The sequence below is a fragment of the Archocentrus centrarchus genome, chromosome 1, assembly GCF_007364275.1.
Source record: "Archocentrus centrarchus isolate MPI-CPG fArcCen1 chromosome 1, fArcCen1, whole genome shotgun sequence".
Classification (NCBI taxonomy): domain Eukaryota; kingdom Metazoa; phylum Chordata; class Actinopteri; order Cichliformes; family Cichlidae; genus Archocentrus; species Archocentrus centrarchus.
In genome coordinates, this window is record NC_044346.1 from 11807673 (window position 1) to 11868620 (window position 60948).

A 60948-nucleotide genomic window follows, 5' to 3' on the forward strand; every position below is an offset into this window, starting at 1 on the left:
ACTCAAACGAAAGTAGGAATCCAGGGTAAATGTTTTGGGACATCCATTTATTGACTGTTCATAAGACTTCTCTCAGTGTGAGGAGCATCAGCAAACTATAACGCAAAAGCCAGACCTGTTGTTCTTCATTTGGTATGTTTTGTTTTACCATTTCCACGCAGACAGGCTACCCAGCCTCATACATTAGATTTCAGTAAATAAAAGGATAGGTCTGCTAATAATTTATATATTTTTGATTGTCAAGAAATCTTATTAAAAAGCTATAAACAACAACAAATTGATCCAAGAATGATCTGTGCACAGCTAAGGGCAAATTGAGCTTCATTCACTGTGTCACTGACATCCATTAGTGTCTGTCCAAAACTGGAAACACATGAATGAGGCACAGTGCTGCACCAGGTGACATGTTTTTCATTATAATGAACAGGGGTTCCATGGTATATTTCAAGTCTCCCCCACATATCCTGCTGAAGTGTGTGTGTTTGTGTGTGTATGTGAGTATATATATATATATATATATATATATATATATATATATATATAGAGAGAGAGAGAGAGAGAGAGAGAGAGAGAGAGAGAGAGAGAGAGAGAGAGCTAGAGAGGATGTGAAAGGTGAAGGCAACAGTGATCCCCCGTGGTAACCGGAACACTTGGGGGCATATATGACCTTCAATGCACATATTAAACAAATATGTAGGACCGCTTTTTTGGATTTGTGCAATATTTCTAAAATTAGAAACTGCTGGCTTACTTGTGGTTCCTAGGATACTTAAGAGTAGAATGGGAGGCAGAGCCTTCAGCTTTCAGCCCCCTCTTCTGTAGAACCAGCTCCCAGTTTGCATTCAGGAGACAGACACCCTCTCTATTTTTAAGATTAGGCTTAAAACTTTCCTTTTTGATAAGGTTCACAGTTAGGGCTGGATCAGGTGACCCTGAGTCATCCCTTAGTTATGCTGCAATAGGCCTAGGCTGCTGGGGGGAGTTCCTTTGATGCACTGAGTGTTTCTTCTTCATTTACCTCTTTTACTGTGTTTATACCCCACTCTGCATTTAATCATTAGTTATTTGCTCTCTTCCACGCGCTCTTCTCTCAGCCCAACTGGTTGCAGCAGATGACTGCCCCTCCCTGAGCCTGGTTCTGCCGGAGGTTTCTTCCTGTTAAACGGGAGTTTTTCCTTCCCATTGTCACCAAGTGCTGCTCATAAGGGGTTGTTTTGACTGTTTTACCTTACAATATAAAGCGCCTTGAGGTGACTGTTGTGGTATATAAATTAGGGGTGGGACTCGATTAAAAAAATTAATCGAATTAATTACAAGCTTTGTAATTAATTAATCGAAATTAATCGCATTTTAATCGCATTTCAATATTTGACATGAGAAATATTAATTTAAGTTTAGTTGATGAATAAATCAATATACATAAGCTTTAACTTCAAAATTTTGTTCATTTTCCCACCAGTCTACTACACAGACCAATGAAGGGTGGAAGTGCTCCTGTGATAAGCAAACTCCTGAAATTAAAGTTAAGCATCATAACTGGATAGTTTTATTCAACATTAATGTCTCACTTGTTATAGTTGGAAATTAATCATTAGCTCAGCTGTATTCCTTGATGTTGAAATGTGTTATGCTTGTTTTAACAGCTTATTTTGAATTAAAGACTTAAAATTAAACCACAAAAAGGAGAAAAAGTTCGTTCTCCGTTTAACAGCTGCTTTTACACAGCTGTGCTTCGCACTCACGGTTGCTAGGCGACATGAGCTATGCAGAGGTGACGCTGATATGAAGGCTAGCTGCTCACTTCCGGCCTTTGTGGTGTTCGTGGGCTGCGAAAGACGTGGGCCGGGTCCTTCGCAGGATGCGGCCCCTAATTTGGACATTGTGCGTCGATATAATCTGTATGCTTGGAACTCGTGCACTGAGAAACGTTCCACGGTGCAAAGTGCGATTAAAATGCGTTAAAATTTTTAACGCGTTAATTTCCCCGTAATTAATTAATCGAAATTAACGCGTTAAAGTCCCAGCCCTAATATAAATAAAATTGAATCGAACTGCATTGAATTGAAACTCATTCAAATCCTTAGGCTTGCACAGCTTTCCTGCTTCTAATACATCAACTTTGAAGATAAAAGCCTGCACTGCTGGGACTGATAGCCTTTATGTATCTTTGGTGGCACCCAACTAAGAATCAACTACTGTATACAACTCTGAACATTGTCTTGGAATGCACTAATGAGCTTGTCTACTTGAATCACTCCTTTTCTATACTGACATTTGGGAAGGAATTCATCTCATCCAAGAGGAATTAATCTCATTAGAGTCCCTTTAGTTATATAGATTGTGCCTGCTTGGCGTAATTGATGTTCCTATTGTACAGGTCTAATTGACTCAGTGTGGGGTTTCAGAGCAGCTGCGAGACACAGAGACGACTATACCAGGCTTTGGCATAACCAGATCCATATTAGAGATGCGTGAATTGCTCAGAGAAAAGAGGGTAAGAATATTTATCTATATTTATGTTATTTGATCAGGGTTATTAAAGGCAATAATAATTGCACCATTTATGGAAATGCATCGACTTTCCTTTGCAGAATGTCAAATGACGTGTATCCTACTCTTATATCTGTACAATATCACCAGGCAACAGGTGTTAGCTGAGTTCAGCTAAGCATATGCTCTGTTCAAAGGTTCAGAGCCTAAAAACTAGATTTTGAAGCTCTTCATTAGGAGCAATACCTTGAAATAACAACAATAAGAAAAAGGAATTATTACCATATTTTTTGCAATTCTTTTACAGATTAAACAACCTAGAGAAAAAAGTTAATCACAGCTGTTCCCTTATTCACAAGAGGGCACTACTGCAGGTCACTATGCATGTTTGATTTGGCAGATTTTTATGTTGGACCCCCTTCCTGATGCAACCTCAGTAGGATTTGTCTCCCGGAATCAAACTAGGGCGCATTTGATTGTTAGGTGAATGTGTAAGCAGCTATGCTAACATGCTAACTTGTGAGCTACAGAGTGTATTTTGTGAATTCTGGGCTAAACCAAACAAGCTGTTTTCACATTTACAGTCCTGTTGCATGTGCTTATTTGAACTAACTGATTGCTGATTATATATTCAGATTACTTTATGAACATGAACATGATACATTACTGAGCTCATGTAACAAGTGAATAAGAACATTTCCCATAATGTTTAACTGCTGCTCTAATTTTTTCTGAGGATTTGCATACAGCCATGTAATTTGTACCACTAGGTACAAAATGATAATAATAATAATAATAATAATAATAATAATAATTACCAGATTTGTATTATACAACCAAAAACACCATAAATGAACCAGACAAGATTTTTGCTTGCAGGATTTTTATGGATCATCATGAAGAGCAGATCTTGCTGTAGGGTCTTGTTCTTTGACCTCTGACCGATACTCAAACTGGAAGACTCACACTGTGAAGGGTTCTCATGGGAGATTTTACAACTCAGACCAAAGTACAAGCAGCTTTGCAGTTACAGAACTGCAGTCTCTAAAGTGTTTTCTAAATGACTTGCACATAATTTTACATCCATATGGTGGAAAGCATCGCACAGTCCTGCCCTTCGCCATGTCATGCATTTCACACAATTTTAAAAAACATACAAAAACCAAGTGAACAAACAACAACACAAAACGCTTCACTTTTCTGCTTTCAAAACTTAAAAAAAAAAAATCTTTTAACCAGTTTATTTTAACTTAAACTTAAGAGTGTTTCAGAGGTCTCTTGTCCCATAAATTATCACTGGTCAAAAATAACACAATTAACTGTTAAGTGATCTAATATACACTGCTACTCAAAGGTTTGTCACCCAGGAAATGCATTTTTTTCCTCATAAAGATCCACTGTTTATTCATGAAATGGGTCGCAAAGAGAATAGAAAATAGAGAATACATTTTAAAGGTTAGAAATAATAATTTTTAGTTAAAATAATGATTTTGTCCTTCACAGTTTGTTTCATTAAAGAAACATATGTTTGCAGCAATCGAAGCTTTTTTGTGGTAGCTTTCTAAAGCACCTCCGATAACAATAATATTGTCTTAGCTGAATGGGCTCAGGGGTCTTCTGAAACTGATGTCTTGCTGTGACTGGCATTTTTTTAATCTTAGAGTTCTGCACATTCAACTTGTCCTTCAGTAATTTGCCTGAACCTGTTTCTAAGTAGCTGCCTGTTGCTTGATGAAAGTGTTTCAGTGAAAAACTTTTTTATTCTTTAGCTGTCGAGAAACGTTTAAATTTTTAATGTTGCCTAATGTATATTTCTTTAATTTAATCCAGTCTTTTTACTTAAATTACATATTTATAGGATGTCTCTTCCTGCAGTCATGTTCTCCAGTACACAAATAAATTAGTATGTTGGTACAAGTCATGGATCATTTCCCTTTTGACAGTTTGGGTTGTAAAATATAATCACACATACATTCATCACAGGACTTTGAGAGAGAGAGAGAAAAAAAAAAAACACTCTTAATTTTAGTGATGGTGGCAGTAGGTGACCCACACTGACCCCCAGAATACCAGACATGGGCTCAAGTGTAAATAAAGGTATGGCATTCATTCACAGTTGTGACACCACAACAAGGACACATTTCATAGCTGAGAAAATGAGTGCCTCTGGAACAGAAACTGATTTTACACAGAGTTCAGCTCGAACTGTGAACTACATTTGGTCATAGATTCAACCAACCCACCAAAATTTAGACTAGATATTTTAGATTATATCCCCTTCAGTAACCATGTACATAATTGTATATGTCATTTTCTATAGTTATATATTGTACTGTAATATTCATTTTCTGACATCCCATACCTAAAAAGATTATGTAGGCAGAAGATGAATTTCTTTCCGCCAAAATTCCTGTGTCATGATTGAAGGGGTTATACAGTCATGTAAAAGAAAAAGCACACCCTCTTTCATTTCTAAGGCTTTATGTATCAGGACATAATACAAAAAATCTGGTCCTCAGCAGGTCTTAAAATTAGATAAATACAACCTCTGATGAACACCATGTCATTATTTATTTACCAAAAACTAAGCCAAAGATGCAGAAGCAGTGTGAAACATTAAGTAGAGCCTTACTGCTTCCATAGGATTAAAGAGAGTAAGTAGCAGCTAGGTGCCGCTAATCAAATGCACTTGATTAATTGATTATCAGCAAAAGCAGAAGTTTTGTCAGTTTGCTGGTCTGGAGCATTAAGGTGTGTGTGTAAACACATTGCTAAGGAAGAAAGACATCAACAATGATCTTAAAGAAGCAATTGTTGCTGCCCATTCATCTGGGAAGGCTTATAAGGCCATTTCCAAACACTCTGAAAGCCATCATACTACAGTGAGAAAGATGATTCACGAGTAGAAAATATACAAGACAGTTGCCAGTCTTGTCAACTGTCTTTTAACATCCAGTTAGGATGTTAAAATTCATAACAGTATAAAAAACAAAACGGCTTGTTTGGAAGGGTTGCCAGGCGAAAACCTCTCCTCTCTAAAAAGAACATGGCAGCACAGCTTAGGTTTGCAAAGATTCATCTGAACAAACCACAAGACTTCTGGAACAATGTCCTCTGGACAGATGAGACCAAAGTGGAGATGTTTGGCCATAATACACCAAACAGCATATCAGCACAAACACCTCTTACCAAATGTCAAACACGGTGTGGAGGGCAGCCACTGAGTCAATGTCTCTGTGTACCAAATTTTTATTTTGGAGTCAAATGTGAGGCCATCTGTCCAACAGCTACAGTAAAAGTTCCCCAAATTGAGTCATGAAACAAGACAATGCTCTCAAGCACAGCAGCAGATCTACAGCAGAATGGCTGAAAAAGAATGAAGGCCTTGCAATGGCCCAGTCAAAGTCCAGACCTCAACCTGTTTGAAATGCTGCGGTGGGACCTTGAGAGAACTGTGCACAAATGAATGCCTGCAAACCTCAATGAACTAAGGCAATGCTGTAAAGATGTGTGGGCCAACGTTCCTCCACAACAAAGAAAGAGACTGATAAAGTCATACAGAAAACAACTGCTGTTAAAGGTGGTTCTACAAGCTACTGTGTCATTGGGTGTACTGGCTTTGTTTTTGTTAAATAACACTGTGACATGTGTCATTGTTTATCTCAGGTTGTATTTAAACAATTTTCAAACATGGTAAGGACAAGGTGATGATTTATGTTGTTCTGATATATAAAAGCTTAGCATTGAAAGAGGGTGTATCGAGTTTCAATTAAGGGACAAAATAATATGTTGGAAAAACCTGTATTGTACACTAAACAGACCACCAGCATCATGCCTTTCCCCCCCCCCTTTTTCTTATATATGTGATATGATTTTTGCAAAGATGCATCTAAACAAACTGCAAGACTTCTGGAACAATGTCCTCAGGACAGATAAAGCCAAAGTGAGCAAAGAGGCCAGCTACCAGGATGGATATCTGAAAAGAGCCATTAGGTAAATACTTCATGGATATTACTACATTGGATTCATGGCCTGAGGGAGAGTTACCATCTTAAAAAATATAAACAAAATGGCTCCAGTCAAGACAGCGCCAATAAGAGTTTGAGGGTATCTTAAGGCTTAAAGCAATAGTCTTCTTTAATATTTTTATTATTGAAATATATATACCAGTTAAAGATATCTCATGTGGATAGTTACACATGCCTGTAAAATGGAAATGGCTGTGTGATGAAGGTGCAGTGAATAGGGAGGAGCAGATAAAGACTCACAAGGTCACAACATACCAGCCACACTTATATCAGCTTCTATCCAAGCTACAGACAGCTGCAACCTGTGATTGCATCAGTTTAATGTCTTCTAATCTACATACATGTCTGCCCTGTTAATGAAGTGTAAATGGCTGCTTTTTTTTTTTTTTTACAGCTCTTTGGTTGGCATCACAATCTAAGATTACAATTAACTTCTCACTCACATACATACTTCAGAGTTAACATGCAACCTGGTGCTCAACCTTGCAATTAGTGGACAAACCCCCATTGTACATTAGGAGCCACAGCCATATAAAGTTGCTCTGGATGAACCTCATCAGCCTCAAGCTAAATTTCTTTATGCATTTAATAATTTCTCTCCTGTTAAAGGTTTTCCATCAAATAAAGTCTGGACTTCTTATTATACAGCACAGCAAGTTTATTTTGGAGATAATTTTGAAAAGTAGACGTTTTCTCCTCCATGGATGTAAATTGTTAAAGTCCTGACCTTAAGTAGTCCAACGGACCCACCAGACAGAATCACCAAGCTGTTTATTTTTCCTCAGTGCACTCCCAGAAGAGAGCATGTTAGCACTGACTTAGAGTAGCACCCCTACCTTGTGCGTATGTGTGTGTGTGTGTGTGTGTGTGTGTGTGTGTGTGTGTGTGTGTTTGTGTGTGTGTGTGTGTGTTTCAGGCTAATGGTGTAAGGAGGCAGATGGAACAAGCCTGAGGCGGTGCATATTAAACCTGCAGAATCCTGCTGAGATGAGCAGGAAAAGACCAAGAGTTAGCCAAAACTGGGGGAGACACATCGCCGCACACATTTAAAGACTGGCCATGCATTTACTAAATGATTGCTCCCCTTTAAGACTGAGGGCTTTTGAAACCTCAGACATCCAGTTAAACAGCCTCCTTCTAAGTGCTTCTGCTCGAATTATTCAATGCTGTTTTCTGTTGTATGTTTAAAAGCATTATCACTACACCAAAAATGCTACATGACCAGAAAATGAGCATAGCCATGCCTATTTTTCACTATGATTCCTAATCAAATATTATCCACATTATTTCTTGACAGTCTGGGCTAAATTATGGCAATGGCTTTTAGCGTTGCTGCCAAAACATTTCCTTGGCTCTGCCTCATTCTGCTAGAATTTACGTATGCCCTATCGGATGACACATCCAGCCCATACAAGACCGAAAATAACATTTATTCTAATCTATTCCATGCATAATGTCTACAACTGGAACTGCAAGCCAGAAGTGACAAACTTGCTCAGCATCAAGATAATAATACTGTTTTGATTGCCCCATTTCTGGAGATAAATTTTATTTTCTGTTGCTTCGTCCAGGCAGCAGAAAAGCGATATCCAACTGCTTAGATGCTCCAAATATACAATATTACATGTACACGTGTTTCAGTATTAAAGAAACTACCAGTTTTATGGACTGCATACAGTCAAATCTACCAGTCTCAATGGAGGCCAAAGGCTTGAAACAAAGAGAAATGACATTAAAACTTTACTAAGATTTTAAACTTTTGGTTGCTTCATAGATTTTTTAAATATTTCAGTCTATTATTATTATTATTATTATTATTATTATTATTATTATTATTATTATTATTACTGCAGTAAATAAATAATTTCCAGAATATGGGAAAAATTAAATTTACAGTGTGTAAAGCTCATGTTTAATATTCCTAAATTTCCTTAACCCTCTGGGGTTGACCGCACGTCCAAATGACATCATCAATTTAAGATGACATAACAGTAGGACGCTGCTTCACTGAATCTTGGTTTCTACATAAGCTGAAAGTGCAGACTTCAAACTACATACAAGTTTTTAACTCGTGTCAATAAGCCAAGTAATGCCAGAGTTATAATCAATAATCTACACCATGCTTTTTCCTGTATATTATCCTCACATTTGAAACGCATTTCGTGCAGGAAAAAAAAAAACTGGTAAAAATGGGATATTCGCTGGGAGGAAGTTCCTGTGAACAAAAAAAATCAAAACACTCACACACACACAAAAATTCCGACATCATGTTCTCTATTGGTGGAAAAATGCACTATATCAACCAATCACAAAATTACATGGCAACGTATGGCATTTGGTAGCTGAGGAACAGGTGAAAAGGTGGTGAAAGAGAGGGATATTTTGCCTGTGATGTGCCCCTCTATCTGTGGTGGACAGGAACTCTTCTTTGGAGTGGCACAAATTATTTGTGTGTCATCTTATTGTGACACGATTGTTCTGTAAATAGTGCATTGCCTGCATTTTATTGTGAATTGTTGTATATAACTTTGCTGTTTGCTAAATTTGTGCATACATTTTTGAAAGTTACAACTTATATTTGTATTTTAAGTTGTAAAAATGGTTCGTTAAATATATTTGAGATTTTTACTGTAAAAAAAAAAAAAAATTACAGTCACACATGTGAGGTTGTGCAGAAAAGAATGATACCAAACAAGACAGGCTGCAGAGATTTTAAGGTCAACTATAAAGGTAACATCACAAGTAGTCAAAACCGGCCCCAGACCCAGAGGGTTAACCCATAAACAAACTAATGCAATTTAAGAAGAGGAATTGTTTGCAGTTGGTTAGTATTAGCCATCTATTGCACTATAGAGGTGATGCTTACAGTTTTGTGCTAAGCAAGGCTAATTATTCTCTAGCTCTCAGCCTATTGTCCATGTACAGTTATGAGAGTGGTATCAATGGAATCGAATTATAGAAGACAGAAAACATGGAATCCAAATCCACAGAAGCACTGTGGAGATTTCGGGTAAAATTGAGTCACATGGATTCTGGTTTCATTTCTTTTTGTTCTGCATTTCATATAAAGTTAGCTGATAAATCAAAATTATCCATGGAATTACTTTGAAAGCATTTTTGGAAATATGCCCGAAACTTGCACACTATTATCTAATACAGATGACTCACATTTGTGAAAACCACACTGTGTAGTGCTGAAGTTTGTTCTCCAAAACATTTTTATGGACTACACTCTGTACTTTCGTACACAATTACTGTAATGTGTGATGCATAAATCCTGTTTGCTTAACCATCTGACACTTTTTGTATCGACTTCATTTTCCCTGTATGTAAGAGCTGCACACAGTATCTTTGTTTTTGTGCTGTATGGTAAAATAAAAAACACAGAGTCACATTCCTTGTATATGCCAGTAAACTAAACAAGTTTAACTGCATAGATGCATTATGCTTCTACACTCTCCATATTATCCACTAAGTAAAAGGATAAAATGAACTCCACATGGAAAATTGTGCTTTCTCCTGTACAACCACTTTCTTAGCCCTGGGTACCCCCCTTTCCCCCATCTCCCCTAATCCACACAGACGCACGTGCGTCTGTGTTGGTTTCTATAAACAGCGCCTAACCCCAACTTAACCTACACCTAATTTTAATTTTAAACCTAAAATACAAGCCTTAACTTCTTTGAAGATGTGTGGAAAAGTAAGGACCAGCCAAAGCTTTTCACTTTTCCAGAATGTCCTCACTTTGATGGTCTAGACCTCAAACTGGTCCTCATCAGGATGGCTAAACAAGTACACACACAAACACACACTGTTATGTATCCATGACTTCAGAGGACATTTCCAGGAGACTGACTCTAATCTCAATCACAGCTTCTTACTTACTGCTCACCTAAACTAACCCTAAAACACATCTTTACCTTAACATTTAATGATTTATGTTGAGGGCTTGTTATTTGTCCCCATAAAGATGATAGGGTCCCATAATGCGATTGTGCAAACATATTCAGTTCCCCACAACAATGTAATATCTGGATTACACACACACACACACACACACACACACACACACACTGAGTAAGTCCCTCTGTTTCACACATCTGTGTCTTTGGATTTAATTGTTTAATACCTCTCCCATTCAAACTTCTCTATGCAGTGAAGACACTTATGAGGCCACCAAAACAAAACTGCTGGGGTCTCTGATTTTGTTACCCCGAGGATGAATAGTTCTGCAGTCAGAGAATGAACTCATGCTACTTACCACCTGTGTTTATTTCACGTGTTTGTTGTGGCTGGATTGTGCGTGTGAGTGTGTATAGAGGATGGTAAAGTGACCCAGAAAACAACTTTGGTAATGCCCACCACAGGGTAAGAAAAAAAAAAAATTTTTTGGCTGTGTTTGTTCCAGTCTGTCGGTCTGTCCTTAATTTATGAATGCTCTTGAGGAAGGATATAGACAAAAAAATACCTAACATCAGCTATCCTTTTTTGAGCTGTACTGACATAAGAAAACAAAAGTGCCACCACCGGAGATTTATGTTTGTGTCTACGTCATTTGCTACCTGTAATATTTTTAAGTTTATCTTCATGTCACTGGGTGAAGGACACCCAGTGAAAAAAGAATAAGGCCCAGCTGGAAAAATTTGACCCTTAACAGTGTTTGATCCTGTTCATCCTCTTGATGTCTGCACAGACAAAAATGGATGGACTCTTTTTGGACAAGAAGGGAGAAAAGCTGTCACTGTCACCTCGTCTACACGCTGTCAGACGCAGCTATTTGAACCTGTGGCTGGGGCATAAATCTCCACCTTTGGGCCAACCTTGACATTCTTTTCCCAGATGGTGCCTCCCCCGCTGTGGACTCTGCTCCATAGGGGCCTGGCATCTCAGATAGACCCATCCATCATAGGAGAACCAGACTCTTATACTGGAAACAGAGGCCCGTGTAGGGAGCACCTGCCCTTATGTTTTCACCTTGTGGCTAAAACAACCCCCAACTGTTCCAGGCACCCCCCTTCCCCCACTGCTTTCCTGAGAGGTTAGAGGTCATTTGAGGGTGTGAGACAACTTTGCATATCCAGAGACACTCTTTTAAATGTGACATTCACACTCAAGCCTGTGGTTGACTCTATTACAGATCATATTACAGGCAGGTTAGAAGTTGAGACTTTATTAATGTTAAATGGCCACACAGACTACAGAAGAAACAGAACTGTAAAGATAATCACTGCTGGAGTCAATCTAACTACATACAAGAAGCAAAAAAAGAAAAAAAGCACGTTTGAAATAAATGAAATAAAACCTAGAAGAGCAGATAACATTTCATTAAACATGAAGGAAAGCTGAAAAGCACAGGTCATTCACTTTAGAAAGAAAAAGAATGCTATTTTTTTTTCACTCCAAACAGCTTTTGCACAAAAGAATCATACTCCTCCCACTTTGTGTCCATCTGTTTTATATATTATAGCCAAAAAACATCACTGATTTGATTGGACCCAAATGTGATGCTTGAGGCTCCTTCATACATCCAAAGTCTGACCCTCCCAACAAAGCTCCTTTCCCTCTCCCCACTGGTCTTGTTCAAGGGGCTCCAAGCCTGACTGTGTGTGTGTGTGTGTGTGTGTGTGTGTGTTGGGTGGGTGTCTGTGGTAACATGTCGCAGCTTCTTGGTCCTGCAGTGACAGTTTATACTATATGGAATAGTCATCCAAAAGCTTATGCTTTGAGTATCAAACACTCTTGAAAGTTGGCAATGAACATTTTTTAGTCTGATTTCTGGTGTCTGACAGTAGATTCATATATAGCCATATTTATGCACATTTTATTGAAAGAACAAACGCAGCAGTAGACCCACATTGCATACCCGCATTGCAAAACTCTGTACTTACACTCTCTATTTTGAGTGCATACTGCTTACACTCTATAGACACTCATCAAGCTACAACAAACACGTGAAATAAACACAGGTGGGAGGTAGAATGACAACAATCAGAAATGCAAACAGTTTTTTGATCTGTACTGACAAGAAGCCATGGCTCTATGCTGCTCACTTTACCTGGATGGTGAACTCAGAACATCCAAAATGTTGAGTAGGGACAGCTGTACACTTTTCACCCTGGTTGCTGTCTTTGCATTGCAATGGAATTCAAGGGACCAGCCAACAAGCTATCAAGAAAACAGTTTTTTTTTTTCAGCCATTGATGGAACACATGTAGCTTTGTTTGGGGCTTATGTGTGTTAGACTGTCTTCACTGTTTGAAGAATTATTGTGTGGTCAGAATCTCAAGAAGCTGCAAATGATCACAACAAGTGGGACAATCATGGTCAGATTTGCCATATCCCATGAGCTGGGAACTTGCTGTGTGTCGAAATATGTTGTATACATGGAAGTGTACTAATGAAAGAACCACAACTGAGACAGAGTCTGTGCTAGCTGTCCTGTGAAGCTATAGAGTTTTCTCATGTGATTTCGTGCACATTTCTCGGAAGCTGTCTGCCATATTGGGCACGATTCAACTACCAGTCGCTAGTGAAAAATCTGTATTCCCCAACTTGATGGCAAGTTTGCAAAAGCAATTGGCTGCAAAGAGAATGCAGCATGAAAAAACCTCCTTATCTCTGCTTTGGTTACTAGAAGATTGCTGCAGTTGCCTGTAAGTTGCATGGAAGACACTGACTTGTCTGCAAGCACTCGCTAACTACTAGCCGAATGGTCATAAAACTTGAAAAAGTGCCACACAAATCAGAAATTGAGAATATTCTCCTTCAAATAAAACATCACACGGTTAGCAGTCACAGGACTGCATAGCCTGAAGTATTCTAGCTAAATGCTAACTCCGGCACTCAAACATCCTCATAATGACAGGGAAAATACGTAATGTTAACCAACACATAAGTACACTAAACTGCCAAAAGTATTTGTTCACCTGCCTTCACACGCATATGAACTCGGATTGCCAGGCAAAGAAGCGTGATTCGTCATTCCAGAGAACACGTCTCCACTGATCTAGAGTCCAGTAGGGACGTTCTTTGCACTGCATCCAAATCCATTGCGACTGGTGATTGGGCTTGGATGCAGCTGTCCAGCCATTGAAACCCATTGCATGAAGCTCTATACACACTGTTCTTGAGCTAATCCTAAGACCACGTGATGTTTAGAGGTTTGCAACGATTGACTGTTGGCGACCTCTGTGCACTATGCACTTCAGCATCTGCTGACCCTACTTGGTGATTTTACGTGACCCACCACTTTGTAGTTGAGTTGCTATCTTTCTAAATCACTTCCACTTTGTTCTAATACCACTAACAGTTGACTGTGCAATATTTAGTAATTTCACAACTGGACTTGTTGCACAGGTGGCATCCTATCACGGTCCCATGAATGACCCATTTTTTCACAAATGTTTGTAGAAGCAGTCTGCATGCCTAGGTGCTTGGTTTTATACACCTGTGGCCATGGAAGTGATGGGAACACCTGAATTCAATGATTTGGATGGGTGAGTAAATACGTTTGGCAATATAGTGTATAACTGAGGATAATGGAAAAGTCTAAAACCAAACTAATTAAAAAATAAAGGCATATATATCTATATTTTTTACTAATAACTATAAATGTCAGCCTCCTGGAGGTGCTCAAGCACAATTTTTAGGATGACCTAATGTTTTTGACTCATCAATGTTTAGTAAATTTATTTACCAAACTTTATGGCATGGCATGGCATGGCATGGCATATGGAAATTTCTCCATATACTTTCTAACTTGTAACTGGATTGCTGTTGTCTTTCCCCGTAAATAGGCACTACAAAGACTGACTGACTGAGGACCTCTCATGCCTATGTGGCATATTGGGCGGCAAAAGATCGCCACAGGGCTCGGTCTTGTGCCCGTGTTTCGGCTTCTTCCAATGGAATATTCGATGTTCTAAGGTCTTGGTAAAATGACCTTCGCCAGGTATTGCGGGGGCGTCCTCGAGGTCTTTTGGCACCCGGGGGCTGCCAGCGCACCTCTATCTTCGGGATCCTTGAGTCATCCATGCGAAGGACATGGCCGGCCAGTCGGAGTCTTCGACGTGCGACGATGTTGTGGAGGTTGACCGAGCCGCTCCTTTGCAGGACCTCTTCGTTGCTGATGTGTTCGGTGTAGTGGATCTTCAGAATCCGGCGAAGGCACCATTGTTGGAAGACGTCCAGCTTGGTGTTGATGCTGGCCGAAGACTTCCAGGTCTTGCTGGCGTAGATGGCAGTTGGGATGACTATTGAATTCAGCAAGCGGAGCTTGATCTTGAGGGAGATGGTCGGGGAGGACCAGATCTTGTTCATCCTCCAAAATACCACGGCTGCCTTCCTGATGCGGCACTTGACGTCCACCTCCGCGTCACCATCATGGGAAATCACACTACCGAGGTAGGTGAACTTCTCCACTTCTTCCAGCCTCTGCATCCCAACATAAATCCCCCGTCGTGGATCCGTGGAGCTGACGAACATGACCTTCGACTTCTCAGCGTTGATCCTCAGGCCAACTTTGCCGGCTTCTCTTCCCAGGTCGGTACTTGCGTGCTGTAACTTCATCTCGTTTTCCTCGATCAGGGCGATATCATCGGCAAAATTCAGGTCACCGACAAAGAGAAGGTTGCAAATTAAAGCTTTACTGTACAGCTTGAATGTGTAATAAGTCTTAATGAGTAAAGACTAATAAGACTAACTGCTTTTATACTGTTGGTTTAATCTATTCCAAAATGCCAGATTTGTCAAACTGATCATGAAATCAGCAAAGCGAGCGCTGCCTTCAGAAAAATATACAAACACAAAGTGCAACATTTCCAGTAGAGTGAAGCTGTCAGACAGATTAGAATGAATAGCATTACTGCCTTTTTAAAGGTGTAATTTCCACAGACTGAATTAAGTATATTAAAGAGATATGGAAATTTTCTTTGAAGAAAGTTTGCACAGTACTCTGTGCAGTCCTGTGAAAACTTTAACACAAGTGCACACAACAGTTATAGTCTTAGTTTAGTTCAGTCTTTAGTGTTATACATGCTGCATGAACCCCATTTCCATACTTGTTCCTGGCTTTGCTCAGCTATCCCACATCATGTCTGTATGAATTTTCATCAGGAGCAGGCACAGCGAGGCACTCTGGTGTATATCGTCCGGCACACTTGTCAAACATCTGAAAAGCATTGAAAGGATGTTCCACATGTTTCTGATAAAAACAGAGGTAAATATGGGTACAGAGTGCAGCTTTATTGTTCTGTGATTAATTCTGTATGTAAATTGCATTGTTATCTTTTTGTAAAGATTATAAATGTCTGTGGTAAAATGTCTTGATTATAAATAAATACTAAAATGGTCCCCATTATTAATTAATCATGATGATTAACTTTTCTTTCTTCAGCTATCAAATGTGCCCCTTTTGGTTTCAGACAGAAAGACTTGGAAGAGAGGGGGAAAAATGGATTACTTCCAGCTTGCAAATGAATCATAAAGCCTGCACTCAGTGTGACAATGTTTATATAATCTTTCAGCGGCACAGCATGGATGAGCCTATAGATTTATGGAAAAATATTGAGATGGTGCACATATGTTAATTGTCTAAAGTCAAGGCCTCATTGGTGATTTATATCTACTAGTGCATCCAAAAAAAAATGTGAAGTGAAATATTTAAAGCCTCTTTTTGTTTTTTTTCATTTTGATGGTTATGGCTTATAGCTCATGGAAATCAGAAAATCAGGATCTCAAGTTATTAAAATATTTCAGTTAGAGTTTGAGTAAATTGCTATTCAAACAGTATAAATATCTGTATCTCTCAATCTAGTTCAGTACACGCAACCACAAACATGGGTGAGACTACTGACATGACATTTGTCTAGATGACGACCACCGTCATCCTCTACAAAGAGGGTGAGCCACAGAAGGTCACTGCTGTAACTGGAAGGAATACAAGTGTGGTAGGAAAAGGTGCAAAAGCAACAGGAATGACTGCAGCCTTGGAAGGATTATCAGGAAAGGTAAATTTGAGAACTCAAGAGACCTTCACACACAGTGGGCTGAGGCTGGCATTATAACGTATCACACACAGACATCTTGAGGAGAGTGACTACAATTGTCATGTCAAAGCCACTCCTGAAGCAGATACAATAGGAGAAATATTCTACAGTACCTGGGCTAAGGAGAAAAAGAACTGGACTATTGCTCAGTGGTCCAAAGTCCTCTTTTCCTGTCCTGAAATCAAGGTCCTAGAGTCTGGAGGAAGAGCGGAGAGGCACATAATCCAAAGTGTTTAAGTTTCTGCAGTCTGTGATGATTTCGGGTGCAATGTCATCTGTTGGTGTTGGTGGTGGTTGGTCCACTGTGTTTTACCAAGTCCAAAGTCAATGTGGACATCTACCAGGAGATTTTAGAAAACTTCATGCTTCCATCTGCTGACTAGCTTTATGGAAATGATGATTTCCTCTTCCAGCAGGACTTAGCACCTGCACACAGTGCCAACGTTACTAAGTAAAAGTAAGTAAAATTTTATTTATATAGCACCTCTCAACACACAAATCACAAAGTGCTTCACAACAGTAGAACAAAAGTAGAGAAAAAAAAAACACCTAACCAAGCGCAAGTCTAAAAAGATGAGTTTTTAGCTGTTTTTTAAGACACCACCGACTTCACAGCTCTCAAGCACAAAGGGAGAGAGTTCCAGAGTCAGGGAGCTACTGTAGCAAAAGCTCTGTCTCCTTTAGTTTTCAGCCTTGTATGATGTAAGGCCAGTAGGCCCTGATCACATGACCTCAGAGACCTGGTGGGGATGAATGGATGTAAGAGTTCACTGATGTAAGTTGGTGCTTGTATTTTTAAGATTAGGTTTAAAACTTTCCTTTATGATAAAGCTTATAGTTAGGGCTGGATCAGGTGACCCTGAACCATCCCTTAGTTATGCTGCTATAGGCCTAGTCTGCTGGGGGGTTCACATAATGCACTGTTTCTTCTCATTCACCTAATTTACTTTGTTTATACTCCACTCTGCATTTAATCATTAATTGATATTAATCTCTGGCTCTCTTCCACAGCATGTCTTTCTCTCCCCTCAGCCCAACCGGTCGCGGCAGATGACTGCCCCTCCCTGAGCCTGGTTCTGCTGGAGGTTTCTTCCTGTTAAAAGGGAGTTTTTCCTTTCCACTGTCACCAAGTGCTGCTCATAGGGGGTCGTTTTGACTGTTGGGTTTTCTCTGTATTATTGTAGGGTCTTTACCCACAATACAAAGCGCCTTGAGGCGACAGTTTGTTGTGATTTGGCGCTATATAAATAAAATTGAATTGAATTGAATTGAATTGAATTGAATTGAATTACTTGTCCACGAAGAGCTCTATAAGTCAGGACCAGACTTTGGACTTTGAGTTTAATGGGGAGCCAGTGCAGCTGGATCAGTAATGGTATAGCATGAGAATACCTGGAAGACTTTGTCAGAAGCCTCGCAGCAGCATTTGAACAACCTGGAGACGTTGCTACCAAATTATTTGCTGACCATGTTATTTGCTTGACTAGCCACCCAACTAGCCTAACTTGAAACCAATCAGCAGTAATTCAAGGCAAAGGGGTTCCAACCAAGTGCATAAATAAACATACTTTTCAGAAGACATTGGACATTTCTGTGTTGTAAATAATTTTTTGATTGGTCTGTGGAAATATTCTAATAATTTAGGGTGCTGGATGTCAGTTTTTAATGAACTATAAGCCATAATGATGTGAATTATAATTAAAAAAAAAGTCACTCATTTCACTTTACATGTAATGAATATGGAATATACAAAGGTTGTTTTTTTTTTAGTTTTTTCAAAGCTTTACTAGTATAACAATAATTGCAGTAGGTGGAATTTGCTATAAATATTTCATATGCAACAAACTAGCATTACATACAAAAGTTCTTTTTTTCTTTAATCCAATGTGTCTGGCACAAAAACAAACTAAAAACATTATAATTACATTAAATTGGTCTGTGTTAAAACTCAGATTAGCTAAACACAAATACGGTTTATACGTATGGTAAAACACATAAATACGCCCCACAACACCTTGTACATTTTCATCTTGTCCATCAAATCATATTTTTGCCTAGAGGAGAAAAAAAACAAAACTAGCAATCATCAACACCTTTAATAGTAAACATGAAAACAGTTTAATTAGAACATCAGCTGGATCCCCGATTCTACTTCAAAACTGTTTCTCTGCCAAGTTAAAGTAACCTAAATTCCTTCAGTGCATCTCAGGGCCTCAAGCCCCCTGTGATATGAGCCAGAAACCACAATACAAAACTTGTTTAGAGGCCAGTGTATATCTCAACAGAATGCAAATAGAGATAAATATGAAATCCGATCCAGGAGGAGAACACAGCTGTGTTTTATTTGTCAGTGCCTCTTCTTCCAGTCGATCAGGCTGGACGAGCAGTTTTTTCCTCTTTTCCTTCTTTTTTTCGGTAGGAAAACCTGGTTCAGGAGGAATGTTATTAGCTTAACCAGATTTGACAATAGATGATCTAATATAAGATCACAGTCTTTGATAAGCTGTTATGAGTTAATAGTGGTGGTCATACATTTGTAAAAATACATAAACAAGGAAAAAAAGTACAATAAAAAACAGAGGTCTTTGTCTCTGGTGCTGAGTTCAAATAAAATTAACCACACAAAAAGTTTCCTACCAAAAAGACAGCTCAAGTTTCTTATAATCATGTATCCAGAGGAACACATCAGAATTAGGAACGTTTTATACCACCCTTAAATCAACGTATAACGAGCAATAAAACATAGTGTGCTTTGCATTTACTCTCACACAAAATACACAATAAATACAGACTTTTTCTCTTTGTGCACACCAGGAAACGTCTGTTTCTGTAGCTGTCGGCATCGTGTGTTTTTCTTTTTTTACATCAGCCAGTTGGCTTTAAGTTTACATTTCAATCATCTGTACATCAGGACCATTACATGCAGACAGAACAGTGTGCTGTAACCCTTTTTTTTTTTTTTTAAATTAAAAAGGAATCCATCATTGAGCTGAGTGCATATGTCTGACACACTGTGGATAAAGACAGCAGAATTACTTTTGTGGTTCAGGGAGCAATGCTCCTGGATCCCACGAACGCCCATGAACTCCACATGTTTCAAAATGTGTCAAGACAATATGCTTTCTGAAGGCACAACTGTTTATTGCTGTTCTCAGTGACTAAACTCCAAGATGTGCTAAAAGTTTGTTGTCGAACAGTGAGCTCAGATGTGTGCATAAGAAAAATGTCTGAAGTGGTTGTGGAGCAGGAGAGTGGAGGAGGTTTTCGATGCATTTTTGTCTCTCTTTGTTTAAAACAGACTTATTTCCCAGACCTCTCAATGACTGAATCTCTGGCATTTTCAAATAGATCTAGTACTGTGCTTAATGATGCATGGGAGGAAGAATTCCAGAAAAATCTAATGGCTCTAAAGCAAAGAGTTATGGCTCTTAAATCAGCCTATTGCAAGTCTTCAATTATCATGTCAAAAACTAACTTACATGCCTACCTAACTGCTACTACAGATTCTTTGGGTTTGGTCATAACTATGCCTCCTCCCAAACATAAAACAATAGGTATTTACACCATGTCAGACTGGCCTTTGAAGCGAAAACAGAATGAGACTATCACTGTGTCAGAATCCATCTGGCTTTTAGACTTTCATTTCAGTATTCAATCATAATCAGTGGCTGTGGAGATAGCAGGGGACAGCACTCATTAGCACTGTCTTTTTGAGATTTTGGAATAGGATACACACACACACACACACACACACACACACACACACACACACACACACACACACACACACACACACACACACACAAACACACACACACACACACACACACACAAACAAAATGAGATGCAGCTATGGCCTTGCTATTTCACACAGGGGAGAATATGACAGTACATTTTGAGTATCACAAGAAATGTGTTCCTCAAAAAGAGTTGTGAAATTCAAAGAGGATTACCAGACCACACAGAAGCTAAATAACAATAGTACCAGACAATGGCATTAAAATAGACTTTGTCTCCCTTTACCCTTATTGGAATAATTTAGTGAGCAAGTTGGGAATGTTGCATTTAACTGGAATAGATTTGTCTTTTACATTCTAGATGTCAAACATATAATCTACATAGTTTGTTGGATATTTCAGATTTTCAGACTGCCTCTTCAGTAAGATGTCCCACATGGTGCCATGCAAACATAGTCTTTGCCCCACTATTTGTTGGGATGTCACCTTGTCTCCTTACATTTACTACATAAAAACCCATGTAATATGCTGGGTAAATAATCTGGTTGTGCTGATGATTTAAGTCAGCCTAATATTATGCTAAAATATCTCAAGCATGTGTTCAACAGTATTCACAAACCTCTCTTTCTTTTGTGTAAGCACTGAAACATCTTGGTGTGGTTGAGACTTCTTGACCCTTCTTTGCAAATTTACTCATACCTGACTGAGTGACAGGCAGCGTTTTATAAAGAGCCACTGAATAACTCTTAACACTGGCTGCAGAGACTGCTGAGCTATGTGCTGAGACACACAAGCTTGTTTGGCCAGCTCACCGGATATAGTGAGAGATATCTTTCATCACTATGGTCCTCAGGCCAAAGACCCACTGAAATCACAAATACAGAAGAGTGGGGAGCTTGTGAAAGCCCTGTGAGATGCAGCAGAGTGGCTGAACTAAGTCAATAAATACTTATACATCTCTCAGTGGCTACATGCAGGGCACACTTGGCTAGTATAGTTCAAGGCCCGACTGTTTATTATCTTCTGTGAAACTATCTGATAAAGACTTGAGTTCTTCAGCTTCTTCAGCTCATATGTTGCCCAAGGGCAGCACATTTGGATTAACAGCAGACCAAGTGGAGCCACGTTGAACCACTTTCAGATCAGTGGAAACAACAGAAAGGGAAATGTAATGTCTCTAAAGTTCTACTGAAATAAAAGAGGGGAAAAGGCAATTATTACTCATCATTAAGGTCACTTTATAATCCATCAGTAAGGATTTGATTAAAATATACTGGTGATGATATAGGTTGTCATCATCCATCCATCCATACATACATACATTTTCTTCCTCTTATTCAATTCAGAGTCGGAGCTAGGGGGGCTGGAGCCTATCCCCAGTCTGTCACAGGGCCAACACAGAGAGACAGACAACCATTCACACTCACATTCACACCTATGGGAAATTTAGAATCACCTGTTAACATAACCCCACTAACTGCATGTCTTTGGACTGCGGTAAGAAACTGGAGTACCCGAAGGGAACCAATGCAGACACAGGGAGAACATGCAAACTCCACACAGAACCATTTTATTCAATGTGTTTCATAACCTGAATTAATCATCACATTGGAAGAGCCAGATTTAGGCTGCTCTGCTCTAATGGGCAGAGATTTGCAATCAACAGGCTTTAAACCTGGCAAAATGTTAGAATGTTGCAATCTTTTGGGGTAACAGAGAAAAACCAATGCACTCACACAGTTATCTGCAAAGGCAGCTTATTATTTTATTGTCCTAAAACCAAACCAAGCTGTTTGGCGGGAACTGAACAATGAAAGTGATGAAAGTGATGAAAGAAATATTACAAATACTGCCTGGGACTGCTTAGTACTGGGATGGCCCACCTTTTGCCTTCAAAACTGCCTTAAGTCTTTGTGGCATAGATACAACGAGGTGCGGGAAACATTCCTTGGAGATTTTGATCCATGTTGACATGACATTATGATGCTAATCACATCCCAAAGGTGCTCTTGATTGAGATCTGGTGACTGTGGAGGATACTGGAGGACAGTGAACTCATTGTCATGTTCAAGAGACCAGTTTGAGATCATTTGAGCTTTGTGCGTTATCCTGCTGGAAGCAGCCATGAGAAGATGGGTATACTGTCGTCATAAAGAGATGAACATGGTCAGCCCCAGAGTGCCAAGAAATCAAAACACATCAGACAAGACATGTTTCTTTTTTTTCAGTCTTCTAATATCCAAACCTGTGCAAATTGTTGCCTGTCAGCAGTAACTGAAATACTCCAACGTTACTGAAACCAACAACCCCACCACACTCAGAGTCACTAAAATGACCTTTCTTCCACATTCTGATGCTCGGTTTGAACTTCCGCAGGTCGTCTTGACCATGTATACATGATTAAATGTGATTGGCTGATTAGATGCTTGCATTAACAAGCAGTTTAACAGGTGTACCTAACAACATGGCCAGCGAGTGTACGTATGTTATTGTGTTGGTGTATAAAATATATTGAAAACACAGACAGGTGTTTCTTTTTTGTACAGTATATATATGTATAAATTTTAATGTATCCATCAGCATTTTAAAATTGAACCATTAAAACAAGAGCAGAGTTTGTGATAGTACTGTGCACTACTACAAAGGTTTACATTTTAAAACCTTTATCCCATGTTCCTTAGGTAAAGTGCATTAATAAAAATTTAAACTCTCGTTACTATTCAAATACGAAATACTGAGGCTGGTCATGTGAAAAACCAGATTCAAGAAAGCCCACTGAAACTAAATATGCTGGGAAAACATTAAAGTTTAATGTCTTCTCGACAAAAACGCATCTGAAGATAATTCTTTTATTTCCAGTATACTTTCTTAGCTGCTTTATTATTGCCCCACCACAAGAATACTCTCTTCATTAGAGGTGCATTTTACTGATTCTAATTAACAGTGAGGGGAAAAAAAATCAACTGTTGCTGGAAAAGAGGAAATACATGCACATGCAAAACAAATGCATGTGCATTTGAGAATCAGTAGCACAGCATGACAAAACACAAGAAAAACACAAGACAATCTTTTTTTTGTATTACAAATTATTTACTTACAAATTTATTAATATTTAGGTTATACAATTCTCTGAAAATTATACATAAAGTGCTGTTTATTAACAGGGTGCCCACAGTTTACAGTCAGCACACACAGAAACAATCATGAAGATATTGTCATGAGAAAATTACAAGAATCTGGAACTGGTTTATGAATAGCAACAGCAAAAACAGCATAATCGTCTACTTTGAATCTGTACAAACTCTGTCAGTGAATCCCTAAACTGTATTGCTTCAACAGTATTAAAATAATATTAAATTAAGCCTTAGATTGAAGGAATAATATTTGTTCTTTTTTTCACTGGGATTTATTGGGAGAATATATGAACAAGAGAGGCAAAAAACAGGCCTGGATTTAAAATACCATTTTTATTATTCCAAGAAGATAGACATAGCTAACCACAGAAAAATATTGCCTTTCTTTGGTTATTAAAGTTAAATCAACCATGAAAAAGTTTCCATTTAGAAGCTGCGACCAACTGCAATAACAAAGTGTTTCATTTTCTGCTCATGTACATGTTTACAATAAAACATTCAGTAATTAATTGCTGACTATACCATCTGCTCTTTTTCAAATGTGTGCATAACAAGAATATAATGCAAGACAGACTTTAGTTCAGAGTTTTCCTGATATTAGTTTAGTATTATTATTGAAGTGAGTTATGAAGTCGCCCTCGATGGAAACGATTTCATTACCTTCCAAAGAATATTACTGCGTTGTATCACCCCTTTAAAACCATACAAATGGATGATGAGAGGATTATGGAAAGAAGTCCAGGAATATATCTGAATATCAATAAAATCAAAACCAAACTGTGCAGTATCCCCTAAAAAACCTCAGAACGTGAATCGCAGATGGAGCTGAATGTCACTTAATCAAAGTTCATGTCTACACCTGTATTTCTGCCTCTAAAAGGCTTGCGGTGAGGGGCCCAGAGTCAAGTCTGATCCCTCCAACTCCAGTGTCTGAGACAACTGGTGAGGCACTGGGGGTCCTAATAGTGAGAGAAGATAGTGATGGTGAGAAATTAGGTGTCATGGCTGAAGGGGTAAGTCCAGTATTCCTGGCTAGGGGGGAGTAAGCATATTTGCGGTAGGAGGATCTTCTGCCGAGGCTTGGCACGCGCCCCGGCTTTCGTGGAGGAACAGTCCTTATGCCCGGCTGAGCTACTCCTGTTATAAGAGGTGGTGGGTACATGAGACAGCTCGATTCTGCTGCTAAGTCCTCATGGCCGCCTTGAAGTTCCTCATCGGGGAGCATCCCAATATCAGTAAATACAGAGGCCAGAGTCTGGAAACGTGGTTCCCAGTCCAAAAGGTAGTCCCAGCAGTAGCTACCTTGCAACTCCTCGTCTAGAAACACCAGTGAGGAGAGAGAATCTGCAGAGGCTTGAGCTTCAGAAAGGGGGGCAAACCCTTTTATCCCCATGTTCTCCTGTAAATCTCTCATCCTGAGTATTCCAGGGAGTAATCCCTCACCTCCTCCCTCCTCTTTGAAATGATGGAGACTTTCTGTGCTGGCTATCCCTGAGACTAAACATTTATTGACTGATAGGATGTGCTCTGGTCCTACATCGATAGAATGATAAGACATATTATCCCCAGGTAAGGCAGAGTCTGGGATCTCTGTGGACTTCTGGGCGGATTCGTCTCTCTTACGGCAGGGGTACTCATTGATCCACTTGATCTCCCGGTCCTCAGCTGTCTCGCCTTCCGCTGATCCCCGGCCACTTGAGTCTGATGGATGGTATGGGTTTGAGATGTCCATCTTGGTCAACATGATGCTTGGCCGTGTAATCTCATGCAAAGATAGGGAACTTTGTGTTTGGTTATTACATCTAGTAAGTGAGCATGTGCCATGGTTTAAGTGTGCAGCGATGGCAGCGGTCTTTCTGATGGCTGCTTCTTTGATTTTACATCTGAGAACCAAGCCCACAAAAATGATAAGGAGAAAGAGAAGCATGATTAATGAAACAGTCAGACTGAGCATGTGAGTATCCAGGGGGACTCCAGTTAGTGCTTCCGCTGAGCTGGAGATATTGACGAAAACCAAGCAGGTTGTAGTCCTGGAGCCTAATCTGGGACTACCTGCAGAAACAACCAGTTCTACCATGTCCTTACTGGCACGGCTACCTGCTCTACGATACACAGGAGCAGTAACAAAGATGGCCCCAATTGTTCTGTTAATGGAGAAAAAAGGTGATGAATTCACAAGTGAGTACTCCACCAGCCCGTCCACACCGCCATCATGATCCATTGCCATCACATGACCGACTGCATCTCCAGGCTTGACGCTTTCTGGCAGGAGAAAATGATACTGCTTCTGGGTAAAGACCGGACTGAACTCATCCACTCCCTTGATATTCACTTGGACTCTCACTGTAGCAGCTTTGTCACCTTTATCTCTGGCCTCCACTACAAAACAGTACTCACTTTCTCGTTCATAGTCAAAGGTTTGTCTGGTGTGAATGTCGCCTGTCAGGGGATCGATAGCAAAGGCCTCCTTCCTCTCTGGGTTACCAATGCCATAGTCCATGAAGCAGGAGGACATAATAGAGTAGGTGAGCTGCCCATAAGGGCCTAAGTCATTGTCAACAGCATGGACAGAACATACGTGGGTAAATGCAGGGAGGTTTTCCAGCACAGTACAGTTAACTGTAGGGAACATGAAGTATGGGGTATTGTCATTCTCATCCACAACCGCGATGAAGACGACTGTGAAAGCAACTTTATGGTTTTCAGATGATTTGCCACCATCAGACGCTCTGATGGTGAGGATGTATTTTGAGTCTTTCTCATAGTCAAGAGAGTGGTTAACTACTAAAAGGCCAGACTGAGGGTCAAGCTTAAGGTGACCTTTGCTGTTCCCAGAAATGATGTCATACTGCACCAAACCATTGGTTCCTAGGTCAGGATCCTGGGCACTGACCTGGACCAGTTTGGTGCCTATTTGGCTGTTTTCACTTACTTGTGCGTGGTACTCTGTGCTGGAAAAGACAGGGACATTGTCATTGCAGTCTGTTACAGTCACCATGATGACAGCTGAGCTGTTCAGCGGAGGCGTTCCGCGATCAGACACGCTCACTGTCAGTGCGTAGCTCTCGGTGGTCTCACGGTCTAAAGTGTTGCAAAGAACAAGCTTTCCAACATTCTTTATCTGATTCTCAACTTGAACCATTTTCACTTCCAGACAGAATCTTTTCTCCTCATTTCCCCTGATGATGGTATAGTCCAAATAGGTATTTTCAGGGCTCCAGTCTTGGTCCTCTGCAGAAAGAGTCAGTAGGGTGGTGTCTAAAGGCGTGTCCTCTGGGACGGTGAGCGTGTAGATGTCCTGGTAAAACAAAGGTTCGTGATCGTTGGTGTCCAAAATCAGCACGTCTATGGAGGTGACAGTGGAGTGAACAGGATCTCCTCTATCTCTTGCTTCAACCAGAAGATGGATCAGGTTACTGTTTGTGATGGCCTTTAATGGCTTGTTGGTAAAAACAGACCCTGCAAAATAAAATATATTTCCATGAGCTGGCGAGTTTTCTTTAAAGGTCAGATTTTCCATTCCCGCACAGCATGTATGCAGTTCTCAATAACTGCAGCAGATTTAGTACTCAAAGTTCAAAGGTAAATTGAAACAACAGATTATTATTATGTTTTTGGCCTTTTGCAGCTTTATTCAATAGTGTACAGTGGAGAGAGACAGGAAACCAGGGGGAGAGAGATGGGGGAAGACATGCAGTAAATGGCCACAGGTCAGGACGCAAATCCGGGCCACCTGCACCTCCACACGGCATACATGATTGCCTGCTTATCCACTGAGCCACCCTGGTGCCCTGAAATGATGGATTCTTGATCTGTACATAAGCAGGCTGTGGTTTGTTGGCTGAAATGACAGCCGTATATTTTTGGTAGCTAGCTGCTTAATTTGATCAACGTCAGCTTGATGCATTACTTCCAGCATATAATCATAGGCTCAAGCTAAAGCCTATTAACATAAAGGTGAATATTCTACCAAAAAGCCATAATTGCTAGATGAGTATTCTTGTTTTTTCAATATAGGGATCTAACTATGTGACAGCAAATGTCAAATATTAGAAACTCCCAGTTATTGTGTATCTGTGATAGAAATAGATAGCTGCAGCAGGAACTTGATTTAGACTACAAAGCTCTAACAATAAGCTCTAAAATTGATTTCTGCAAGCATAAGGACAAAGCTAAAATTTCAGGTAGTAAAAAACATGATTCCAAATGCTGCAGAAAGACATGAGAAAACTTGTATTTTCATGACACCTAAATCTGGAAATAATCAAATATTTTGAGAACATATAACACAAGTAACAACAGAATTAAGTGGGAAAAATAGAATATTTGCTTCTCTTAAGATCAAAATCATGTGTCTGCTTGTATAACAACGTACTGAGAGTTAAATCAAAATTGCCCTGGCCATTAGACATAGCATTGCAACATTATTTCTGTGTATAAATTCCTAAATAAATTCCATGTGCAGACTGGAAGGGTAATTTTCTTGTTGAATGGCAACAAAGTGTCTGTTCATCCAATTTATTATTCCACTTCACTGCCACTTAAGTTTTTCTACAGGACGACTATATTCACTCTGAGGCTACTACTCTGAAACAGCCCAATTCCCTGTTTGTGGAAAAACAGAGATACACTGCTCCATGTAGTTTTGGATAATAAGTGCACAGCTTTCGGCAACATTGTTGCAAATTTCCATTAGTGCTTCTCACCACAAAATAGGGAAAATGCATTTCTCTGATATTAAATTTGGGGTTCTAACCTGGCAGAAGTACATAAATTACTCTTGAGTGAAAAAAAAACTGGCCAGAACTGAAGGGAGCCAGTCTGATTTCAACTTAGGGATCATCAAAAGGGAGATAATAACACAGGCATGGCTCATCCAAAGCACTCTCTCTCAATAACTTCTAATTGCCTTTTTTTCTCTCTTGTCCAAGAACCTCATTTGCACAAGACTTTAAAGATATATTTCCACATTGCTAAAATGCTACTGGCAGAAGAAAAAGTCCCAGTATCATTTCATGCGGTATCCTGAGCTGCTCCCAATCAGGCAAAGGCTTTCTCTGTGCCCATTGTTAAGGCATGCTATTTCCCCTTTTCATGAGTTGTACTGTTACTTACCATTGTCTGGCTGGATGTAAAAGCCTTGCAGTGGAGATGAAAGCAGTCTGTAGCTGATCTCGCCATTGAGTCCAGAATCTCTGTCGGTGGCTGACACCGACAAAACAAACGTGTCTGCTGAGACCAGCTCTGACAGCTCCACCTTCAAGAGAAAAACAATTATCAAATCACATCTGCGGAAAATGTTCTGGATCCATTCCAAAATGTATTGGGTTCTTACGCTTTCCACATCACACCTCCTTTCCTAACTTACATTCAATTAGGCCGGATAATTTTTGCATAATTTTGTGCCACATAATTAAACTTATGAATGCTTTCTACCTTTTGACTGATAAATCTTATATCTGCACCTGGTAGGAGTCCTGGGTGAAGACTGGGGCGTTATCATTGACATCTAGTACTTGAACTTTAACCTCTCCAGTGGTCTGGTGAATTGAGTCAGACGCCCAGACTGTCAGAGCGTACTCTGTCTGCTCTTCATAGTCCAGGGCTCGAGTCAGGGTAATGACACCTGTATAGCGGTCGATGGCAAAGGGGATATTGGTGCTACTGTTGTCTGAAAAGCTGTAGGTGATAATCGAGCTCAGGTCAACGTCGTTTGCAGTCACCTGGGTCACCATGTAACCTGCTGGCAGATCTAGGCAGAGAATAGCAGAGATTGTAGTTTTAACTGTAGTAAATCTGGATTTAAGTCCTGTTCTACAATACTGCAAGTATTAATCCACTGAAGACATTCATTAAAAGAAATGGAAGAACAGTGCAGTGACAGTGGTTAGGCTTACTCTCAGTTATAACTACAGGCTCCATGGGGGGAATGGTGGGGCTGTTGTCATTGATGTCTACCACTTGGACCCTAACGGTGGCGGTGCTGCTCAGTGGAGGATTCCCTCTATCTACTGCCTGTAGAACCAGCCTGTAATATAGGTAGTAAGGAAGGAAATTAGGAATTACAGTATATTGTATAGAAAATAACAACAACAATAAATAATAGAATTGAGTTTTAGATCAATTCTAGCTAAATTTAATCTATAATAATATAACAAGGTTTAAATGAGATAAATACAATCTCATATGAACAACAACACAAGACATATTACACTGATTCATTATTTACTAAGTTAACTAAGCACACCCCACAATTTAGCAGCTTATAGAACCACCTTTAGCAGTAATAACTTAAAGTAATAATTTTTTTGTACGTCTTTATCAGTCTCTCACATTGTTGTGGAGGAACCACCACCGTGCTTGACAGTTGGTATGAGGTGTTGGAGCATATCAGCACATGTTGATATTCTGTGTTTGGTTTTCTACAAACAAAGTGCTGTGCAGAAATCTCTTAGTTCATCTGAGGTTGTATTTATTTAATCTTAAGACCTGTTAAGGACCATGTTATTTTTATTATGCCCTGATATGTAAAATCCTAGAACTGAAACAGGGTTTGCTTTCTTTTTGTAAGGAAGGTTGTAAACTGTAAAATGCCAACAAAATAATTGTTGCCTTATGCCAGTTAAATGCTTTTACATTTACAAACAAGTGCAGTAGAAGAAACACATCACTCTAGGTGGAAAGGGGCTGCTGACTCCATTTCAGAAGTAGAATCAATTTTATGCATGCAATAAAGGTTTACTTAATATTATTTCTTGTGCAGTTGGAGCATACTTGTATGATGGAGTGATCTCACGGTCCAGTAAAACATTGGTAGCAAGGATGCCTCGTACAGAGTCCAAAATGAATGCTTCGTTAAGGTTACCGGATAAAATGGAGTATTCAAGCTGCCCATTCATGCCACTGTCAGCATCGGAGGCAAACACCTGTTGAAAACATGGGACACGGTTAGCATTAGTGGGATCATTTCATGCACTGCACATCAAAGAGGGCTTTAATACTGAGTGTTTACCTGCATGATGTAGGTGTTGTGCACTTGGCCCTCCCAGACAGCAGTTCTGTAGCTGCTGTGTTCAAACTGTGGTGCGTTATCATTGATGTCCAGCAGGTTTATGGAGACCCTGCAGTGAGCTGTCTGCAGCCCGCTGTCAGCCAGAACCACCAGCTGGATGTGGGGGTTCACCTCAAAGTCCAGAGAGTTATCTTTCTGCACTCGGATTTCACCTACACAAGAAGGCAACATGAAGGTAAAAACTGCACTCAAAAAACATCTTCGGGAGTACAGCTCAGTTAATATCAAGCCAATTTATTTTAAATGCGTGTCATAAATCCAAATCTTAATCAACATTTTATCTCATGCCCTACTTTGATCGGGGCCCTTTCCTCTTTGGCCTCTTTTCACCAATTAATGTGGAAAGTGGAAAGAAAAACACAACTTCTAATCTGTCAACAAAGGTGTCGACAGAAATACTTTTAGGTTCAAGTTTTTGTGGTGAACGTTCAGTCCAACATCAGTATGAGATCGTGTACTTGAGTCTGAGTGTGTCTGCATCATTACTTTATGCAGACATGAGTCAAAAAAAGGAATTTGGGGGGAAAATATGATCAAATCATACATCGTTTTGAAATACTTGTGCATTTAAAAAACAGAAGAACCAGAAAAGCTGGATCTTTTTTTAGGGGCTCCAAATGGTGGGATTAGAAGGTTTTACTTGTTAAAAAGCTTCGTTCTGGATACTCTTGCGGAAAGGAAAATACAATAATCGACCATTTGTGTTATTAACTTGAGCTCATATATTAATTACCCGTGTGACGGTTGATGGAGAAAACTTGGTTCTCGTTGCCACTAAATATGGTGTATGTTATTCTTTGTCTGCCGCTGCTTTGGTCGTTGGCCTCCACCTTCGCAATCCAAGTGCCTTGAGAAAGAAGAAGTGGAAAGATTAATGAGGTTTACAGCAGTATAAGTGAAAACAAGAGGAACAGAGGTGGTAAAACACACCGGCTCTGCTGTTCTCCTTGATACTGGCATTGTACACTTTGCTTGTGAACTGCAGTCCTTCATGTTCTCCCTTCAGATGGATAAAAACCAGGCAGGTAGAGGTCAGAGCAGGATGCCCTCTGTCTGAAACGACAACCTGCAACTTCCTCCCAGAGAAGCCTGCTCTCACTCGTCTTCTCAGTGAAATCTCTCCCGACTCGGTGTTGATGTCAAACAGATTCTCCTCGTCTGATAACATATAATGTATTGTCCCATTCTCACCCTGATCCCCGTCTGTTGCTATCACTGTGGTAACTATCTGGTTTGGCAGCGTCCTCATGGAAACCCATGCATTGAAGGGAGTATGCTCACAGACGGGCATGTTGTCATTCACATCTTCCACCTGTATGGCGACTGATGCCACAGAGCTCAGCGGTCCCTGAGTGCAGCCATCGGTAGCGACAGCTCTGAGGCTATATTGAGCTCTGCTCTCTCTATCCAGAGACCTGGTGGTGCGGATCACTCCTGTGAAGGCGTCGATTAAAAAAGCCCCTTGGCTATTATCCTCTGTCAGGGAGTAAGTCACATCCCCGTTAGACCCTTCATCAGGATCGAAGGCCGTTACACGCAGGACCTCAGCCCCTGCAGGTAGGCCCTCGCTGATGGAGGCCTGATAGCTCTTGCGGGTAAAGGAGGGGACGTTATCGTTCTGGTCCAGCAGCACTAGATGGAGCTGGGTGAAGGAGCTGAGTGGGGTAGGGCCGTAGTCGCGGGCCTCGATGGTGAGTGTGTAATTCTGCGTTTCCTCCCGGTCAAGGACCTGTGTGGTGCTGATGACTCCTGTGTGACTGTTGATGGTGAACCGACCTCTGTAGTCCTCACCTGTGGACCAATAGTGGAATGGAATTAAAGGAAGATTTAACTTTGGCCACTTCTGGTGACAATGCACTTAGAAAAATAACTTTTGATATCTTGTATCATAGATAATATTTACTACTTATTTCAAGACAAGCTGTCAGGTGGTCACCCATTTTGAATATTGCTTGTTTAGTTTATTTGAAGGTCAAAGCAAATTTGTGTGTCTACTTGAGCTGATGCTAATAATCTCTTCATGCAGAAAAATTTCAAATGCACATAATTACCTACCTACAATAGCTTAATGTTGAACCAAGAAGTCAGTAGATAAACTGCATCTACATTTACTACAGGCAATTTGTGCAAGTGTTTAATTGTGATGAAGTCTTTGTCTCTGATTTCTATTTTAAATACATTATATGAGCAAAAGTACTGGACCACCTTCACATTACACCTACAGGAGCTGCTCAGCTATGGAAACCCATGCTATGAAGCTCCCAGTGCACAGTGCTAATGCCAGAGGTTTGGAGCTCTGCAGTTAGTGAGCCAACAGAGTGTCAGCGACCCCGCTCTGTAACTTTGCATGAGTTGCCACTTTGTGGGAGCTGATAATGGGCTTGTTGCACTGGTGGCATCTTTACAGTACCACACTTGAATTCAGGGAGGTCTTTGGAACAGTCCATTCTTTCACAAATGTTTGTAGTCACACTGCATCATTAGGTGCTTAATTTTATACACCTGTGGCAATAGGACTGAAAACACTTCAATTCAAAGATTAAGAGGTGTAGCCAAATCTTGATCTCAACACTTACTGTTCATCTCTGAATGACAGCGTGAATTAGAGGTAAAAAGTTTCAAGTCGCTTGAAATATAGAACAAGATTTGAGTTCCTCACCAAGTATGGAGTAGTGAATGGTGCCATTTTCTCCATGATCTGGGTCAGAGGCCTGGGCAGTGTGGACGACCCCAGGAGGAAGGTTTTCCGGGAGGCTAATGCGGAAGGATGACTGCATGAACTCTGGGGGGTTGTCATTGTCATCCAGCACAGAGCAGAGTACCGTCGTTGTACTCGAGAGAGGCCGTGCGCTGCTGTCACGAGCCTGGACTGCAGACAGGAATCAAAAGGAAATGACACCTAGGCTTACGCATCAGTTTTTTCTTCACTGAAATCGTCAAATACTTGAAACCAACAGCAGTTATTATACAACACTTTAAAACAAGTGTCTAATGCTATTAGCACTGAATACAAAACGCAGCTATTGTAAACGAGTTTATGACCCAATGTCTTAATGTCCAAATGTCTCATTATAATAACCTTCCCTCTCTATACTGTACATATTATCAGTAACAGTCAATAGAAATTGCAGGGTTCTAACCAGGAAAAAATTTCAGCCCGGTGTGCATGTGTGTGTGTGGGGTAGGGCTAAGGTTAATTAGCATGCTAATTAGCTTTGGGCTTGTTCGAAGCAAGGTCCGGGTGATGCCGACACCCTGCCAGCACTCCTAGGTGGGCCCCATATGGAATAAGCAAGGGCAAACATTATGGGCCCCATAAGGTTTTGTCCGCGGTTTCCATGGTGGCCCTACAGGGGTTTGCCCAGATAGATTTTAACCGGCCCTGAATATGTGTTCATACGGACCCATACAGTCCATGCATGCATGGGCTATGCATGGACCCTGCATGGGCCTCATGTAAGTCAACCGTCTGGGTCCGAATGAACACATACTGTGGCCAGATTGGATGTTTAACAGCAGGAAAAACAATATAGATTTTATCAACAGCTTTTAACACAAGCTGAAGAGAACTTTTTTTACTTCTTTCCAAATCATTTACAGCCAGAGAAAATTGTCGCCACATATTTCAGCGTTTCCCATTAAGCCCTGTGAGATTTTGGTGCAGCTTCTAAACATTCAGGCCTTCCTGTTATTATATTTTATTATTGGGACTTAATTGTTCATTACACAGGCAACTGTACAAATATTATGATAAAACATCTGAAAGTATTTTTAATCACCAAATGCTGCTGAATAGGTTGCATGTAATTACTGCACTTACTCATGCGAGAGTGAAAGCAAACACTTGAAATGACAGAGGATGCAGCGGTGCAGTCAGCAGAGGTTAAATATACTGTAGCTCAGTCCTTTTAAAGTCTGATGTTTCCTTAACATAAATCAGTCTGCTGAATAATTTCGCCTTAATGCAGAAGGTCGACCTTGAATTCTTTATGACTTTTCCCGTGAAGCATGACAAAAGAGAGGCTACAGAATGAAAGATATTTGTATAACCCTTCAAATGGAGGATCTCGCACAATTATTGACATAAGTGTGTGGCTAAGCAAGGAATGTGTTATAAAAAAAATCTAATTCCTGTTTTTGTATCACTACTGTCACATTAGATGAGATGTCTTCAGAACCAGTTTTCCTCAAGATATCTTGATCATAACCATTAGTGATGCAATAACAGAGCAGGTCAGCATCTCCATACAGAGTGCCTTTCCTAGTGATCATATCTTCTGCCTGGGAGGCTGTAATTAAACATCCATCCATCCATCCAGCCAGCCAGCCAGCCAGCCAGCCATTCTCTTCCACTTATCCTGCTCAGGGTCAATTATACAAATTTTCATTGATCTTAAGTACCATGCAAAAGTCTTGAGCCACCCCTTAATTTGATATTTTCCATCTTGAACAAAACACAGTGGTGGCGGCTCTGTCATGGTTTTGGTGGTGTTGGGGATCTTAACACACAGGGAACACAGAAAAGTACCATCAGATTTTGATCTACCATGCAGTACCATCTGAAAACAGTCTGATTTCCAGTGGCTTTATTTTTCAGCATGACAATTTTCCCAAACACACTGCCAGTGCAGTAAAAGCATATCTGGATAGAAAAACAAACAATGGAGCACTATCAGTCATGGATTGGCCTCCCCAGAGCCTGGACCTCAACATTATTGGAGCAGTGTGGGATCATCTTGACAGAGGAACAGAACAAAAGGCAGTCAACACCCAAAGAAGAGCTTTGAATGTCCTCTTTAAAACTGGAGAACTATTCCTGAAACTGCTTAAAGAAATGACAAGAAAGCTGCCTCAGAGAGTTCAGGTTGAAGAATAAATGTGGTCATACCAAATACTGCCTTTCAAGCCCATTAGAATTTTGCAAACTTATATACTGTATTTCAGTGTATGTTTGCAGATGTGTCAACAAATCACTGCACGTATTTCCCATTTTCCTGAAAAATTTAAAGAAATGAGGGGTGGCTCAAGACTTTTGCACAGGGGTGTATGAGTGATTGGAGTGTTTGTCACTAGTTACAAAAATTAACAAGATTTCCTTTTACCACTTATGTTGCACCGTATTGCTCTGATTTATTACAGCAAAGCAAACATATTGGTGATCACTCATTTACTCAGCTGCTGAGCTAAATTCTGATACCTTGTGATATTAAATATGTGACTTTTACCGCATTATGTTGCACATCTGCTCATTATCCCTGGAGCTTATTAAGCCTCAAATTAGGTTTTCTAATTTTGTTAAGAGAGACATGTTTTATTTCTGGCAAGATAGGGAGCTGTTATTAAATGTTATTACTTAGTACTCACAGATGTTTGTGCGTCTTACCTCTGAGAGTAAAATACCGCTGCTGCTCTCTGTCCAGGTAGGAGGTGGTGGTAATCAGGCCGGTGTATGGGTTGATGCTGAAGAGCTCGTAGCCGGGACCCGGCAGCAGACTGTACCACACCACAGCATTCTCCTCTGAGGGAATGGACAGAGGAGGCTAATGTAAGCGCTGTGATGGACTTCAAAACAAATGCTCGGGCAAAAAAAAAAAAAGGAAAATTAAGGTCCTATTATTGGAGGGATTGACTAATAGGTCTCAGCTGGTGGGTTCTCTGGAAAGAAACAACAACCCAGATGATCAAATATCATATACTGAGTTACATTACATATATGCTCTACTATGGAGGCTACATGGTAGTTTTATTGGGCCAAGAAAAAACTTCCAATTCCAACTACTTCTAAAACAACACAGTGTATTTTTATGGTCTTTTCTCCAGCAAAACTGATAGTTGTAGTCTTGGAATCTATATCAATATCAGTCAGTCAGTTTCAGTTTAAGTCAGTTCATTTTTATTGCTGCTTCTGATTAAAGAAACGTACAGTTCACTTCAACTTTACACGCAAACTGTGGTCATGAATCATGGATCAGGAATCATGGGACATCTGCATGTCTTTTTGCTACTTTCTATGAAGCTTTATAAGCACATGACTGGATTACCCTACTTCTTTTATTTAATATTAATTTGCTGATTGGATTTAGTTTTTGCTTTTAGTTTGTTTGGTAGGTGTCGGAACTGCAAAACTCTGTCAGGTGTGTTTTCATAACTCTTTTGGTGTAAAATGACACACTTGTGTCTCTTGTGCAGAAACAACCAAAATAATTTCCACTCTGGACACCAACTAAAGTGTTCTATACGCTTCGATGAAAACACTGAAGTTTCAGCAAAGGCGTCCCAAAGCAAGCCTGACGCAGTGATTAAATCTTACCATCAAACCTCTTTGTAAGTAATCAAACTCTTCTTTTGAAAACAAAGGCAACACAGTTTTTCTTTAAAAAAAGAAATCCCTCCCAACATCCCAACTCTTGCTTAACAAAGTGAAATCCAGAAGGTCCTCGAAGTTTAGCTGTCACACTCATTCATGTTGCACATCTCCTGTGATTGACTCCAGCACATGGAAACTACATACAGAGATCATCACAGACACAAAACAACGGTCATCTCTGGTGAGAGTTTGCGGGAAAAAAAAACAAAAAAAAACACATGATAATCAAATAAGACTGGTGGAAGTGCAGGCCGAGCTGCCAGACGAGGCGATTCGAGGAGATGGATGAGAACACACAGCGCCTATTGGCACAGATGGCTTGGATTATGGAAATCATCATGAGAGAGGACCTTTCAGATCTCCCAGAGGAGCTGTCTGCTTGCTGTTCTTGGACAATTCTCACCCCCAAGAATGTTAGTTCACATTGAAACCCCTCCTTGTACAGGTCCCCCTGCCGCACGTCCTCCATCTCCAGTATTTAAAAATATTCCTAATGTCAACAGTGAGGAGACGAAACGGGATTTGGAAGGCCCTGTGCACGATGCGTTAAAATAAACAGGACTGATGTGTAGATTTGAGAATATGATTAAAGAGTCAGATGAATGAGATTCGGTGGGATGTACAATGAGCAGAGCATGTGAAACAGACATAAACTGAACAGTATATGAGGAAAAGGGCAGGGTGTGGTTTTAATTAAATTATTAATGGGGTAAACAAACAGCAGTGCTGAAGTTCATTATGGAAGCTCAGCTGCATTTTGTCACATGGAACTATGCTTTAAAAATGAATAATAAACATGGACTGTTGTACTTTCTCTTGCCAGAAAAAGTTGTAGTTTTGCTCTTTGGCTCTTATTTCATTTTGATGTATTCACCTTTTTCTGGTTAGTGGACCAGTGGTTTTCAGCTTCATGGACACAGGCTAGTGCTGCCATCTAGGTACCTCTGACGTATACTGCCATTTCCACTTCAACAGCAGGACTATTTCATGCTATTAAATGCATAAATGTATATTTGGAAAATTACTGTATTTGACAAAAGCTAACAAATGCATTGTGAGAAAAAATACATTCAAACTTCACCAGATTTAATCAGTGAACTGAGTTTGCACAGTTGTCATAGACTTTGTTCAGTTATCAAAGCCAAAGCTAACGGTGAACCTTCTAAAATGTTTTTGAGATAGACAATAATAAGCTTTCACGCTCAGCAGATTGACTTTTTCTCTCATATATATACTGCTATTATACATCTTGTGTGACAGTAAAATTCCTATCTTTAATTTTTATGGGTTGGTTGGACAAAACATGTATAGGATCTTTCTTTCTTTCTTTCTTCATTGTAACTTTCCCATTTTAACTATTACTTGATGATATAACCACTGATTTATTACCAATCAAGCAGCTAATAATTATTACCTGAATCCTCATCAGTGGCAGAGACCCTGATCACTGGCTCTCCAGGGTCTCTGTTCTCTGCCACAATGGCGGCGTAGATGGTCTGACTGAACACAGGTGCCTGGTCATTCACATCCACGACCTCCACTGTCAGAGTCTGGGTGGAGGAGAGTGAGGGGAGGCCATGGTCCACCGCACGAACGGTTAGACGGTGGAAACGTTCTGTCTCATAATCCAGCGGGGCAGAGAGAAGCAAGAGGCCTGAAAAAGAAGGAAGAAAATCAAAGAAGAAGAATGAACTGGCAAATTTAAAAGTAATATGTTTGATGTTTTAATTCACTTAGTTAATAAGAGTGAATCATTAGGGCTTCTTGTAGTTCTGATATGTGTCTGATGTGTCCAGTGAGTTTTTGTTAGGATACATTTTTTAAGCAAAATCTCATTTAGAACAAATTTTATTTCCACTGTGCAAAAATCACAATACCTGTTTTCTCCTCCAGTGTGAACAAGCCTTTCGTGTTTCCAGAAATAATAGAGAAGGACGCAACCCCATTTTCACCTTGATCTCCATCTATGACCACAAAATGATGCAGCAAACTCCCCACTTCTGCGTCCTCCATCACCTGAGCTGTGTCCGCTGATACAAACACCGGTCGGTTATCATTCGCATCCAACAGGAAGACCTGAGCTGTCACCGACGTCTGTTTACGCTCATTCTGCTCCTTTGCCTGATCTGTGGCTGTTACAGTGAAGGCAAAGCTGGGGGTGCTCTCACGGTCTAGAGGTGCTGCTACAGTCAGGCTCCCCGTGTAAGGGTCGATCTGAAAGGGGAAGCGTGATGGTGACCCGCTGACTTCAGGGTCAAAGGTGAGCGTATAGCGGAGGGCGCTGTTTGCAAAGGTCCCATCAGCGTCTCTGGCATGAAAAGCAAATGCCAGAGATCCAGCTGCAGCGTCCTCCCTCAGACCAAACATCACCAGTTTATCAGGGAACCAGGGTGTGTGGTCGTTTACATCCTCCACTATTACACTGACCAGAACGGACACGTTCACAACGGGAATGAGGCTGGCATCCTCAGCACGAACCATGAGGAAGTACTGCATGGCAGCCTCGTAATCCAGCGGCTGGTTGATATATATGTCACCAGAGGAGCTGTCAATGCCAAAGTGAATGCTCCCGTCACCTTCAGTGATGGAATAGTGAAATCTCCCTTTATCCGAAACACCTGCGGAGCCAATAACAGTTGCAGGCTCCGTGTCCTCCCTGACGAAAAAACGTCTCACAATTTGGTGGTTGGAGCGGCCATACGGATCTTCTAATCCATGAATCTGAAAAGCACAGAAACAGAACAAAGCTTTAGTCTGCTGCAAAATTAAAACAGATCAAAACAGAAGCAAGAAAAGATCAGGCAAAATATCAACTAGTGTGTCACTCTTCCAAAAGGTGTGGCCCCAACTGTAGCAGGAATAGTGGACGACCGCTGGTACCTGTACATGAATGACTGCAGTATCCTCCTGAGATACGACTCCACTGTCCCTGGCAGTTACTTTCAGGGTGTAGTATGGTTTTGCATTTTGGCTGAACAGCTCTGTTGTTCTGATGTCTCCAGTTTTACTGTCAATCTCAAAGTGCTCCAGATCGTCATCTTCTAAATCAGCCGAAAAGAGATCCGAACAGAGTGGTGATTAATAAATGGTGATTAAATGCTACCAAATCTGCATAATCTGTATCCCAGTCTGGAAAGTCATGACACATTTTTACAGCTCACCTGTAACAAGCCAATGGATAACCGTTCCATTCTCTCCTGCATCCAAGTCTTTGGCAAACATGTTTGTGACCAAGGATCCTGTTTGTAGACCAGCCCATATCTGAGAGATATAAAGAGAATGTGTAGAGTGCATAAATAAGTATGAGAACATAACAACCCATACACTAAAGATATACTGCAAAACTATGATTTTTGAAACTGAATCTAATATATGACACTAAGTCTATGTTTGTCTTGTGATGTTTTATGTCATTTCATTATCAAACGTAGATCCCACAGAACCCGCAGAAATAACACCATCCAATGGAAACACTTTTTAAGTGTTGCTATAATAGTTGTTTGGTTCATTTATTCTTAGTACATATATAGTTTTATGTTCACAGTAGATTAATGCTTAAAGTAATTTGTTAATTTATAATAAGTATACTTGATGTATTTTTTCAGTTACCAACTGCTGGTTACCTGGTACTTAACTGATATGGATAAGAAGATGTACCTGTGTGCCAAATTTGGTTGCTTAACCCTACAACACCGAGCGATCGCCGCTGATAGACCTGTTACCTGTGTAACAGCTGGTTAACAATTTTATGTCTCACAGCTGAGACATCTGATCAAACACGTTGCATTACTGTAATTACGCGGCCGTTTGTCCCGTTAGACAAATTCAAACGGTGTGGATGCGTTTTTTGAGCTTCATTGCTAAAGTGACAGAGTTGTGTTTCCTGATGCATAAAAAGACAACAATACAAAGCTTTTTAACTGAATATAACAGAAAGATAATTGAGAACAATAAAACACTCAGAGCTATATATTTCAGAGAAACTTTCCTGTTTGGATTGCAGCTGTGACTGTAATTTACTAAAACGTATGTAATGTAAGGGAGAAAGGTAGGTCACACGTCCTGACGCCAAAAATGAGGCATAATTCTTACCTGCACATTCAGCTCTTTGCTGGCTGGCAGGTGTGTGAACTGTGGAGCATTGTCATTGATGTCAGTGATCAGGATGTGAACGGTAGTGGTGGCATTGAGACGAGGGTGACCCTGGTCTGTCACCATCACCTTCAGATTGTGCTGGCTGTGCTGCTCCCGGTCTAGTGCCACCCAGTTGATGATTTCACCTGGAAGGAGATGAATAAAGGTTAACATTAAAGGTGCTCCATGAAGCACGGGATAATTTCAAGATGGTGTTATTGATGCGTTTTTACCTGTTTTAGCATTGATGCGGAAGAATTTCCCATCTGAGAGCAGGAGGTAGGACAGCTGGCTGTTTTTCCCAGAATCCTTATCTATAGCCTTGACGGTTCCCACCAGACCTTGTGGTGATGACCCTTCTGACACAGTGAAGTAGTAAACCTCACTGCTGAACACCGGGGCATTGTCATTGATGTCCAGAACCAGCACCGTCACTGTGGCCGTAGCCGTGCTGTTTGACAGTGAAGCCTCTTTGGCCAACACTCGAAAATGATATTTGGACTCTGTCTCATAGTCGAGGTTGGCTGAGAGATACAACCATCCGGTCTTCGGGTGAATTCGAAACGGAACCGGAGGGAAGCCAGCTTCTCCTTCCAAAGAGTAAGTGATGCCCGAGTTTGATATGTGGGCTCCTCGGATCCGGTGAGCCCTCACTTGGATGACCCTAGTGTCTTTTCTGTAGCCCTCCCCTATCTCCACTTGGTAGACCAAAGTCTCAAATGCTAGACTCTCTTCTGCAGCTGTGCGGTCAATGTTTATTGAGAGGGTCAGCGTGGAGCTCAGAGGAGGTTCCCCTTCATCTTTCGCCACAATCTCCAGATTGTAAATCTGCTGATGATCCGCCTGTAAACTCTGATTTAGTGTAACTGTGCCGAGGTTGTGGTCAACAAAAAACATACCATTTTTCCTACTTTTCAGGTAATATTGCACCCTGCCATTGGAACCACTGTCATAGTCATGTGCATGAGCAATGAACAACACGGTTCCCGGTCGAGTGCTTTGTGACACTGTGATGGTGTCACCATGTTTGGGGAAGACGGGGGCATTATCATTAACGTCAGCTATAGTGATGTTGACCTGGGTGGTGCTGTAAACAGGAGAGGCGTCAGTGTAGGACTGAAGAACCAGGAGGGCGTACGGCTGAGACTCGTGATCCAGAGGTTTGAGGTTAGTGATCAGACCTGACTTTGGATGAACGGAGAACAAACTCTGAGGGTCTCCAGAAGAGATTCGATAAGATACAGATGCCATGGAACCTGTAAATAAACAGATTTTTTTAACTGAAACACAAACTGTAAGCATTTAAAGATCTCACATAAATTAGATATTTATATGTGGTGATTCTCCACTTTGTCCCCGTCTGTCCAAAAGCCATTGTTCCAGAAGTCTTGTGGCTTGGTCAGATGTAAGTTGGCAAATGACAGCTGTGCTGTTCTTTTTAGAGAGAAGAAGCTTTTTCCTCCAATCCATCCAAACATGCCATACTTGTTCAGTCTTTTTCTAATTGTACTGTTCTGAACTTTAAGATCTAACATGCTAACACACTAGTCACTAATTGTGTCTTTTTTTGTAATCCCCTCCAACAGCATACGGTGGTTACATTTCTTGGCATTTCTTTGTTCTTTTTTGTTTGTTTTGTCACTAATTAAGTTAGAATGTTCATTAAAAGGTAACAAGAAGCATTACTACACCAGCAAATTTACAAATAAGTGCAGTGGTGCGGTATTAAATTCTTATTTTGCAGTCCAACCTAGTCAGGTTTTACCATACGCCCCGAACCAGTCAAAATGTCAATTGTGAAACAAGAGAAAAATCCCATCTAAATAATAAAAGTAACATGTGGCCTCCTTAGGTTCATATATCATGTAATTACTTCATAGTTCAAGAGTAACAACAACTTCCTCACTGTGTAGCCTCAGTGTGACATAAATCAAGCAGAGAAACATGCTGTAATCTATTTTACTTGTAACACACACACACACACACACACACACACACACACACACACACACACACACACACACACACACACACACACACACACACACACACACACACACACACACAGACACTTTAAGTAATTACAGCACAGGTCAGAAGATCCCATTAATCCCCTCCAAGTGTTTGTTGTGCTTCAACTGTAACTACAAACTCCTAAAACAAGCAGGGGGCTTAATGGTGCTCGACCCCCGTCAAACAGGCCCAATTCTCCTGTTTCAAGCTGAAGTGTTAATCTGTTAAGTGATTAGACAGCCTTAAACGACTGTCTACTGCTGTAGAGGTGTTTAGCTGTTGAAGGGACTCGGTGAAGTAACAGGAATATGAGCAGATAATTGTTCAAAACGATCTACAGAGAGGTTTTTATTACACAGAAATCACAAATGATGTCAACACTTCTATTATTTAAACTGTTGCCCACCATTACCTCCTATTATATTTAACAGAAAGCTCCTCCAAAATATATTTATAATAACAAGGAAACAGCAGGGTGTGTAGATCTGTAACAGGATCGCATCTGATAGAGACGGTATATTGCACAGCTCTCTTTGACTCTTTATTATCTGTCATGTTTTCATGAGACTCAAAGGGATTAAAGATTAAACTTTAGCCGCTTCGCGTCTGAAAGGAGATTTAAGCAACAACAGTTATCGCTCAACTGTGTCAGGACAAATCCTGCTTTAATAACGCCTTTGTGGAACGGCCACCTATTCTGAATCTTAAGTTTCAAGATTCAGATGTTTGCTTTTCTTGTTCAGCTTATCATTCAGTTCAAAGTTTATGAATCACCTGACCGCAATTTCTTTTTGAGCGGTGGGAGAAAACCAGGGAGAGAACAAACTGATTTTCAGACTCCTGCTTACAGTGAAACACAAAAGTAAAATGTAAGTGATTGCAGCAGGGCGATCCAGAGCAGCAACAGCCTGATGACTTTATTATGGCTTTAACATGCAACCTGTTCTTTTTGTTTGCACTCCTGATTAATGTATGCAGTATATCATGTTATTAAATCTTTAAATACAAATAATACACTAAAAGTACTCTGTTCTTATCACTGATTCAGCTACTGTTCTCACAGAAAACTGAGGCTCGCTTCACTTTTTCTGCACTGCTGTCATCTGGGATCTGCTTTAAACTAATTTGCTCTCTTAAGGACATTATCAGGTCAAAGGGAAGTTTCATAAATTCCTTCTTAGATTTTGAAAGTGTTATTTTGGTTTTGTTTTTGTCAGTTTTAAAACGGATGCTTTACTTTGTGGAACTTATTCTTATCTTGAGTGTGTGAAGCTTTCAGATTCTTTGTATAGAGTTTAATTTGAATGATAAATTACACTATATGAACAAAAAGACTGGGCCACACCTCTCAGGTATTTTCGGTCCCATTGTCATGGTACTGTATAATTGTATTGTACGGTAATTGCATAAATTCAAACACCTAGGTCCTGTAGGTGTAATGTGTAGATGGCCCAGTGCTTTTGCCCATATAGTACATGTTGTGTCCTCCAGAGTAACTCAAGTCTTGTTTCTGGACCTCAGCGGTTATGTTTCTCACCTTGCTGCAGTCATGACAATCTGATTACTATCACTGAAATCAACCTTGACCTCTCACCCAGCTGCAATAACTGCAGCTTGGACAGTAAGGAGGAGATTATGCACATTTACCTGTTGGGTTGATGGCCTCCACTGTCCCCACAGATGTCCCTGGCGGTGCGTCCTCAGGCACTGTAAAAGTGTAACGTGACCTCTGGAACACAGCTGGAGCCTGAGCACTACGCAAAACATTGATTGTGACCTCTGCGGGTCTGGCTGAGATCAAGCCTCCTCCGTCCTGTGCTGTTATGGAGAGCTTTACATTGCCTGTGCCCAGGTGAGTCAGAGTGGAGGTAAGGAGGAGCATTCCTACAGAGAGAAAAGTAAGTTCAAGTCAGGTTTGTTTCATTAGACTTCAGTCAGTCGAGCTTTCGTTGATCTTCATTTAAAAGATTTGAGACTGCTCATTTTGTTGATTGAATGACAATAAAAGAAATCAAGCAAGTTCCTTTCTGCTTTCTGAATGCTCATTTTCATAGTTTCAAATCACAGCAGGATGAATTTTTTTTGGCTTTTTGAATCTTGGTCAACATAAAAAAAACCCCAAAACACTGCAGACAGAGCAACATCAGCTTGAGTGTTTTTTCCCATAATTTACCCATGTTATATTTTATTTGGTGTTAAATTTTGGCTGCGCACAAATCTTATCTTACTCTCGGCCACATGGGGATCTGAGGCTTTTGGGGCTTTCTGCACCACCCCTGCTGAGCTGTGACACTGGCAATCATTTCATGGGGACTTACACAAAGTAAGTAGCTGTTTATCCCTGAATAATGGAGGCTGCCAGTCACACGGGTTACTTAAAGACTACTGATTGGATCAATGTGCCAAATCAAGTCAGAGAGGTCTGATGTTTAAAACCTCCAAAACACTACTCTTCACCAACACTGAAAACAAAGCCTTTTTTTCCTTTCAGGAAAAGCAGCAGCTGGTTTACTGAAAGCCGTCCCCACACACTTGTGTTGTAGACTAGAACAGAAAGTGTCTGCACATCTTTACACCGCTACCTGTTTGTTTATCCAGTGCGAACAAACTGGACATGTCGCCAGGAAGGATGCCATAGGTAACCTGTCCGAACCTGCCCGAATCTCGGTCAGTAGCAATAACGCTGACGATTTCTGTGCCAGGCTGTGCGTGGCTGCTGATGCTCACGGTATACTCTTCAGGGTTGAAGACTGGACTGTTGTCATTCAAGTCTTCTATTTCAATGTGTACGTAGGTTTGAGCACTCAGGCCTCCCTGAGAAAGACAGAATTTTATTAGGAACCAGAATTCAGAGACAAAATTTAAGAGCTGTAGTTTTTTTTTTTTTTATTAAATCCAACATGTCAGATCTGTGTGTCTGTTTTTTATCCAAAAGCCCACTCACTGGATCCTCAGCTTTGATCAGAATGTCGTGGACCGTGTGTCCCGTATCTCGATCAATATCCTGGGAGACACACAGTTCACCTGTGTGTGGGTTTATTTTGAAGAGGGGATGTGTGGCCTGTTTGTCAAAGCCATCACACAGAGAGTAGAGCAGAGTCCCAAACTCAGGGCTGTCTGCATCTGTGGCAGTGACCTGAAAAGAGGAGAAATACAGACATGAAGATGTGAGGTGCAAAAATAAAAATACACACTACGTGTGTGTGTGTGTGTGTGTGTGTGTGTGTGTGTGTGGGTGAGAGAGAGAGAGAGAGAGAGAGAGAGAGCACTGTAATTTTTTTCATGAATTCATACATGAGCAAAAAAAAAGCATGAAATAATTCATTAATCTCATGAACTATTGGGAAGGTCCAGACATGAAATGAATCACAGGCATGCCTTCATTCAAGAGTAATGCATTTATTAATCGGTTATAGTGGAGAATCTTAGAGAATCATAATTATGTTCTAATTATCTAAGATTAATTTCTTCACGGCTTTAACAGGTAGGTTCCCATTCAAGTAAAGTGGTGACCCGATCCTTCATTATAACAGTAATAAGCAGTAATGTGTTACGAGAAGCAGCATTAATGGAATCGGTCGCAATGCTGAAAACTGAAAAAACGGGTTTGATAAAAACATAAATAACAAAGACAAATACTTCTGATAAAAGTCCACAGATAGATTATTTTGTTTAGGTGAACTTACTTCTTAGTAACAATAAATTATACACCTGAAGCTGCTACACAAGTTTACCTGAACATATCCAAAGATGACCCTGGTGATGAAGTGAGGAAGAACTTATCTTTGATTAATGATAATTGACTGATTACAACACACATTCACCATCGTCGCTGCCTCGTTTTTACTTGGTCCCAAGAACTTTGGTCTTGACTATGAACAGACATGAACGTGAACAATAACTGCATTAATCAAAGTTCATGAGATACTGTTAATTCATGTACCTTATCTTATTACGCTTGTGTACACATAAGTGCATAAATGAATGCTAATAAAGGAATTTCCTGAAAAAAACAAAGCGTGGTCCATTTTGCAAAGGAGCTGTTTTTTTTTTTTTGTTTTTTTTTCTTGATATAAAAACGTTTAGTCAACTGATGCTGTTATATACCCTGATAAACTGAGCCACTTTAACATCATATTTGTTGTACTTGGTTTTTTTGTATTAGATTTTTGTAATTATTGCTATTGTTTTATTTTGCTTTGTTGAATTTGAGATACTTTACATTGTAAAGCCACTTTAATTTATTATATTAAACTTAATTATCTGATATTTTATTGAAATGTTCACTTATATTTTTTTACTTTTAACTTCTGTTTTAAATTATTGTGTAATGCATTGTAGTCAGCTTTTCACATAACATGCTACTGTACCACACACACACACACACACACACACACACAAACACACACACACACACACACACACACACACACACAAATATACATATACATATAAAGAACTTTTGAGTGCTCAATGAAGCGCTCCTAATCAAATAATTATTTCATAAATAATCTGGTTTTGGTATTTTTCAGTATTTCATGTAGAATTTATAAAACTATTCCACATAATCAGGAGTTCCATAGTGCAGTAACTGTCAGCTTTTAGATTACACTTTGTAGTAACTGTGAATCATAATACTTATCTTCCTTTGTCAGTGAAAGTCAACATAATAAAAGCATAAAAAAAAAATCGCCACGATCAAAGGGCGAGGACCATCACTGCAGCGGAAACATGCAGAAACACGCCTCATATCCTACAACGCTCCTTTCATGTCTCACTGCGACCGTGACTGAAAACATGTTTCACAGATAGCGCGCTGACTTTACAGTCACTAAGATGATATCACCTCCCAGTTTGTGACCTCTGATCAAAGGAAGTTTAAAGACACGGGTCAAGGTCCGAACAGTCACGCAAACCCAATCAATTTCAGAGGCTTACTTCGAAGAATGCAGCGCATGCATGAGCTGTGCTCGCAGAGGAGGGTTTGTCATTTGTTTCCTTATAACTGACCTGCCAGTTAATCCTATTACTTCTTCACCTGCTGGTTCTCACGTTTGTTTTGGATGTCGTCTTCACTTTTCTGAAGACAGCTGAGGTGTAGCTAAAGCTCTACAGCCCGTTCGCTTTTAGTCCCCAGATAAACATTAAATATCACATATGTATACAGAAATTGTGCTGTTAAATAAGCATTCCTTTGTAATGGCTGCTGGAGTGTCGTACCAGGCAGCACATCTGTCATACTACGGCCACAGTGCTGAGCTGGAAACGGTGCATGCTGAGTGTCTTTAGGATGAACACTGATGCCTTTGTGCAAACAGACTGAAGGCTACTTTTGTCTTATAAGACATAAGAGAGACACAGCAAGAGAGCACGAGATGCTGGACGTCTACTGTGAAGCCTTCAGAAACCACACAAATATCTTTTTTTTTGTAAATCCGAGTTAGCTGATATCTAACTGAAATGAGTTTCAGGTCAAGTGACACGCTTCACTGGTCTGTGTGTGTGACCCTGAAAAATAATGCAAGTGATTTCATATGAAGACCCATCCTGTGAATAACAGGATGCCGACCTCAGTCTTATGGGATGGTTTAATTTAACTATTGGGATGAATTAGATTAATCTACCCAGATGACCTAAGTCAGTTAATAACTGTCAGCTCTCAAAAATTAGAAAATATTATATTTCTTGCCTTGCAGATAAGCTTTGAGATTTCTGTATACACCCTGACTCAGTATCATTGTAATCTTGTGGATCTCCTAGCATGGAAAATCTAATTTTAACCATTCAGCCACAATAATGTGTAGTTCTTCTGGATAAGACATAAAAATCATTGCTGAAGTTTTGCATTTGGACTCCTACTAACCTCTAAAATTAAATTCTGATCACTTATTTTAAAGTTGATGCATCATGGTAGCATTAAAGTTTAAAGACTGAACTAATAATTGACTCTCTCCACATCGCCTGTCAGCAAACTACTACATAGTATTGTAGTTTCTATTAAACACATTTGCTCATATTTGCGCAGATCACTTCACATTTAGAAGTTGCACATATCTAAATGAGGACAAACAAATCCAAACTGACTGACGATAAGGGCGCATGAGAATAAATGACTTTTGTAGTGTCACCCCTTTAAGCTGAATATCCTCCAACGTACTTGTAAAAAGCAGCTTCCAACATCACTCTGCTCTAGTATGGACACGTTATACAGCTGCTGCTCGAACACTGGCTCGTTGTCGTTGACGTCTTCCACGAGCACCGTGACTGTCGCTGTGGATGACAGAGCCGGGTCCCCTCCATCCACTGCCACCACCAGGAACCATATCTCCATCTGTGTCTCTCTGTCCAGAGCTGCAGCTGTGGAGACCAGGCCTGACTCTGGGTCGATGTTGATCAGGCTGTCCTGGTTGGACTTCAGAATGGAGTATTTAACTTCTGAGTTTGCACCCTCGTCTGCGTCTCGAGCTTGAAACTGGATGAGGGAACTCCCCTGAGGAGCATCCTCAGAAATGCTTATGAGATACGCATCCTTCTCAAAGACTGGGTGACAGTCGTTCATGTCAGACACCTTCAGGAGGAAGGCCATCTCACTGCTGAGGGGAGGGCTTCCAAAATCTGATGCCTGCACCTTTAGTTCATACAAATCCTTCTCCTCCCTGTCTAGCTCAGAGTTAACACACAACGCATACAGAAAATCATCTGTCTGCTTCAGGGTGAACTTCCCATCACCTCCCTCGAGCGTGACAGTGATCCTCTCTGCCTCCAGGTCAGGGTCTGACACTGAAATCCGGGCTACATAGTCCCCGACTGCCGCTGACTCTGACACCACTGCATCTCCTGTGTCACTGAGAAACAGCACACTGATAGTGGGACTGTTATCATTGATATTAAGCACTTTGACACCCACAAAAGTGCTGCTGTACTCAGGCTGAGCCCCGTTGTCTCTCGCGCTGATGATCAACTCATGAAAAGCTTGAGTCTCGAAATCAAGCTGCTTGTTGAGATAGACCACCCCTGTGGTTTCATTGATAGAGAAAACTTCGTTTGGGTCACTCTGCCTCCTGTTGATCTCATAGGTGAGTCTTCCATTCTCACCCAGGTCAAAGTCAGTGGCCTGCACCTGACACACAGCAGACATGATGGGAGCATCCTCGCGCACCGAGGTGTGATATTCAGTCTGGTTGAACACAGGCGGGTTGTCATTCTCATCCAGGACATGGACGTTCACCTGAAGAGTCCCTGTCCTGGCTGGGATCCCCCCATCAAAGGCCTCTATTGTCAGCGTGTACAAGTCCTGTGTTTCTCTGTCCAGTTTACTGTTTAGAACCAGATCCAGGCTGAAGTGGTTCTCAGATCCACCACGATAACTCAAGTGGAATAAGTCACCCACCTCACTCTCTGTGATCCTGTATCCCTGAGTACCAAACTCCCCTTCATCCCGGTCTGTAGCACCTTCAATCTGAAACCGACTCCCCGGTGGGCTTAATTCTGATATTTCCAGCTCAAGCTCCTCTGAAGGAAACACGGGAGAATGGTCGTTCACGTCTTTCACCTCTATTGTCACTTTTATCATCTCACCTGTGAGAGTGGCCGCCACAAATTCATACTTATCTCTGCTCTCTCTGTCCAGGACCACAGCCGTGGAGATGATGCCCGTGTCCGCGTCTATTTCCAAATCCCTGAACACATACGAGTCTCTGCTTTCTGAGATGAAGAACCCGGTGCTTGGTCTGCTTAAGCCCGCACCCAGATCTCCAACGACAGTTCTGGCCGGCAGACCCTCCTTAACAGACAGCGTCAGGTTGAAGAACTGCCCCAGCGACTGCGCGAAAAGCAGCGACAGGACGAGCGACTGAAGGAACGAAGCTGAGGCATCCTTGCACCCCATTCCTCCTTTACGCATGGCTTTGAGCTCTTGGTTTGTGGAGGTCGATGCTGGGCAACATATTTCCCATTTAAAGTCCCCAATCACGTTTCAGCGCACTTTTCCAAACCAAAACGGGTGAACATTTTACGCGCAGGGCGGCAGCGAGCGCTCATTCTCCTTTACAGTATTTCAATAACTTGTTGCGTGATGCTGTACGCAAGAAATTCAACCATGTTACAGCGCAAATCCCCCTTTGGCTCCTTCACATAACACGACACCTCTGTCTGGCACCAAGGGACCAACTGTGCGCTGCGAACACTCCTCCTGGCAGGCGGCGCGTCCCACGCTGATCGGCTCCATCTGTGGCCCTGATTGCTTAAGATTTAATTAGGCCGAGAGATTACCTTCAGTGCCACTTACAGACAGGTGGCCTAGTATATCTGACCTGTAGAGGAACGTAAAAGCGAGGTGAAAAGTGGAATAAATGAAGATATCGCATGTAAGACGGCAAATTGAGCCAAAACAGTGCCTTGCAATGCCTCGCTGTGGTGAGGTGGTTAGAATAACAATGAAATGGTTTAATAAGGTTTTCAAGTGTGAGCAAAAGTACTGGTGTCAGGGTGGCTCACTCTACTGGTAAAAAGGAGAACTGTGCCACAAATTAAAAAAAAAGGTTATCCGGTCACTTTATCCCGTGGGGGGGGGGGGGGGGGGGGGGGGGGGGGGGGGGCGATCAGGTCTGCAACAATGCGAGATTCTTTTTGATGATCCATGATGGATGATGATGCATCAGTCACCTTAAGAAAAAAAAAAAAGGCTCTAATCTAAAATTCAAATTAAAACTCTCACGTGGACCCAAGCAATTTAAACCTACATAAAAAGCGAATAATGACGCTTCTATGTATCGATAAATGCGACAGATACTGCATTTCCCTCAAAAATGTTTATTTTAAATTTAGGAAACAAAGTTCTTCAGCATGACGCATATTGACATTAAAAATATCTATCCTGCCATCTAAAACAATAAAAAAAAATCTGTCCTAATGAACAGAAAATTAATTAAACAGTTACTTAGAATAAAAACTTAACCAACATCATATTAGTGTGAAAAATACTACAAATGAAAACAAAATAGAATGATAAATGCAATAAACTAGCATCTATTTTAAAGTGCAAATAATAAGAGCAAAATGAAAGGAAGAAGGGTAATACTTATGTTGTTTGCAACTTGGGCTATAAGTGGTTCAGTAACACATGGAGGATCTTCGCTGGCTCCAAATAAAGACAGGTAATTTTAATTCTCGCCAAACATATCGAGGCCAAGCTTAGAGCTTGGGTGCCCCCTAGTGGCTGTGGGGGCCCGCTGCATTTGCTCATTACTAAGGATTTCTGCTGTTAGAGTCCGTGCGGGTAGGCTCCTACTGCCACTTGCTGTAGCGACAGTGTAAGTGTTACACAATGAAAACACTACACGGAGCGAGAGAGAGAGATTTCTTGAACATGTCAGTGACTTCCACAGTCACCAGATCTCAGTCCAATAGAGCACCTTTGGGATGTTGTGGAATGGGGGATTTGCATCATGGATGTGCAGCTGACAAATCTGCAGTATCTGTGTGATGCTATCATGTCAATATGGACCAAAATCTCTGAGGAATGTTTCCATTCCTTTCTTTCATTATTAATATTGACATTAATTAATATTAATTAATATTCCTTTCATTCTGATCGTGGACTTCAGCAGGAAGCAGCAGAGGGACTACCATCCACTTGTCATCAGTGGTGCTGAGGTGGAAAGAGTGGACACCTTCAAATACCTGGGAGTGACCATCTCACAGGACCTGTCCTGGACTCATCACATAAACATCACTGTGAAGAAGGCCAGACAGCGTCTCTACCTCCTCAGGCGGCTGAGAGACTTCAAGCTCCCACTCAAGGTGCTCAGGAACTTTTACACCTGCACCATTGAGAGCATCATGCGTGGGAGCATCACCACCTGGATGGGAAACTGCACCAAGCAGGACTTCATTGCCCTAAAAAGGGTGGTTCGTTCAGCTGAACGGACCATCAGAACCACCCTCCCCAACCTGCAGGACATTTACACCAAGCAGTGCAGGCTGAGGGCCATGAAGATCCTAAAACAGCCCAGCCACCCCGGACACTCTCTCTTCTCCCTGCTCCCATCAGGCCGGCGTTACCGCTGCCTGAGGGCTAAGACTGAAAGGTTGAAGAAGAGTTTTTACCCACAAGCCATCCGTCTGCTCAACTCTGAGCCCTAACTGGACCATTATTGCACAGTGTAAATATTATAATTTAAAAAGTGTGTATAGGTATAGTATATAGAGTATAGTGTATAGTGTGAATTACTTTTTTTTTTTTTTTTTTTTTTATTCTTCTTATTTATATGTGTGTGTATATATGGTTGCAGGTACAAAATACATTTCACTGTGCATTGTACTGTGTATAACTGTGCATGTGACAAATAAACACTATCTTTATCTTATCTTATCTTATCACCACCTTGTTGAATCTGTGCGGTGAGGAATTAAAGTAGTTCTGAAGCCAAAAGTGGGTCCAACCAATGCTAGCAAGCTGTAATTAATGAAGTGTTTGATGAGTGTAATTCTGCTAGGAAGCCAAAAATTTTGTACATGTTCTATTAGTGGACAATAAAAAATTTTCCCTCCATATTCGAGATTTTAACAATGTGTAAAACAATGTTACAAAGAACAAAGGAAATGTTGTGAAGGCTGATCCAGCAGGTGCTCTTCAATGGAGCACGTATTAAAAAGTCTATTCATGGCTGTCGTTGCATTACCGGATATCTAAAGACTTCCTGAGCTTTATTAAAAAAAAAAAAAAAAAAGTCTATGGATATGAGCATAATTTAAAGTATGAACTAGCATGTCTGAGATTTCTTGTTTCAGCTAAAAACAATGGTGGCATCTTCTTTTAGGCACTAAGCCAAATGAAAAGTTGCACTCTTAAAACATTTTACTTGAACATCTTTACAACACAGGCATAATAAAATTGCTCTTCATAGAGACTTCGGTAAAAACTTGTTTTAATGAAAGCAATTTGATTACTGTTAACTGGGAGAAAAACAAGGCAAATTATTCATAGAATAATCCTGTTGTATACAGTCTGGATACATACTAAGTATTCTTCCTAGCCCTTTAATCTCCCAGACCTACTGATATTCACCCATTTAGATTAAGATGTGGCCGCCAATTTAGATTTAGCTACAGTTTCTGCTGTTGCAACCTGACCTCACAGGTGAGCAGATAATCCAAACAGCTGATGAAAGCAGAACCACAGCGGAACTCGAGGAGTCCTGTGGAGATCAGCGCTGCTGGGAGGAGATAGTGGGTAGCAGCTGCAAGCACTACAGATACCTCAGTGAGCACACGAACCCATCTCTACTGAACAAAAGCAAGTCTGAAAAATGTGGTCTTTATTCAAATGGAGCAAAATAAACGTCACATTCTGTTTGTTTCCATGTCTGTACAACCGATAATACAAAAAAGTGTTTTGGGACTCAAATTTCCACACTTTGTCTTTCAGGGGTTTGACTCCAGCAAGAACCGGGTCCACTCTGAAGTCTGTCCTTCTGAATGTGAAGAGCAGCTTCTGTGGGTGGACCAGATCTATCAGAGAGCCGTCACCCTCAAAAACAAACACTCCGGGAGGTTCCTGGCAGTCAAAAACAGCAGCTTTATCGCACTAACATCATACGAGGAGGACTGCAAATGGTTTATAGAATAAAGGTGGACGCTTCTGTCAAAGTCGCATTACATGAAGCAAAGTTTGCCTGATGGAAAAGCACGAGCAAACAAAAGCTGCTGGGAGTATCTAAAACAAAAGTTGGTAGAAATAAAACGAATCAATGTTACTGTGACAAGAAGAACAAATAAAAGATCTTTAGAATCTTTTTCTCTTGAGGATTTCTGGTTTCCAGTTGACTGGGTGACTTTCTTCTGTCTGCAAAAAAAACAAAACATGGGTGGTTATTAATTTTTTTTCTGTTTTATGGGAATTAACACAGAAATACAACTGAAATGTGTCAGAGTAACATACAGCAGTGTCATCCTCTTTGTAAACTTTAATGGTCTTGTCAGCCTCTGCGGTGATCAGCCGGCTTTCTGAGTTGTCGAACATGCAAGCGAAGATTCCCGACTCGCTGTCCAGAGATCCGGGCTGCACGGCTGCATGAATACGCTGGAAATTGTAGCCTGTCCTCCAGTCCCACATGTGGATCGTTCCATTGTCGGCTGTATGGTGGGAAAGAAATGCTTCTAATTAATTAATGCATCTAACATTAACCTCCATAAAAACAATTACCAAAAAAAAAAAAAAAAAAAAAAATCAAAACACACGATTAAAGACAGCACAGCAGCTTTTTGTTACCTCCAGACACCAACACGCCATCAGAGTTAACAGCAAGAGTGTTGATGATGGCGTTGTGGCCCGACAGGTTCTGGATGAAGCTGCCATCTGGGAACATCCACTGTTTGATGTTATCAGCAGATCCCGAGGCAAACGTGTACCTGCAAAACACCAAACATGAGATCAGTATCTTACGAACGACAATGCTTCATTAGTTCTTGTAATCAAAGTTATACAGCAGCGTTATATCCTCTATGAACAGATGTACTCCTATAATCTTCAAATAATTATGACTCAAGTGTGACTTTATCTTCATTATAAATTAAAAAACTATTTTTAAAATTAGTCGACCCTTTTTCACAACAGCCACTTTCACATGAAATAGGTGAGCACAGGTGTTACTAATCACATTGATTGTGATTAGTAACACCTGTGTTCACCCATTTCATGTCAAAATATTCTATTTATAATTTTTTTTCAAAAATGCCCCACTTCAACTAACACTAACTTATTAAACAACACTTACTGTCTGGGGTGCAGCACCAGAGTCCGGACAGACTTCTTGTGGTTTGTAAGAGTTGCTCTGGTTTTCCCAGCAATCAGATCCCACAACCTGATGGTTGAATCATGGCTCCCTGCACATATCGATCACATACCAGGGACGAAAGCAAAAAGAACCGACATTAACCCCTGCCTTACTGAGGGATTTTGTCCAGTAATTTCATTGGTGCAATGAGGGATTTGAAAATAGATTTACCTGTGATAATCTGTGGTTCTGCTGCCTGGCACCTCACTGTGGCCACAGTGTTGGTGTGACCAGTGAGTGTGTGCACATTTGCTTTCGTCCTGATGTCCCACACCTGCATGGACAGGGAAGACATGCACTTAGTTTAATTACTTTTCATCTCCATAAAAGACACTCTGCAAAAGGCTTGAGCCACCCCTCATTTCTTCAGAGTTTCTCTCCTTTCTTTAGCCTTTTAACCTTTCTTGTCATTTCTTTAAGCAGTCTTCAGGAATAGTTCTCCTGACTTCCTCTGTACATACCAATGAACCAGAAATGTCAACTTTGGATTCATCTCTCCATCAGACCTGTTGCCACTGATTTTCAGTCCAGCTCTTGTGTAATGTGGCATCCCTCAGCCTTTTCTCCCTGTTTCCCTTCCTTAAGAATGTCTTGTTGACAACCACCCTTCCATTTCTGATGAGGCTTCAGCTAACAGATGGATCCACTGAAGAGTGCAAGCTTTCCTAAAATCTGTTCTGAATGCAGGGGACTTTAGTTTTCATGCTTTCATCTACTCAGATAACTACAGAGGAACTCACAACAACACTAAATTTCCTCTGTTGTGTAAATGGACAGACAGCAGCATAAGCGCGGCCCTAAACCTGATGAATGAAACTCATTCCCTCAACGTCATTCGACACAGAACACACAGATTAGGATCTTACCCTCGCTGTGGCATCTCTGCTGCACGTCACAAGCACATCGATGGTTGGATGTAGATCTAAATCATACACTGCACTGAGGTGTCCGTGGTAGTGCCTGATCACCTAAAACACAAAAAATACAGTTAATAACCATACAAAAACATTACAACTGGAAAGAAAGAAAAAAGGACAATAAATGACCATAACAGGTTTGATTCAACAGAAGCTAGTTTCAGCTGGTCCCTTATTCACTAGAGGTTACCACAGGCAGTAGTTTTTATGCCAGATGTGCTTCCTCATGTAACCCAAAAGGGATTTGTGTTGCTTCCCGGGTTCAAACTGGGGTTCTTTCATTTGTTAGACGAATGTGTAAACCACTATACTATGGAACCAGCAAACACATATCAGTAACTCCCTTCTTCACACAGACTTGTTTAAAAGCACACCTTATTATACTCCAGATCCCAACATTTGACTTGCTTATCCTCTCCACAGGAGAACAGATATGGACTGCGGCTGCTGACAGCCACACCACGCACTGTGCTGATGTGCCCGGTCAGAGAGAGCTTCAGTTTTCCACTGGCCAGGTCCCAGATCTGTCAAGACAAACAGCCTTCAAGTTAAATTAAGATAATGAGAAAATATTTAGACACAGACAACCTTTATTGTCATTCATTATAAACAAATGTACGCAGAACGATATTTCGTTGCATTTTGGCTGGCACAGAGCATACGGAGAAAAAGCATAGTCAGTTGTGTAGGTGAAAATAGGGCCTTAAATAAAACTTAACCATCTGTTGCCATTAATATTGCTAGTAGGCACTGCGGCATGTCTAAACCTACACAAAATACAATCAACTAAATAAACGCAGGTAAAGATACTGAAGAGAACTGACACAAAAAAGAAAAAAATTATTCAGCAGGGTGGGTGTGGGGAAAATAAAATATATGTTCTGTTTGTACAGATTCAGCTCTGGGGATAATAAAATCAACTTCCTGTTATTTTCTGCTTGAGTCACCTTTATAGTTCTATCAGCAGACCCTGTGACAAACCACTGATTCCCAGGCTCCACAGCGATGGACCTCACCCAGCCAAGGTGACCACTGATGACCTACCAGACAAAACAAACTCCAGTTAAAAAACAACGCAGAACATATCTCATGCAGAACTTGCCTGCTATCTGTGTATCATGTCCAAGCAAAACATAAGCTTAAAAAGTTGAAATGATTCATAGTTACCCGAAACAGTTTCCATGGTGGATGCCACTGAGGTTTCGGCATTGTGGGCGCTCTCCGCATGAGGGCAGAATTTCTGGTGCCTCCTCCCTCCATGAGCGACTAAAAACACACCGATTATTAGCGCTGCACTTCTTTGTTACAAACTCATTAGGCTGAGTGAACGCAGAAATAAGCTGTGACCTACCACTACAGTCGACTGAGGGTGAGATCTCTCTGCTCCACCTGCGTGCCGGTGGATGTCAGCAACACTGGCTGCTGTGCGAGTCGCGTCATGCCTACAATTAACCAATAGAGCAAATGATGGTTTATGCGTGCCATTTATTCATTAGAAAGTTTATGCTAAATTATAACCAGGGACTGACCCCATTAGCACTGTGTGTGCAGGGAGAAATTTTACCTAGCTTGTGAGGGGGGTAAAGCCAGTGCCATGGAGTGTACTCCGGTCTCACTGGGATTCCTGTGTATCTTTGTGTCAGCAGTCAATGCCACCCCTGTTGAGAAAAATTACTGGTTATAAACAGTCCAATAAGACTGAAGCACTTAATTCAAAAAGCAAAAAAACCATTAAGAGTAATTACCGGGTCCAGAGGGGTAGGCATGTGTCCCAGTAATCAAGTATTCTGGGTCCTCACCTAGAACAGTTTAAAAAACAAAATGTCTTTAAATTACTTAGGAATATAAGTGTTCAGAAGAACAAAGGTCAGCCTAAATTTAGCCGAGCTTTTTGACGGTATAAATATAACTAATAAAAATCTACTTTTCCACATATCTGCTATCAACAGATTGTCACCATACTTGACGCTGACATGCAGTGACAGCTTCCTCCTCACCTGGCTGTGCGTAGTTCTGGTGACCTTCCAAGCTGCCTGGAAACTGTGAGGCTCTGTCTTTACCTTCCTTCAGGATGGGCAGATGTAACACTGCATCGTACTCTGCCTTCAGTTTAACCCCCATCTTCAACTTGTGGCTGCAGACAGATAAAATAATGATGCAATTCCCTTTAAAACCACATATGTGCTTGATCAACCAGGCAAATGAGCATTTTTAACTCACATAATTCACACACAATAACAAGATCTTACTAGACTTTACCAGGATATGTAACTCTATATAATTTACTGTCTGCTGTGCAGCACCAGAGGTTTGTTTTTTATAGTTAGAGCGTCGACTTCCTACTAATATCCAACTTATTACCATAATGCCAGTATAAATTTAGGGACAACAAATTTTGTGTAATACTGAAAATGTGCAATTCAGCAAACAAAATTCCTGATGAATGAATGCAGCTTATCACCGTTTTTATTCTTCTTTCCGCAGGTCTCTTTAGGGATCACCGCAGCAGATCATCTGCCTCCATATCCCCTATCCCTAGCATCCTCCTCTGCTTCACTACATCCATGAACCTCCTCTATGGTCTTCATTTCCTCCTGCCTGGCAGCTCCATCTTCAACAGCCTTTGTCCAGTATATCCACTATCCCTTCTCTGCACATGTCCAAACCATCTTAGCCTTGTTACTTTAACTTTGTCTCCAAACTGCTCAACCTGAGCCATCCATCTGATCTACTCATTTCTAATCTCATCCATTCTGGTCACTCCCAACTGTAAATCACAACTTCTTCAGCTCTGCCACCTCCACCGCCATCTCTTGTCTTTTTGCCAGTGCCACAGTCTCCAAACCATACACCATAGAAGGTTTCACTACCATCTTGATGATCTGCACGTTTAATCTGGCAAAGATTTTACGCCAGATGCAACTCTCCCCATTTATGTGGGCTTGGGACCAGCATTTGGAGTACACTGGCTTGGCTGGGTTGCTGCAGCCACAAATCCCATCTACATGCTGATTAACAGAAATAATTTGATAATTTGGATACAGGGAGACAGTCCTGTTATTTAGCTTACACACACGTAAATAAATGAGGTCAGAATAATCGAATTGTCAGTATACTGTAACTAATTCAAACATCTCTACAACAATTTCACACGGCATTAGAGCTCGCTAGTTGAACATGATAAATTGGTTTTAAACTAGTCTTAAATTACAAGTAAATACTTTTTTTTTTTAAAGGTTCACAAAGGGCTAACCGTTAAATTAAAAATCCAGTAGCTTACAGATTTGTGTGATGCTTCTTATAATCATGGAGACAGCAGCTGAAACGCTTTCACTGCTCTTCTCTGTGCTGGACCGCACAGCGCTGCAATTTAGCTGCACCAGATTAACACTGAACTCTGAAACCCTTTCACTGACACAGAAACTCGCTTTCACACCGCTATGCGGCAGGTAACACTGTGATATTTACCTTTCATCATCATGCGCGATGGACTTGGCGTGGTCAGACACAAACACATCATGAGTCCTTTTAAGCGATCTGAAGACCAGAGTGTGGACTGAGTGCTTCTGAACATCCTGTAGAAGATGACCATAATTAAGAAAAAAGTCGTTTTTAACCAGTACAAACAGGCCAACATGTAGGAGTTATAAACTTTTATTATATGCAGAGCAAACAAAACGATGAATGTATGTCGTTGCAGCAGTTAGCCGAACCGGGCTGAGCGGCTCGTGGGCGGAAGCACAGAAAAAAAAGGATTAAAACATCGTCTTACCTCAGTCATTGTGGTGATGAAAATATATCGATGTTGTAACGAAGCTGTAAAAAAAAAAGTTTGTTTTTTTAGTAGATAAAACACAAATGTCCTATAATCTCACAAACGCAAAAACATGACCACCGCGACGCTCAAACGACCGGATACCCCGGAAATAAACAGCGCAAAAAGGCCGCTAGCAGTTCGTTAGCGCCACCTATAGCTCAGGAGGGTAAATGATAATTATAAATATGCCTCTTCTTTTTCTTGTTCTTCCTCCTCCACCATCCTCCTCCTCCTCCACCATCATCATCGCCACCACCACCACCACCATGACCACCTCTTCTTCTTCTTCTTCTTCTTCTTCTTCTTCTTCTTCTTCTTCTTCTTCTTCTTCAGTGTTTCACAGCAGTTGGTGTACTT

General features: G+C 40.7%; 2 protein-coding genes across 2 annotated transcripts; both read right to left on the reverse strand.

The window, feature by feature from the left end:
* Window positions 1-23421: 23421 nt before the first annotated feature.
* dchs2 (dachsous cadherin-related 2) lies at window positions 23422-51208 on the reverse strand. Its single transcript, XM_030736523.1, has 20 exons — window positions 49179-51208; window positions 45966-46157; window positions 45604-45835; window positions 44669-44905; window positions 41242-42264; window positions 40967-41154; window positions 40036-40135; window positions 39755-39915; window positions 38752-39595; window positions 38289-38528; window positions 35891-36025; window positions 33167-33376; window positions 31438-32298; window positions 31241-31354; window positions 30448-30659; window positions 30210-30361; window positions 29333-29463; window positions 28901-29187; window positions 28551-28692; window positions 23422-26894 (listed from the first exon to the last, which is right to left on the reverse strand). Exons 1-20 carry the CDS (start codon window positions 50922-50924, stop codon window positions 24289-24291), a joined length of 9813 nt encoding a protein of 3270 aa, XP_030592383.1. The 5' UTR covers window positions 50925-51208; the 3' UTR covers window positions 23422-24288.
* A 3114-nt stretch (window positions 51209-54322) lies between these two features.
* Window positions 54323-60715, reverse strand: plrg1 (pleiotropic regulator 1). The gene is made up of 15 exons (XM_030731539.1): window positions 60547-60715; window positions 60243-60349; window positions 58772-58908; window positions 58520-58573; window positions 58339-58432; window positions 58126-58216; window positions 57942-58040; window positions 57722-57814; window positions 57149-57298; window positions 56724-56825; window positions 56029-56131; window positions 55798-55906; window positions 55293-55432; window positions 54963-55156; window positions 54323-54866 (listed from the first exon to the last, which is right to left on the reverse strand). The coding sequence occupies exons 1-15, from the start codon at window positions 60553-60555 to the stop codon at window positions 54807-54809; spliced, it is 1542 nt and encodes a 513-aa protein (XP_030587399.1). The 5' UTR covers window positions 60556-60715; the 3' UTR covers window positions 54323-54806.
* Between the last annotated feature and the right edge of the window lie 233 nt (window positions 60716-60948).

What these genes read in the sequence shown, in the direction of transcription:
- dchs2 (XM_030736523.1), bottom strand. Translation starts at nt 50,924, where the DNA reads ATGCGTAAAGGAGGAATGGGGTGCAAGGATGCCTCAGCTTCGTTCCTT. An exon ending in TGATCAAAGCTGAGGATCCA is followed by an intron (nt 45,836 to 45,965) that starts GTGAGTGGGCTT and finishes TGTCTTTCTCAG; the next exon opens with GGAGGCCTGAGTGCTCAAAC. An exon ending in CACACTGGAGGAGAAAACAG is followed by an intron (nt 38,529 to 38,751) that starts GTATTGTGATTT and finishes CTTCTTTTTCAG; the next exon opens with GCCTCTTGCTTCTCTCTGCC.
- plrg1 (XM_030731539.1), bottom strand. An exon ending in ACCCTCAGTCGACTGTAGTG is followed by an intron (nt 58,041 to 58,125) that starts GTAGGTCACAGC and finishes GTGTGTTTTTAG; the next exon opens with TCGCTCATGGAGGGAGGAGG. An exon ending in GCAGAGATGCCACAGCGAGG is followed by an intron (nt 56,132 to 56,723) that starts GTAAGATCCTAA and finishes CTGTCCATGCAG; the next exon opens with GTGTGGGACATCAGGACGAA.